This window comes from Uranotaenia lowii, chromosome 2, assembly GCF_029784155.1.
Source record: "Uranotaenia lowii strain MFRU-FL chromosome 2, ASM2978415v1, whole genome shotgun sequence".
Lineage (NCBI taxonomy): Eukaryota > Metazoa > Arthropoda > Insecta > Diptera > Culicidae > Uranotaenia > Uranotaenia lowii.
In genome coordinates this window covers 422,411,026-422,483,114 of record NC_073692.1, presented here as the reverse complement: position 1 = coordinate 422,483,114, position 72,089 = coordinate 422,411,026, and positions in this window count along the sequence as shown.

Genomic DNA, 72,089 nt, shown 5'->3' with positions numbered 1-72,089 from the left:
GTGCACTGATAGATTGGTCACTCAAATTTTTGCAAAAAACCAATTAAAAAAAAAACAGATATAAATAAATTTCAAAAATTGATTTATAAAATTGATTCATGCAAATCTACGCCCATGGTCGCTAGTCTGCTGCAATGCTAAGCGTAAAACCATCTCTGGGTGTGTTCCGTTCCGAGTGTTTCGGATTGTCTGATCCACAATCGGTCCAATCTGGTGGAAAAATGTCACTGTGTCAATAGGTAAATCAAATCGGTGATTGATTTAGAGAGTGGAACGATGTTGGTGTACATACCTGATCTAGCAGGAAAATCCCACAAATCTGGGATCTCTTGTTCTGGAATCGATTTGGTCTGAGCTAGACACCGAAAGAGGAAGAAAATATCATCAATTTACTCGGTATCAGCAGAATTAAACTTCCACAAATCAATTTTCTCTTGTCTGGTGTTCCTCTTGTCGATATTCAAATCCTTGGGGAGATTGTAGCGTTTGCAAACACTCCTGTATTCATGTTCGAAATTATGCATCGATCCCCAATCGTCTTTTCCACCCACCAACTTCCTCACGCCTCATCGCTTATCCGTAACATGTTTTCAAATATTGACCCAAATGCTGATAAATTAAAACGAAGATAAACAACCCCAGTCCTCCGGTGGAAGTTTTCGGCTGCTTGTGCACTTCTTCATGGCCACATCCTGAACCAGGAAAAAGTTCCTCATCTCAGGGTTCAGGAAAGAAACTGCCAAGTCTCAACTTTCCACAAATAGCCAAAGGTGTGGGAAAGTTCTGTTGATGAATTGATAACCCATGTGAAAACTGGTAAACTGGGAAGGCTTGTATGCATTTCCAGCATCCAGCCAGCCTCATCTCGTCCGGATGCTTTACCTTTCACTTTTTGTGTGGACTAGCTTGCCGGATGTTATATTGGTGCTACCAAAGATTTTACAACCTCCCCCAGACTAAAGAGCCTCAAGTTTGCTTTGCCTAAACTTTGGGGTACGGGGGCTTTGGGTTCGATTTGTTCGGGACGAGGACGATGGTTCGGATCCTGTTTGCTTTTCACTTTGAGTGCCCTATAGAAGTTGGAAATGTAAACACAGCCAAGGGCTCCCAAAAAATGCAATATTCATATTCAATCGGTAGTCTGGGCAAGGAAGGTTGAATAGTAAGTTGTATACAACTTTAAATGATAGTTTTAGAAACATTTGTCTTAGATTCTATATCAGGTCCATTCTGAGCAAGCACTCAATCTCATTTTAAGCGAGCAAGTTTGCATTGTTTGCTCATGCTTATGCTTGCTTAAGCATATGATACATACACAGCCAGATCTTGTCAGTACCCCGTTAGTAGTACAAGTACGTTTACTACTCATCTTTAATTGGCCGGGCCCACTGTGCAGTATTGAACGCAGAGACAACTGGCACACGGGGAAGTGAAACAATACCAAACTTTTCCATGACTATAAGTGAGATAAGTGGCATCATATATGCAAAATGTATGTGCTTCTAGATGGTGGTCCGTGTGACTTAGTCCTTCCGTGGATACAAAACCCCATGGTATATTTATTAATTTAACAACTTTACTTATCCATTATTTAGGAAAATAAAGACTTCAGTAGAATATTTGCTTCAATCTTAATAAAAATTTAGAGTATTGTAATTCAATGCACTATCATTATTTCTGGTCTTTGACCTTGGGTATAGCACCTTCGTTCGTTGGCTGTTAGAAAGATACATTAAAAGAGCAAAAAAAATATAGTTAGGGTAAGCATACACCCCTTACCACTAAAAAAATTCTTTCAAAAAAAAAATCGTTATACTACAGTAGATTATTAGTTTTAATGATAGCTTTAACTATGATTAATTCAAAATTATTTATATGAAAAAAGGTAAAGATGTTGATTTTGATTTTTTGTTGTATGAACTTGTAGGATTTTTTCCAAATAACCTGTAGATACTCTTCCATTTCACTATTCATTTGTTTTATGTATGTATGTATGTTGCAAATCCATCATGGGTGCACGGATTCACCGCAGTTTTGCCTAAGTATGTGCTCATTAACATTTTTTAGATATTAAAGTTCGACTAATCTCCAATGTCACGAACATCATACCCGGTACCATGGCTTCGTGTGAGCTGTTCTGTAGTGAATGTATTACGTATCTCTGTAAGTATATTTTGGGTGAACGAATCTATCAGGTACACAACCAGTTGAAAACGGATAACATTTTTAGTGTTATTCATTTACTAAAGGTATTCCGGCATCCGTGTATATATCTGGCTGATTGGCAACTGATTGAACGTTCGTAATTATGCAATTATTTAACAACAATTATAACATCTTACCTACCATCACAACTGGGATTTAAATTTACTACCTACCAAATTGTCTCGAACTTAACACTCTGACTATCTCCACATCCATTCAATGACCTTCTTACCACTGGGTGTTTCCTTTTTACTGGGTGTTTCCTTTTTTTTCACTTCCCATTCCGACTTCAAAGGGATTTTTTTTTATTCTTGTCACTCCCGTTGTACAACGCATTCACTTTCACATACTTCCGAGAGAATATTTAAAGATTCCAATCACATCTCCGGTGGAACTGATTCCACTATTTAGGATAATATTTCCCTAACACCAACATTTTATCGACCCATAGATGATTCCACTATTCATTTGTTTTATAAGCAGAAATTCTACTGTTTTTCGGTATTACCGTACGGAGCATCTATGCGAGCAAGTTCCGATATTTAAATAAAAAATCACACTATTTTGAAAGTTACTTACAAATATGATAATAGTTTACAATTAATTCTTTTACCAATATTTTTAAAATAACGTAGGCTTCGAAGAAATTGAAAAAATCTCAATAAAAAACAATGAAAAAAGATACGCGTTATGATATGTCGATGAAAAACAAACTATTTATGTGTATATACAACGCAAAGTGCGTGAAATCTATTTAATTCTTGTTTATGAAGAATTTTACTTGAACATTTACCATTTTTTTTTTTTTTTTGGTAAACTCAGGTTTCCTACGTTGTGCAAAAATTATTCTTTTTAATTTATTGAAAAATCATCTGACTGCAATATTGCTGAAAAAACTAATAAGGAGATTTTCCTTTCAAGAATTTCGCAAAACTGTCAGAGCTAAATGAATATTAAGAAAAAAAAATTAAGGACAAAAGTTATTGACCTTGAAATCTTGAAATTTTAAAATCAATCAATCCACACTTCTCTTTCTACTTTTGCAAAGAACTGTGTTGGGTTATTAGAATTTAAGAGTCAACAGTCAGTTTAAATAGTCTTAATTAGAAACACCATTTTCAATCCAATCTTGCTTTTGATGTAAATTCAGATAAATAAACAAGTAAAAGAATAGATATGATGCATGGAGCAATGAAAGGATCGATCATTTATCAAACAATTATCATTGTATTTTAACTGACTCAATTCCGTTAACATATTCACTAGACTGAGCCGATTTTGAGTCATTTAACGATTTGTCGAACTTTGAGGTTGAAAAATCTTTGTTTTGGTTCAAAACTTACCCATAATTTTTTGCAGACTTTTAAAGTAACGATTACATGAGTCAATTTAATATTATTGGGTTTCTTAAGAAGATTTAATATTGTGTTTGAAAAATCGAACATGTTTTTTTATTTGACTCTGAACTGAGCTATCTCATTTTTTTTTGCTAATTTGGAAAAAAAAATTACTGAACAACTTTGTCAAAAACCGTAACTATTTCTTCAGTAAGTATTTCTTCAGTAAGTATTTCTTCAGTAAGTATTTCTTCAGGTATCCAAATTCTTGCCAGTTGAATGGAGGTTTTTTTAATAAAAACGTGGCAAAATCCGAGCATTTGATTTCAAAATTGACGACCCAATATTCGAGCAAATCCGAGCAAGTTTTGTCAAAATTCAGAATTCACAAAACAAAAATTTAAAAAAATCTAAAATTTTTCTTTTATCAAGTTTTATGAAAAGATTTTAAATCGCATTTTAAGCTTCCAAAAAACCTTCCATGATTATTATTCTAAAACTTGCTCAATAAATTTCGTTTTGGAGGAATGTATGTATAAAAACTTTTTAAAACACAGTTTGTTTTTTTGTTTATTTTGCCAAATTATATGAATGAATCCGGGCTAAATCCGAGCATTTTTCAAGGAATTCGGGCAACCAGGCCGGGCTGGATTATTTCCAAATTTTTCATTAAATATCCGAGCAAACCTGGATAAGACCGGGCAATCGGACAACCTTGAATATAAAACATGATCATTGATTGCAGAATATTTAAACGTCATTATTAGCTACCTTTGAATGTTTATCACAAACCCAAATTTCATGTTTTGGAGTAAATTTGAACATTATCGTTTCAACGCATCCCGACATGAACAAAATTAGTGTTTTGGGGCAATTTAAAAAAAAAAATTCTACCATCCAGTATTTCCAAAATCAAACCAAATTTTTCTTTTTTAAACTTAATGAACTTTAGGCCGTAGAAAGTTTTTGAGAAATTCAAACTAAAGACTTTGATATGGATCGTTATGTGGAAAATTTTTTATGTTTAATAAAGTTACCCTGGTTACCCTGGTAATCAAGGTTAACCCAGTTTACGGTATTTACTTTCAACGATTTATAACTCAAAAATCTAGTTACTAAGTAGCAAAGTTTTCAATTTTTTTCGGCAGGAAATGTTCCTTAGAGAATTTATAACGTATCACAAAAATTATATACGCTCACTTCAAAATGTTTCTTTTGGTGCCATTTAGAGAAGAAGGCTTAGAAACATCTATTACAGTAAATTTTTCTTGTAAATAACAAGCTGCATTTTAACTTTTTCTTTTAAAACCACACTAATAATTTTCTGACCACGTAAATGGGACATCACATTAACCATAAAACTTTTGATGTACAAGCAGTATGATTATCTGTGGACATCTATATTTAAGAAACCATTGAAGTTGAAATGTGTTGCATGATGCCTCCCTCAGTTGACGGTATCTTGTTATTCCGATTTGTTCAAACTTAAATTTACCGTTTTTTTTGAAAAAAATTTCTTCATTTCAACTCACACTAACAGCAACAAAACCCAACAAAAAGCCGAAAATTATTTTATTTTGATTTTTTTTTTTTCTAAAATTATTGTTATGGAACGAACGAGCTCCATCTAACCACCCTAATACCAGAAAAGGCTCAGTAGCAGCATCGCCATGCTGCTAGCATTAACGGTTGGCGTTGCGCGCCAAAATATCATCGGTTTTTCTCGGACCTCGGTTTTTCCGAAGGGTCCAGCCAAATCCTGCCCAAGACTCGGTCTCTTTTCCCAGCCAGCCATCATCGGAGACGGTAACATTATCAGAGGTCCGAGCAGCCAAGTCAGGGTTCAGCATGGCCATAATCAGAGGTCCAAAAAGGACCATAGTTTGAGTCGGAAGTCTTTGTAATTTAGTTAATAAGTCATAATACAGTCAATTTAATTGTTTGTAATGTTTCGGAATGAGTGCGTTTCTTATTTCATCGAAGAAAGGTCTGATGCTATCGATCTTGTCATCAGGGGCGATCCTGAACAATTATCGTTTGAAAGATAGCAAGAAAAGTTAAAAGAAGCCTTTAAAAAAAGTATTCTTTTTCTAAAAGTATTACTGTCAAAAATAGAAATAAATTTTTTGAGAATTCAGGACTCAATAAATTAATCATGAATTAGCGCAACGTGTTTTGATTTGAACGGGAATTGAAAATTTTCATTCAGAAATCACCAGAGATGTACTAAAAATTCAAAAACTTAATTTTTGATTTTTGAAATATTTTTTTGGTTCTTGCAATACAATCTCATGTGAACAAAAACAAATCCTAACTTATGCTTCAGAAATGAAATTCGCTGTCATACAAAAAATTCTAAACAAAAATTTAAATTTTAATGTTTTTGTTTGCTAATTTGAAAGCTGTTCAACCGTAGGATGGAGATAAAAAATCGCAATTAACTGCTTTTCATAGCCAATAAGTTTGTTGATTTATAAAACCTTCACAAAACCGTGTCATGAAAGTATTGAAAGCTTCAGCAATCAAAACCTGCAATTTTACAATACATTTCAAAGGATTTGGATTTTTTAATTAAAAATGGTTATAGCTTTTTTCGTGAAATACTTTGCCTCTCCTCATGTTGGCACAAAAAAAAATGAAGCTTAAGAATGAATAAAATCAATATCTTATCAAAGACAAACTTCCTTTCAAGCTTATTTGAATTTTCTGAATGATTTTATTTGCAAAAAATTCTTCTTTAACTATTTAGCTTTTAATTTTGGTTATTTCTGTGCTCAAATTGACTATTTTCCACTCAGAATTTTCATATTTGGTGCACTCAATGTTGATTTTCAATAATTCAACATTTATTCAAAGACACTTCATATTTCCATGAAAATATTTTTTCTACCTTCAAATATTAAAATTGAAATTTTGAAATTATTAATTTTGTTGAAAAACATATCTATGTATTGAAAAGTTGGACAATTTGCAATGTCCGAAAGGTGTCAAAGTCACTTTAACTGCTTTAGCTTTGAAGGACTACTTTTTTATCAGATTTATTTTGAAATCTTTTATCCCGACCATTGACTCAACATATTATGCAAGGTGTCTAAAGTTTGTTCTAATAATATTGTTTTTCAAATTTAGAGACGAGAAATCTAAAAGAACTGTATTTCATGTCAACAGACAAATAAACAGTCATAACTTCTTGAAACTTAATTTGATCAACACAGTTTTTCAGCCGGAAATAGATATTCATTATGTAGTTAAATATGTAGTTAAATCCCATTTTCTTCATAGGGGTAGAGGGGGCAAAACAGATCGCGTCCTTTTATCCTTTCACCTGTAAATGGGTACTTAAAAAAAAAATTGAAATACCTTTCAGTTCCTTCTATGGGATTTCAATGGAACAAAATTTTATGTTGGTAGGACATATAAAAAAAAAGCTCAATGCTGGGTAAATATGGTCAAATAACACTTCACTCAGATGGCTCCGGTTAAATTCAGCGGCAGATTTGAGTTTCTGAGGAAATTTCACGTGTGAAAAATGATATTTCAGACTTTCAAACTGGCGGCTTCGTGTTTTTTTTAGATTTTGGGTCCGAATTTTCCCATTATGCATTGAACGGTTTATATGGAAAAAATCGGACAACATTAGGCACGAAGTAAATTTTGCCTGTGCAACTATTAGGCACAGACAAGCTGTTTTAAATGATTTTTTAAATTTTTATGTCAATTTTTTCGATCACTTGAACTTTTGGATCTTGTTGACCAACCCTGTATGAGTGCAATCGACAAAAATATCGAGTGAATTCGATTGGATTGACTAAAATACAGTATAAAAACCAAAATCATTTGCTTAGCTGTTCAACATTTGACAAATCACCCTAGTTTTAGCTACTACTTTGTATAAAAAAGTCAAACTTCACACTCTTTCCATGAAAAAAATTAGATTTTTCAAAATCATGTGAAACATGTTTAAATTTGTTTTTTCTTTTTCTTTACGTTGATTTTGTATGATTTGAATCATCGTAATTAATGACAAATTTTAGATTGTTCGGTTCAAGAACATGTAAAAAGCGATACACTTTTGAGCGATACAAGTGCGGAAATGTGTCTCATGAAAATTTTCATTGTTTCGCAGCAAAAAAATAGATCATTGCTGTTCAATTGCTTTTGTTTTTGAATAATGCTCAAATTTACATCGTTATCATTTTTTAATTCATTTTTAAATCAAAATATTATTTTACCAGCTGACCCGGTAAACTTCGTTTTACCTTTAAATAAATAAATCATAATGAATGTTTTAATTTCATCTACACGTACTTAACTGCATCGTGCTAGTGAATCGTTTTTTGTTGAAATCGTCACAAAATTGTATGGGTTGTGTCCCATTTAATGTTGATTTTGTATGGGGACCTTCCTTCAATAAAAAGTGAGATTCTTGAAACTATTATACAAACCATCTCTGACCCAAAAAATCCTCGGATACCAAATTTCAGTTCATTCCGACCGACCATTCGTGATGGTGTTACAAAGAAAACGCCTCCATTTATATATATAAAGATTAGATTGTTTACATCGTCATTTTAAACTCATGATTGCGGTGTACATATTTGGCATCTAATCAAAGTTACTTTTTTTTTGAGTTTATCCAATCGGTAAAATGTACTTTGTTCAAATCAGTATTCTATGCATAGAATGAATGTTTAAGTTAATCAACACTAATGTTATGAAATCGCTTGGTACATCTATGTACCTGAAATAATAAAATTTTTGAAGGTGATGGAAAGTATTAGAGAAACATTAAAGAAAGAAATAGTGCGGTGAGCCGTTGTATCTTTTTCGAAAAAATCATGATATTTACGGCTTATGTTCTTTCTTTGATATCTCATATTTCTCTAATACTTTCCATCACCTTAGAAAATTTAGTTAAAGTTAACTTAATGTGAAGCGGAATCAGAAACTAAATAATGCTGTTATGTCTGGGTAATGATTTTTTTTGCATGTTAAGACAGAAATACCTGAATAAGTAACAAGAACGTATTGAACATGTTAAATATAACTAGGCCTTTTCATATGCCAGCACTATCAAAAGTTACTTAATGTGTCAATCCCTATCGTCCATAGCTCGTCCATTAATCGAAACAAACATTCATCGTTCCTTCTGCTTGCCACTACATAATGACCAGGCTCTAAGAGCCATCAATGCAAGATGGGACGAGTAATTGAAATTTTGGATTCCAGATCATAAAACTGAAATTTCGACACCAACAACCGCAACGGTCATCGACTGGCATCTAGGAAAAATGCGATCAATTAAACACCCCGATGCGGACCATTCTGCAGCAGCAGCATCATCATCAACCAGCTTCATCTGAAGCTTCACGACGAGTAGGATACTTAAACTCAAGCTGGCGACAATTGTACCGAAATTAATTTCTGAAGCACCAACTGTTTCATACCGCTTCTTGTGGTCCAGCCAATGGCCGTACACCCCCGTTTCCATTCCGGATTCTCCGGAAAAACCGTAAAACCACAGATACACAAAGATATACACACTCGAAAAGGCACAATTATAGTATGCTACATTCGAATTGTTTGCAGAAGTCGTCCTCAGCGTCAGCCTCCGGAAGGAGTTCAAAGTTTAGTAGGTACCTATCTAGGAGGTCCGGCAGAAAAAGCGGCTCAGTTCAGGAAGTACAGGTCATTGCTGTTTCGATCCGGCTGCTGGCAGTTAGAAAGAAAAGTGTCCACTCGAACACGATCCACAAGTGTTTGTGTATGTGTGAGTCGAGTCAAGTCGAAGCGTAGCGCGAGAATGAGCTCTCTGGGATGGGAAAAGGGGAAAACTAGCCCCATTTTTTGACCACGACTGATGGGAGCTGAATGGCTGCTGGAATGAGCTTCCTAGTTCCTTGGTCAGCTGGTGTTTGCCCAGTCTTTTGCTGGTGCTGCTATGGGCATCCGCAAATTGTGTGGGTCCATGAGTGGCCCTGGGTGGCCGGGATAAAAAATCATCTGAATAAGGTATCCTGGGGTTGGATTCATCTTAACTCAAACAGGAACTTGCAAAACAAAAATTATCATTTTAAACAGTTTATGAAACTATGATCCATGATGAATTTATTTCAGATTTTGCATGGCAAAACTTGTGGTTTATACTAATATACAGTAAACATATCACAATTTTGACAAGTCAAGTTTCGTCAGCAAGACTGTTTAGAGGTTTTATTCGAAAATCATAACTCAAACAAGAACATTCTTAACATGGAGTCGGACTGGCAAGAAGATATAGTAGGTGATGTGAGTTCGACTCTCCTTACGGCGCTGTGGTTTTTTTTTATTTTCTTGTTTCTAAGATGGATTTTCCAATAGGAAGGAAATCCCATAAAATGTGTTTCTTGTTTCGCTTGAATGTAGTGGTCATGCATCATTTTGGTTGTTAGCTCGAGTGCTTTTTCAAACATACCATCTTCGGGACAGTGCACATTCAGCACATTTTCGGCATAGAGATTTGCTAAATAAGCATTGGATTTTTGCAACCTGTTCTATGGGTGTGCTTTTCGCTTCAGCGTATAGTCGGAATTATTATTTGAACTTATCAATTGGTTCGAATTTCGACTAAACTATCGGCCGGTTTAAAGCTTATATTCATTTAGTCTTTTTTATTAAACACAAAATTTTTATTGGAAAATAAATTCCGGTATAAAACAGAATTAGTTCATTTAACGATAAGTAAAATTGGCAAACCTTTTGAAAATTCTTCTCATTAACCTTAACTGCCCTTCTGTGAGGTCCATGTTTAAAAAATTTAAACTGAAAACAAAATCAATACATTTTACGGTGTATTGTAGCCTTTTTTACAGTCTGTTAATTATATGTGGATACATAATATACAAAATCATAAACAAACGATGGTTGTTCTTATTTTGAATCATCAAATTATTATTAAAGAATTTCCAACGCAGTAATAAAAAAATTGTTGGAAAATATTAGAACCCAAAATTGTATATGAGTTAAAAATATTTGAAAGTAATAATAATTTCCATATCAATAACAACTGATCGGTGTTTTTTAAACTATTGGATCCCGAAGTTTCAAAATTGACTGTATGATTCCGTTTCTATCAAATCTTTCAAAAAGAATATATTCCTTATAAATTCTTCAATTCCGAACAAATATGCCCATCCATATGTTTCAAATAATATAAAGTTTTACCGGATTGAACGAGAATATAGGACACATTAATAGTTGAAATTCCAATCACTGTATTCAAATGAGATGCGGTAACATAGAGTCAAATTATCGGTCGAATTAACAAATGATATTGGAAATATTGATATTTAAGAAAATTTAAAACTTGTTGTGATTAATTACAATTCAAAAATCGAATCAAACAAAAAAGTCATTTTGGCTCAAATGTTTTTTTTTTTTAATTTTCGCCAATTTACTTTGAATTCAAAATTAAGTCAATTTTATAATTTTATTCAAAACTGAAAACCTTTTGTGAATCGAATGATTTTTTGTTAAAATTGACAGATTTGACAAAATTAAAAGCAAAACAAAATTGACAAAAGAAGCAAAACTAACAGAACTTCGAAAAATTTACAAAATTGACAAATTAACCACATTTTAAAAGAAGCTGTGTTTAAAACCAAAAAAAAAACTTAATTGATAAAAAAAAATAAATGTCGTAAATGACCACACTGAATTTTGTCGCTATTGTCATTTTTGTGATTTTTGTCATTTTTTGTCATTTTTGTCATTTTTGTCATTTTTGTCATTTTTGTCATTTTTTGTCATTTTTGTCATTTTTGTCATTTTTGTCATTTTTGTCATTTTTGTCATTTTTGTCATTTTTGTCATTTTTGTCATTTTTGTCATTTTTGTCATTTTTGTCATTTTTGTCATTTTTGTCATTTTTGTCATTTTTGTCATTTTTGTCATTTTTGTCATTTTTGTCATTTTTGTCATTTTTGTCATTTTTGTCATTTTTGTCATTTTTGTCATTTTTGTCATTTTTGTCATTTTTGTCTGGCTGTGTGGCAGCGGCCTAAAGAATACTGCCACTGGGATACTGGTCCATGTCGTACGAGGCGACTTATCCAGTACTTCCCAGATACGTTTATCTCACATTTCTGTCTATTGGAAATCAATGAGGCTGTATCTGGGCGGGGGAGAAAAAAGGTAAAGGTCAATTATTGCATGCAGAGTTCAGAAGTTTTTCAAGTTCAAAACATTGGAAGGAAATGTTTTGAATCTGAATCAGTTTTAAATTCTTGCTAGTATTTTTTAACCTTTGTACGTATTTTCTCTCGAGAAGGGTATGCCAATAGTGCATATGTAGTACATGCATTTGCACAAGCTGTATTCTTCCATATTTTCTCGTTTTACCAATTTGGAATATGATTTTTCATTTAACAAATCTCTTTGCTCTCCTAGTAACTCCGTTCAATAAAATCTCTTCACAAGTGTTCAAATGTGAATCGCAAACGCATCGCTTACGATCCCATTGCTTCTGGCTATCTGTAAATATTAACCGATTTGATATCATAGAAGAATATGATCTAAATTACATCAGATATATCTGTTACATCAAGCGCAAAATTAGAGTATTTTCCTTATAATGGACAAGTATTCAGTCCCTTCTATCTTTGGATTGGCAACAGAATTTTGTGGAGGTAAATGTCCGTTCATATAAAGATATTTAATTGTAAAAATTGCATCATGGTTATTCAATCATTGAAGCCGTACAAATATCGTTTCCGTGGAAAAAAAAAATTCAAAAAAAAAAAAATATTTATATTTTTTTAAGGGTTGCCAAAAGGCTTCAATATTCCCTATTAAATCAAGTTTTTGATTAAAACTTGTATCGCATGTCGACAGTCATATCTGTTTCACCTAATATATGTCCCTTCTCTTGTATTGACACATGTTCCCTTAACTTTAGAATGGTTATAGTGTTAAAAAGAGTCAAAGTTCCTCTAATATCGCACTCTGATATTTCGTTATCATACGTCAATCCTGGTTCTGGAATCCACTGCTACAGCTTCGTGCAGTGTTTATATCGCTTGTTTCAAATTTGGCGTCACAGAAGCTCATCTGTAGTCCTTCCACTTAGTGTGTACATGTCCCTCTTTTGCCCGACTACATTTTTTTTTTAATGTATGTCAGAATTTAACAAAGGAATTTAAAAAAAGTCCTTATTTCCAATATTATGATTGAAAAAAGCTTCATTGCTTAAAAATCCCTATGTGGATAGGCTAAATGCCAACTTTACCATTATAAAATCGTTTATTTGCCCTCATTGTAGCATCCTGGTTAGAACATTTTCTGATCATTGTAAACTCAAATCTCTGAATTCTGTAGTTGTGAATCAATAATGTTTGATTCTTTTAGCTCATATATGCCTGTTTTTTCGTTTGCTCGAAAGCTTTTATGTACTCTCGCCTGTTATAAGTGTATCTAATTCTAAGAATTTAAACTAAAATAACAATCTGTCATTTTTCACCCAATGTGGTTATAAGCTGCAATGCTTCAAAATCCCTACGTGGATCGGCTTTATGCCCTAAATATTTATTTATTTTCTAATACCTTTTATGGTTTTCAGGTTTCTCAGGTATATGATGAAATCTGTAAAAAAAGGGCTAGGCACAATTTTCCCGTTTGTTTGGATAACGTGCCGCTATCAAGCCTATCCCTTTTCTGATACCTGAAATTGACAAAAGAAGCAAAACTAACAGAACTTCGAAAAATTTACAAAATTGACAAATTAACCACATTTTAAAAGAAGCTGTGTTTAAAACCAAAAAAAAAAAACTTAATTGATAAAAAAAAATAAATGTCGTAAATGACCACACTGAATTTTGTCGCTATTGTCATTTTTGTGATTTTTGTCATTTTTTGTCATTTTTGTCATTTTTGTCATTTATGTCATTTTTGTCATTTTTTGTCATTTTTGTCATTTTTGTCATTTTTGTCATTTTTGTCATTTTTGTCATTTTTGTCATTTTTGTCATTTTTGTCATTTTTGTCATTTTTGTCATTTTTGTCATTTTTGTCATTTTTGTCATTTTTGTCATTTTTGTCATTTTTGTCATTTTTGTCATTTTTGTCATTTTTGTCATTTTTGTCATTTTTGTCATTTTTGTCATTTTTGTCATTTTTGTCATTTTTGTCATTTTTGTCATTTTTGTCATTTTTGTCATTTTTGTCATTTTTGTCATTTTTGTCATTTTTGTCATTTTTGTCATTTTTGTCATTTTTGTCATTTTTGTCATTTTTGTCATTTTTGTCATTTTTGTCATTTTTGTCATTTTTGTCATTTTTGTCATTTTTGTCATTTTTGTCATTTTTGTCATTTTTGTCATTTTTGTCATTTTTGTCATTTTTGTCATTTTTGTCATTTTTGTCATTTTTGTCATTTTTGTCATTTTTGTCATTTTTGTCATTTTTGTCATTTTTGTCATTTTTGTCATTTTTGTCATTTTTGTCATTTTTGTCATTTTTGTCATTTTTGTCATTTTTGTCATTTTTGTCATTTTTGTCATTTTTGTCATTTTTGTCATTTTTGTCATTTTTGTCATTTTTGTCATTTTTGTCATTTTTGTCATTTTTGTCATTTTTGTCATTTTTGTCATTTTTGTCATTTTTGTCATTTTTGTCATTTTTGTCATTTTTGTCATTTTTGTCATTTTTGTCATTTTTGTCATTTTTGTCATTTTTGTCATTTTTGTCATTTTTGTCATTTTTGTCATTTTTGTCATTTTTGTCATTTTTGTCATTTTTGTCATTTTTGTCATTTTTGTCATTTTTGTCATTTTTGTCATTTTTGTCATTTTTGTCATTTTTGTCATTTTTGTCATTTTTGTCATTTTTGTCATTTTTGTCATTTTTGTCATTTTTGTCATTTTTGTCATTTTTGTCATTTTTGTCATTTTTGTCATTTTTGTCATTTTTGTCATTTTTGTCATTTTTGTCATTTTTGTCATTTTTGTCATTTTTGTCATTTTTGTCATTTTTGTCATTTTTGTCATTTTTGTCATTTTTGTCATTTTTGTCATTTTTGTCATTTTTGTCATTTTTGTCATTTTTGTCATTTTTGTCATTTTTGTCATTTTTGTCATTTTTGTCATTTTTGTCATTTTTGTCATTTTTGTCATTTTTGTCATTTTTGTCATTTTTGTCATTTTTGTCATTTTTGTCATTTTTGTCATTTTTGTCATTTTTGTCATTTTTGTCATTTTTGTCATTTTTGTCATTTTTGTCATTTTTGTCATTTTTGTCATTTTTGTCATTTTTGTCATTTTTGTCATTTTTGTCATTTTTGTCATTTTTGTCATTTTTGTCATTTTTGTCATTTTTGTCATTTTTGTCATTTTTGTCATTTTTGTCATTTTTGTCATTTTTGTCATTTTTGTCATTTTTGTCATTTTTGTCATTTTTGTCATTTTTGTCATTTTTGTCATTTTTGTCATTTTTGTCATTTTTGTCATTTTTGTCATTTTTGTCATTTTTGTCATTTTTGTCATTTTTGTCATTTTTGTCATTTTTGTCATTTTTGTCATTTTTGTCATTTTTGTCATTTTTGTCATTTTTGTCATTTTTGTCATTTTTGTCATTTTTGTAATTTTTGTAATTTTTGTCATTTTTGTCATTTTTGTCATTTTTGTCATTTTTGTCATTTTTGTCATTTTTGTCATTTTTGTCATTTTTGTCATTTTTGTCATTTTTGTCATTTTTGTCATTTTTGTCATTTTTGTCATTTTTGTCATTTTTGTCATTTTTGTCATTTTTATCATTTTTGTAATTTTTGTAATTTTTGTCATTTTTGTCATTTTTGTCATTTTTGTCATTTTTGTCATTTTTGTCATTTTTGTCATTTTTGTCATTTTTGTCATTTTTGTCATTTTTGTCATTTTTGTCATTTTTGTCATTTTTGTCATTTTTGTCATTTTTGTCATTTTTGTCATTTTTGTCATTTTTGTCATTTTTGTCATTTTTGTCATTTTTGTCATTTTTGTCATTTTTGTCATTTTTGTCATTTTTGTCATTTTTGTCATTTTTGTCATTTTTGTCATTTTTGTCATTTTTGTCATTTTTGTCATTTTTGTCATTTTTGTCATTTTTGTCATTTTTGTCATTTTTGTCATTTTTGTCATTTTTGTCATTTTTGTCATTTTTGTCATTTTTGTCATTTTTGTCATTTTTGTCATTTTTGTCATTTTTGTCATTTTTGTCATTTTTGTCATTTTTGTCATTTTTGTCATTTTTGTCATTTTTGTCATTTTTGTCATTTTTGTCATTTTTGTCATTTTTGTCATTTTTGTCATTTTTGTCATTTTTGTCATTTTTGTCATTTTTGTCATTTTTGTCATTTTTGTCATTTTTGTCATTTTTGTCATTTTTGTCATTTTTGTCATTTTTGTCATTTTTGTCATTTTTGTCATTTTTGTCATTTTTGTCATTTTTGTCATTTTTGACATTTTTGTCATTTTTGTCATTTTTGTCATTTTTGTCATTTTTGTCATTTTTGTCATTTTTGTCATTTTTGTCATTTTTGTCATTTTTGTCATTTTTGTCATTTTTGTCATTTTTGTCATTTTTGTCATATTTGTCATTTTTGTCATTTTTGTCATTTTTGTCATTTTTGTCATTTTTGTCATTTTTGTCATTTTTGTCATTTTTGTCATTTTTGTCATTTTTGTCATTTTTGTCATTTTTGTCATTTTTGTCATTTTTGTCATTTTTGTCATTTTTGTCATTTTTGTCATTTTTGTCATTTTTGTCATTTTTGTCATTTTTGTCATTTTTGTCATTTTTGTCATTTTTGTCATTTTTGTCATTTTTGTCATTTTTGTCATTTTTGTCATTTTTGTCATTTTTGTCATTTTTGTCATTTTTGTCATTTTTGTCATTTTTGTCATTTTTGTCATTTTTGTCATTTTTGTAATTTTTGTCATTTTTGTCATTTTTGTCATTTTTGTCATTTTTGTCATTTTTGTCATTTTTGTCATTTTTGTCATTTTTGTCATTTTTGTCATTTTTGTCATTTTTGTCATTTTTGTCATTTTTGTCATTTTTATCATTTTTGTAATTTTTGTAATTTTTGTCATTTTTGTCATTTTTGTCATTTTTGTCATTTTTGTCATTTTTGTCATTTTTGTCATTTTTGTCATTTTTGTCATTTTTGTCATTTTTGTCATTTTTGTCATTTTTGTCATTTTTGTCATTTTTGTCATTTTTGTCATTTTTGTCATTTTTGTCATTTTTGTCATTTTTGTCATTTTTGTCATTTTTGTCATTTTTGTCATTTTTGTCATTTTTGTCATTTTTGTCATTTTTGTCATTTTTGTCATTTTTGTCATTTTTGTCATTTTTGTCATTTTTGTCATTTTTGTCATTTTTGTCATTTTTGTCATTTTTGTCATTTTTGTCATTTTTGTCATTTTTGTCATTTTTGTCATTTTTGTCATTTTTGGCATTTTTGTCATTTTTGTCGTTTTTGTCATTTTTGTCATTTTTGTTATTTTTGTCATTTTTGTCATTTTTGTCATTTTTGTCATTTTTGTCATTTTTGTCATTTTTGTCATTTTTGTCATTTTTGTCATTTTTGTCATTTTTGTCATTTTTGTCATTTTTGTCATTTTTGTCATTTTTGTCATTTTCGTCATTTCTGTCATTTTTGTCATTTTTGTCATTTTTGTCATTTTTGTCATTTTTGTCATTTTTGTCATTTTTGTCATTTTTGTCATTTTTGTCATTTTTGTCATTTTTGTCATTTTTGTCATTTTTGTCATTTTTGTCATTTTTGTCATTTTTGTCATTTTTGTCATTTTTGTCATTTTTGTCATTTTTGTCATTTTTGTCATTTTTGTCATTTTTGTCATTTTTGTCATTTTTGTCATTTTTGTCATTTTTGTCATTTTTGTCATTTTTGTCATTTTTGTCATTTTTGTCATTTTTGTCATTTTTGTCATTTTTGTCATTTTTGTCATTTTTGTCATTTTTGTCATTTTTGTCATTTTTGTCATTTTTGTCATTTTTGTCATTTTTGTCATTTTTGTCATTTTTGTCATTTTTGTCATTTTTGTCATTTTTGTCATTTTTGTAATTTTTGTCATTTTTGTCATTTTTGTCATTTTTTTCATTTTTGTCAATTTTTTTATTTTGGCAGTTTTTAACAATGTGAGGTTCATGTAAAAAAACGGAATCTAAGAAAAACGCATGTAAAGTTATGTTTGGAAATTTTCTCAAAAAAATTGGAACAAACAATTTGATGTTTAAGATTTTTCATGATAAATGCAATTTTTGTCATGGATAACTCAAGAATGATGTGTCCTATGCTCAAATGCGCATTAGAATCATTCAAAATTGGGTATGAATGGATTTGAAAATGCCTTCAAATAGGGTTAATAACGCACCTGTATTTTGAAGCATAAAATCTGGATATTATGGAAATAATTCTCTATTTTTTCTCTTATTGAGCTACAATGTAATTGTACAGAAGTTATTTTTTTTAACAGAAGTTTTTTTTATTCATTTATGAATAAAAAAAGCCTTTCCTGAGTTTCCAAGTTTTTTAAAATTTTCAAGAGAAAAGTCTATATCAAGTTTTTATACTCCATCCTCTCCTAAAGTTGGCTGGAAGAAAAACCACAGTTCTAGTTCAGATTTACGATTTCAAAAGCTAGTCCTACAGCTGTCTTTAGGCTGCCTCTTCCGGTTTCGGCCTGAACAGAAGCCTATGGAGATGGGAACTGAAATTTAATTAAAATTCACTGAAAGCATCAAACTTTACAGCACAGGCACCCGCACAACTGCATCGTATCGGACCAGCAGGAGTCCTAGCATCAGCTCGGGATTCCAAAATCTTTCGGTCACTGAATCTCGGGCACTCGGGATTCGGCAAATTTGTGGGTGGCTTGCTGCCATAGCTTACGAGATGCGACGTTGTAGGCCTGGCAGCTCGATTCTCTGTTCTGGTGGACACATCCTGGAGAAGTCTTGAATGGAACCTTGGTGAAAGGGAACGAGAGTTATTAGAAAATTTGTAATAGGTAATAAAACTTCAACTTGGAGCAGCTTGGGACAGTCAGATCCAAACGACATTTTGATATGGATGAGGATGACATCTGCAGCACGTTTAAAATGGGCCCTTTATTGTAGAATGCTTTCTAAGTTGAACCTGAAACATGAATACGTTTTTGTTATTGCACCCGAAAGAAAGTAAGGAATTCCATTTCCTCGTTTGATGTACAACTGCGGATAACGATCAGCAGAAAGGGAACCACAAAAAAAAATGGAATTTAATCCGTTCTAAAACAAAACACTGATCAACGAGCCGGAACAAATAGGAACATGTAATTTGGTGCACTTCAACATGGCCATTCGCAAGTCAACAACCTCCAGAATTCAAAAGGTAGCCGACCCATAACTCACCGGGGGGACTTTCCTGCGTCCATTCGGTTCTGTTTGGGTTGTTGAGACTTAGCTTCTAATTTGCCATATCCGGTTTTTTGGTATTTGAACACGAGCAGCCAGCTCACTACCATGGTCTGGTCACTGCTCTGTGTTGGTTCTGGCAATTTAATTTTCGAACATTAGAATTCTCGATTATCTCTCTTACCTGTCGGTTCGTTACCCGTTAATGGGAATAATCACGAACCCATACCATAGTTTGAACCGAGGAAATGCTAAGGGCAGCCAATTTGCTCGATTGGGGGAGATAAACGTATGGATTGTGTCATGCACTACACATTGTTTTAACGAAAACGTTGAATGATCAGAAGTATCCCTCCGGTTATGCAGTCACATAACACCGATCGGTAGTTTGAAGAAAATGAAACTACTTGGAAGGCTCATGAAATAGAGATTATTATTTTTCTTGCAACCAAGCACAATGAATGAGTTGAAATGGCACGCAGAATGATAAAATAGAAATAGTTAGTGTCGATTGAAATAGTTTTTGATGCAATTCTTTGAATTATGAATTTGAAAAATGGTTCATCCTTCATCCTGAACTAGAGATTTTCCTTTCACAAACCTTTCGATTTGTAAAAATGTTGATTTGTTCTCTTTTATAATTCATTACCAATCAGTTTAAGCTGATTCATACAATTGCAATGAAATTTTGATAACCTCGATAAAAATTAGTTCCTTAAAAAACTCTTTAATATACTGGTTCTAAAGAAAGTTAGACATCCAACAAACAAATAGTCCAACTGTGAACTAATACAGAACTAACCAGACAGCCAGTTAAAGGCACATGCAACGCATTTGTTGGTTAGAACCCAAAAAAGGGGACCCATCGGTTGACTTGAACACCTTTCCATTATTGCTATGACGTTGGCCGGTATATGTTCCTACATAGATACTGGAAACCATTGACAGATCCGAAAACAAACAACAAATTATCCAAATTTATGAGCCACGACACGACGAAAAACATATGCAAACGTGTGCGCCCTTTTATTTAAGGAGAAGCCCAACTGCCACTGAATGTTCTACTCTTGTCATATAAACAGGTGGGAAGAGTTTTTTTCGATTCGAGTTTTTTTTACATGGATATACAAACATAGAATTCGAATATATGAATTAGATAAGATATAATTCCAAGAAAGATTTATATTAACACTAGCTGACCCGGTGTGCTTTGCTACACCTTTCAAAATCGAATTATATTTTCAGAATTTATTAAAATTTTCATTGTTTTGGTGGCATTATTTTTAATCATAATGTAACATAATTCATAAGCAACCGCTATATCTTGATTTGTGTTAAAGATCTGATAATTTAAATCTGTTTCTTTAAGCCCCGTCCTAAAAAAAAGGAGGGTTCCAAATAAATCATACGCAAACAATCCAACTGATAAAATCTGGTTAGTTTTGCTTAATATGTTCTGGATTTATGCTAAAAAACTGATAACTGATGCTCGTAGCCAAGTACATTTCTATGCCATATTTGTTTCCATTTGTTGGCTTCGTTAGCATAAATTGAGAACTTATGCTAAAAAAATTGTATTGGGTTCACCTCCCTTCTCCTATGTACCTACTCACTGAAAGGAGAATGGTGTGTCAGATAATCATAGAATCATACCAAAATGATTTTCCATGTTGAGTTTTGTCCATTTCCCGGATTTTGTAAAATAAGTTAAATGTTAGCTTTCCACTTCTATTCCTTTATTTCCAGTTCTATCCTCCTACAGCAAGAAAGGAATTGTATGACATAAAAAAAAATCTCATTTTCAAATACCATCCCATGCCAAATTTGGTTTTATTTGCGATGTAAATTCTTGAGTTATGCATAAACTTAAAAGGAAGTACCCCAACAACTTAATATTCACAAAAGTAATTTTTGATACAAATTTTATGTCATTTGCTCTATTAATTCTCAAGTTATGCCAAAAAAAGTATGGTAGCCCCCTTTTCCCCTTTATATCTTTCCGCTGAAAAATGGGTGGGGCTTAAATTTCTAATAGAAACATTTCTCGTATCCAAATACCCTCACATGCCAAATGTGGTTCAAATTTGCTCGATCAGATCTCCAGTTATACTGAAAATTGTAAGGGAAATCTCTTCTCCCCGTTTTTGAAGGAATGAGGGATACCAAATATTCAAAGAAGCATTTCTCGTTCCCAAATATCGTTCCACGCCAAATTTAGTTCCACTTGCTGTTGTAGTTCTTCCCTCCCTCTTTCCTTTCATCCATGCCAAATTTGGTTCCATTTGCTTGATAAGTATTTGAGTTGTGTAAAAATTAAAAAGAGGGCCCCTCCCCCTTTTATATATCCCTACTGTAAAGATTTGGTTCCAATATCTTGAATAGTTTTCGAGTTATATTAAAAATTGTAAGGTAGCCCCCTTCCCCCCTTCCTATCACCTCACTGAGAGGAGAGAGGGGTACCAAATATTCATTGAAATATTCCCCGTTCCCAAATACCACCCCATACCAAATTTGATACCATTTGCTTGATTGGTTCTCGAGTTATGCAAAAAATTGTCTTTTGTTTGGGAGGCCCCTCCCCCCCATCCTGTTAGGGGGAGGGGTCCCAAACCATGATAGAAACCTTTCCCGGCCTCCATTATCCCCACCTGCCAAGTTTCATGTAAATCGGTTCAGTAGTTTCTGAATCTATAGGGAACAGACAGACAGACAGACAGACAGAAATTCATTTTTATATATATAGATACACAAGATCTTGGTTAGGAACGGTTGGCGAAGTTTTTTAGAATAGGCTTATTTTTTTAACCTTCATTTCATGAATTTTTTAATTTCTCCTTGAAAATCATTTTAAACAGTCGAAAATTATCTTTACAATAAGAAAAAAATTAAAAAATTATACGGTTTTTCGATTTTTCCATGCATTAATTGTTGCTTGTTTGTAACTTTATTTGGGTTTAAGATGTAGCTCAGTTGGCAAGTCTGTTGTCTCCTGAGCCGATGTCCGCGAGTTCGAGCCCAAGAGTAAACATCGAACACAGTTGTACAGGATAAGTTTTTCAATAATGATCCGCCAGCTGCAACGTTGATAAAGTCGCAAATGTTATAAAGATGGTAAAACGACTATAATCGAAAAAAAAATTTGTAACCTTTTGGAACTTTATTTTACTGAAAATTTAAAACCAGTTGAAAGGTTCAATAAAACAGAAGTATTTAATGTGTTCTGAAAATTCTGTTCAAAATTTAAAGTCAATACTTGCTCTCTTGATCAACTTTAAGTTACTATGCTGTTGATAATGCTCTCAATGAAACATTTCAGAATAAATGGACAGTTTTAGATTCTTCGCTAAATTTTGATTTTTCGTGTTTGAGGGTTATTATATGTATGTATATCATTTAAGAAAATAAGCATTTCTATGTTTTTTTGAATCTTTGGAAAACATTTCATCATCAATTTTAAAACATCCTTAGGATTTTTTTACTTATTGGTGATTTTATGAAAGACAATCTTATTATTACTACTTTGAACCAACCCGCTTTTTTTCGCTGACAATACGTGTTGTCAAAATGTATTGGGTTTTCTCATCTTTTTGTTAATGTTTTTTTAAATACTATGCTGTTATTGTAATCATTAAATTTTTTGTCATATCTTTATGTTTTATTTCCATTTAGCTTTGTTTTTTGATTAATTATTTCTATTGTCAAATGCATTAAGTAAAATTTTATCGTTCTGAGTTTTTTTTTATTTTAATTTTTTCTTATATATGTCTTTTTTCGGGTACTTTATGCAATTTTTATTTTTTTGTTCTTTTAAAACGACATTAAAGCACAATAAACCACTTTTGTCGTTCAGGTAATGCGGTGAACATTACTACATTAAAATTCTCTGTCTAACATTATCTTGAAAACATCCAAATGATTCAATGCGAAAAAAAAGTAATAATGCCGCAAACAGACTGATTATTGTCCCTTAAAAAAACTTTATAAATGAGGAGCTCTACAATTGATCATTTTTTAGATTTTTGGATAGGATGACCAGATTCCCCCAGTACAAAATAAGGACAATTAGCCGGTTAGGATCTTATAGACCAGGATTATTGTTTTGGTTGAAAAATAAAAACTACTGAACCGATTTTCAAAAACATTATCGTTTTGAAATCCTTCAAATGTCTGTTATCAGATACTTCTCAAAAATTAAAGTTTTGGTTTTTGTGTTCTTCAGAAAACGACCTTACTTACTTACTTACTTAATGATCCCGCGCCGATCCTCCGGTGCATAGGGCCGTGGTAAAAGACCTCCACTGTTGACGATCCAGAGCCAGCGTCTTCACCTGGTCCCAGTCAAGATTCTCGTCGACAGTTCGGATTTCAGCGGCTAGGCTTCGCCGCCACGAGTTTCTGGGCCTGCGAAAACGACCTCAAGACAAAAAGTCCTTGATAGTTGGGGGTTTTGCATAAAAATTTACTCATTTTGTTGAAGTCGTATTGAAAAATAGGTTAGGAGCTTATATTGAAATAATTAAAGTGCTTGGTCTTACAGCTGGTTATTTGAAAAGTTCTTAAAAAATAAATTCAACGATTTTTAAGCTATATTTTCATGAGGATCAAGAGATTTTGAATCTAAAATAATAAAGCATGGATCACTACAAATCTAGACGCGTTAAAACGGGTCTATCTCGGAGCTTTGTAAACGAAAAAAAAGTTTTATAATCAAAATGTAGGGTTTTTATTGCACTTCAAAGGAAAAATAAGAAAAAAAATATTTCGATGTATTTTTGATAAAATTTCGAACTTTTCGTCTAGAAACACTCATCAAAGTTTGGACACCCTATTCACTGACCACAGCGGCCATTTTGTTCCACAATCTCTTCATCTCTGTTGCTTCCCGAGTCGTCCTACCATTCTTCTTCATCTTCTGCTAGACAATTGCCCAAAATTTTTCGATAGGGCGGAATTGATGGCAGTTGAGTGGGTTGATGTCCTTTTCAACAAAATCCACCCGTTGGCCAAATACCACTGTAGTACCTCCTAGCTGTAGTGGCAGCATGCCAAAAACTGGCGAAAACTTTATTGGTCTTTTGTGAGATCTACTGTACGAAAAAAAAATATATTTTTAAGGCACTCCTCCTTGTACATTTCGGAGTCCATGGTCTTGTTTTTAACAAAAACCGGGGTTTTTCGTCCGCAGCTGCAAATACCTTGCCAGATCAGAAACTTTCTTGCCAATTTATCGGCAAAAACGAATTTGAACTTGGCAGGGACATCACCCCGACCAGTGCAGTGCACTACTGCAGTGGCTTTATAAAAATTTTTGGCCAGGAAGCTGCCCAAAATCCATCTTCGCGTACGTTTCGTCATCCATGAGGATGCATCGGTCGTACTTCGTTGAAATCTTGTTGTATAACTTCCGGGCACGTCCTCTGGCTACTAAATTCTGCTTCAATGTCCGGTTTGGTTGCTTACTGGCCCGATAGGATCGTATTCCTTCGCGGAGACAAATCCTTCTGACGGTGTACCGGTCGACGTTGAATTTCTTGGCGATGTCGTAGTCTGACTACCCTGTGTTTGCCTTGATCGTTCTCAACACCTTCAAATGCAGTTTCTGATTCTTAGGTCCACTATAACGCTTGGTATGAACCTGCCGATCGATAGTATGCATCTCACAAAAACGTTTGAGAACGCTGCACACGGTTGATTTTAACCTTTTTAAACGATTTCGCGATTTTTTTAACCCGACCACGTCGGTTTTTGACGTGAGTGTCCAAAATTTATTTTCGTCTCGCGGCTTCCATCACGTGTAACTTTTTTTTGAACAAAACGAATCGCAATGAAATTTTCAGCACTGATAGAGGAAACATTTCCGAACAAAGTACTGTCAAAACATTCCAGATCCAACAACCAGGAGCGCAATGGTATAATAAACAGTGCGTCCAGATTCATGATGATCCATGCTTCATGCCGTTCTGTTCATTTACATTCAATTCCATTTAATAGTGATGGATTAATATTGATAAGCCTGATAGAGTGACCAATTCAAGTATTAAGCAATAGAATTTCTGATTTCTGAATGAACCAAATCTGAGCAATATCGACTTCAACTTTACGCTTTTTTCTACCCATAAAATGACTACAGTGTAAAATGTTATATTTAGTTTATTTTTATTTTTTAAGGAATTGAATACCACACCTCAATTAACTCAGGAATTTGAAATCTACACATTTTATTTACTTTATGTTGAAATACGACAAAGAAAATTCCTGAAATCACTTGTTGTACATATTTCACGGTTCTTAATGTGAGAAAAATAAAAAAAGAAATTATTTAGTTTTTCTGGATTTTAAAATTTTTATAGAATGAATCATTTTAAAGCGCAGTTTTATAAATTTTCTTATTATTCAGAAAAAAAAAGATTTTCAAGAAAAAAAATAAATGTTTTTTTTTTCTTAAATTAAGTCTTATATTAAGGAGGAGGGGTAGGTAATGTTTAACAATTTTCCGTATGTTTATCTTTAATCAGTGCAATTTTCAATTCATTTTTTAATTTTGTCTTGATACGTTTTATTAAATGAACACTGTTAATTTTGAGTATAAAGTATAGAAAATCATGCACCGTGGAAACTTGGCAACGTGTTTAAGGAAGGCTTGCCAGACAGGTTAAAAAAATTGGGATGTTTTGAAAAAAAAAGTGGGACACAACCGAAAAAGCGGGATATTTTAGAATGTGGTAGTAAAGCTTTGATCATGTAGTATCCGGGCACTTCTTTTCGGTGAGAGGTTCCTAGAGCTCGGATTAGCAAAATTTGTGTGCAGCGTTGTGTTGATTATAAAATGGACCTATCTTGTCTATTTTTTTAAAAGATTTTTTAACTAACGTCATTAATTTGAGATGAAATATTTACTATTAAAAAAGATATGGTAAAAATAATTTTGCCCAATCGTCTCGGAAATTATTCATTCTCGACTTAAAAACTCATGAAGGGGTAAAGCGGGTTATATGCGCCTATTAAGCAGAATACTGATTGATTCAATTATTTCATCGAATATGTGTACGAAAACTATATACACATGAGCAGACATCTGTTTTCTATACAAAAGAGTAATTTTTATGTTGAAATCTCCTTCAATTTTTGAGAAATTGATTTTATTATAACTGTTGTCAAAATTGCCGAATCTCAAATCTTGTGGGCTAAATGCGCCTATCTATGTTTTAGGTAAAATTTCTGGTTTTTTGGCAATATTTCCGTATAACTTCATTGGAAATGCTAGAAACAGATAACTTTCATACGACAATGCTGAAGTTTTATAAAAATCTATTTCTTTTATTTCTATTTTTTATTCTATTTTATAGAATGAAACGAAAGTTGGGCCTGCAATATTATGGTGGCAATTCATCAATAAGAAAAACTTTATCAAATCTGTATTTAGATCTTCAATTCTCTCTAAAGGTGTTAATTAGAGCTTATCTTCGAAGTTTAATGATAAAAATCATATATTTATTCTATTTAACCTGTTATTTATGAAACCATCATAAAAGCTTAAATTTGTTTTACTTCTAAGGTTTATTTGAATGAGAAACAAAAACCAACCAACTTTTTGTTTTGAGTTTCTTTACGTATCATTTTTAAAAGTCAAAATATTACATCAAAAGGTATCAAAACCTTTTATGAATGTTAAAATTTTTTTGAGTTGGTAAATTTATAATTTTTTTTTTGCCTTATGTTCAAAGCGTATTCCCCTTAAAAATGCCTTGATTAGATATGTTGTCTTGTCAGCCATTTCGTCAAACGGCCGTAGGCGCATTTAATTCGATAGGCCGATTTAGGAAACTTTTCTCCAACTGTTGATTTTTTCAAACTTTTTTTTTGCCATTTGGCTAAGGGAGGGAAGGAGCCACTCTATGATGTTCACGAAGTTCAAAACAAGCATCGGGGTGGGAGCCTTGATCTCAAATGTGGGTAAAAAAACTATGGTTTTTGCGAATAACTGAATACAGACCCCTAAACTATGCAGTAAATCCGTCTCCGGCAGGCAAAAATTGTTGCTTGACTAGTAGGCACCGAGCAAATAACTAAAAGTGAGCAGTTCAATTGATCGCAATCTGTGCAAGTGGTTTTTGCGCAATGTGAAAGATTATGTAAAATATATCATTATTTTGCAAAGGTTGTGCCTCTGTGGTAAAATAATAGATTAATACATGGCTGAAAAAAGTGTGCAAATATTAAAAAAGAGGTTTTATGATAAAGCAAGAGTATTTTTTGTAATCAACAAATAATTTCTTTTTTAAATTTTTACATTAAATATCAAATTGACACTTTTATTCACTTAATAAAAAGTTTTTCAATCAAATGAATAGTTTTTAATATAACCGCGCTGGTATCTTGGCCCATCAATTTAATGAATTGAAATCTACCATGAGTTTGAACCATGAACCCTCTTTTTTAATTTTGAAGAATAGAGGAAAAATGTTTTATTTTCAACTCCAAATTTAATCAAGAAGAATTTCTTTTTATTTTTAAATAAGATGATGTGCATTCTTGAAGAAATAATATTTTATACAAAATAAATTTTGTGGGGTTTCGTGATATGTGAAGATGAAACATATTTTCAGCACTCAAATGAAATGCTTTTTTTATTCGACAAATTTGTTGAAGATAGCGGGAAATTTCTGGTAATCAGCAAGGCAATTCAAGAAAAAAAAATAAATTACGTTGTCCTATATTCTATTTTCAGCACGGAAAACTGAGCAAAAGATATAACGTGATTTGTTATTTGTATAATTAATTATATTTGCAAATTGGTTGGATGGTCATTAGTATGAAAATTGTTTTAAGAATCAGTTTCCTTGTTTACTGAGCTTTTTTGTTATTGTTCTTTTTTCTAGCTGAATATGAATTTCGAAACTATTTAAAAATAGTTTATCCATGCATACTAAAATAATCGATCCTTCAGTTAATGCACAAATGAGGTCGTATCACAAGTTGACGGCAAGAGTTTTATTTTCTTTTTGAGCTTAGAAAGGATTATAACATTTTCTAGTTTTGTGGCCCACACATTCTTATGCCAGTTGTTGAAAGATTTTCCCGATACCACTTTTTACAAGTGCAACTTATTCAAAGATTCAAAACATGCCGCAGTCAGAAAAAAAAGCATTCACAAGCCAAACCGGAACCGGTTGTTAGCGAACGATGCACGTGTAGTACCCAGTATGATTTTATTCTCTGCACTCTAAACTTCACCAGCACTGCCAATCATTGGCAGCCGGAAGTGATCCACTTTTGCCCGCGGATTGGATGATTCAATCGAAACCGTACCTGGCAAAACTGAGACTTGCAAAAGGCTCTTGCAGTTTTGTGTACACCTGCAGTTAAATGAGGAACAACAACTGGCTGAGAAACTGGCTTTTAACATTTGATCGTTTTTGATTGAAAGTTTCTCAACTCGGATTTGGGCTGACGGCTCTTTTCAGGAAATTAAATTCTCTTACTTAAACAGTAACAATTTCAAACGCAAATAATTCACCGCACCGTATTAGGACCACGGCGCTGATTGGACCGAACACTTCCAACTATACTTAAACTTTCAATCACCGTTTGACGTTGCAATTTCCTGCCTTTGAATGCGAAAATCCTCACATCTTGAACGAGAGGGCGAAACTTTCCTTTCATCGCACGGTAATTGATTCGTCGACATGAAAGCCGGGCTCGAAACTACGCTGAAAACTATTCGATAATTTTTTCCCATTTAGCTGCAGCACGCTCCTTATCACCCATCGAGGGCTTTGTGGTGGAAAAGTAACAAACTTACACCTTTCTTTCGAACAAGTTGTTGAGAGAGTGTGCACGCGTACTTGAAATTTAACACTTGCCAAGTGTTGGGGGAGGTTTGGAGGTCTTACAAATATGGAACCCCACCCATACGAATTTTCCTTCGGGGTACTTTTGCTATGGGGTTAAGATTGGTCGGAATATCTCGTAGAGAAAAAGCCAGACAAAAAACTATTTCCAAAAGGAAATTAAAGTTTTGCCACTACGAATTGCAACTTTTCTAGTTTTGCCCTTACAAGTGCATTCCTTTCCCTTTCCCCACTTTTCCTTCTTTGCTTTCTTTTCGGTCGGCAATATGATCAAAAGAGTGTTTATCGTGCGCTGGGAGCAATGAATTTCTCAAGTCGTTTTTATTGCACACGATTCCTTCTTGTGATGGGGTGGCGATCTGAGGAGCGTGCTCGATATTACTAAACTTTTGCAGCTATGTTCGGTTAAGTGTTCTCACTTAGAAGAGCTGCTTTGTCTTATTAAGAGATCCTTCAGAAATCTTATCTGTTTCGAACTGTGAATATTTGCATAATCAAAATTGATTTACATCATATAATACTTTTATTCATCAGCTTGTGTCAAAGATGTTTTGAAAAAAGATGGAAAGACTCGGTTTGAAATTTCATTGTAGATTTTATAAAAGTTAAAAAAAAATGGCTACTAAAAGATCATTTAATAAGTGAATGGCTAAATTCAAAAGCAGTTACTCAACTAGGTATGAAAAAACACGACCAGACATTAACTTTGCTCCTATTCATGCCAATAGAAGTGATTGATTCATAAAACGACTTTACAGTCCCTATACGCATATGAGTCCCATAGCATAGCAGAGGGTGACTACACACATCTTGCATTGGCTGATACACGAGGTACAACTAATAATCAAGCCCAACAAATGATCCCAAAATGGATACCTGGATTCAATACTCATTTCAAGTGATGTTATTGAGAATCAGTGTGGTACCACAATGCACACCGTGGCAAGTCAATGTAATCATATAGGGATAGTCTGAACAGCTAAATGAACTTTTCAGGTGCAGAGAACTCATACGACCCTACATATTAAGATGCTGTTTCAGACAGGAAAGGGAAAGGTTATTTGTTTTGATGGGGAATCCTACTTGACAGATAGGATTGATGAATTAAAAAAAAAATAAATAAAATGGAAAGAGCTTACCAATGTTTTGTTTTAACCCGAGTAGATACTTACAACCATGGAGTATAAAGGAACCTGTAATGCCACTTCAAATCTTGAAACGACGAGGCAAAACTCCATTGAAATTCCTGGACAGCGGTCCGAGCTGCTTTCAGGATTCTCCGGGAAAAGGATTGCGGTTTTATCCTTGTGTTATATTTTTGGGGTCCGGCCTTGAAGCAACTTTTGAGGTCCATTTTTGGCAACGGTCCAAACGTTCCAAATATGTGAAAAAAATCATGCAAAAATATACTGGAAACCGCTAAGAAAAGGCAGGAAATTTACAAACTTTTGATATTTTCCGCCCACCACCTAGTGAAAAAACTAGGCTTTTCCCAAATAAAATTCATTGATATCTTTTTGACTGATCTTTCGACGTACAAAATATAAGGTAGCAAAATTTACATGCAACATTCTAGAAAAAGAAGTCATGAACCCGAAAGTAACGCGGAAACAAACAATGAATATCAAAGTTTAAAAAGATATAAAAATACTTAGCTACTGATAAATTTTCCGCTGCTTTAAGGTTGTCATTTCTCGTTTTTCTTCTAATTGTCGGAAGTTCTTGCGGTATCAATCGGATGTGCGGCTTCCTCTTCAAATTTTCATTCGGATAGCAAATACCTCAAAGAATACTTTTGTTTTCTTTTGCACTAATATTAACTAGTATTTACGGAGAAATTAAATTAAAATACTCATGTGACTCATATGCGAATATTCTTAACCCTCGAAAAGAGATTATTCGCAAATGAATCTCTTGTGCTCAATTTGTCAGTACTGGTGGCAAGTAGCAAATACTATTTTAACATATTTTCTTATTTTTTTACCATTCCTTTTGATGATGGAAGTAACTTTTCGAATTATCCTGAATCGACACTGATTTCAATCGATGTTTTTTTAAGTCAAGTGGGATTTGTTTTCCAGTGTTTTTCCAAAAAGTTGTTCACATTCTTCAATTTCTGAGAATTTATCAGATTTCAATTTAGTTGTGTGTTACGGATACGTGGATAGTTCCGACCAAAAGTTTGCTGGATTCCAAGACAAAGCAGAAGACTTCTTCCGGAAACATATTTCTGGGAAATAAATCAAAACATTGGTATTGATATGGTTGTGGATAAAGAAAAAAGTCATTTAAAAAGGATATTTTGTTTTCGAAACAACACTTCAAACTACCCACATATCAGACATTAAATTGTCAAATTATCTACGGAAGATCCATCCTGTCTGACCGAAGACTAATCTATTAAGCGTTGTTAATTGAATGATTTTTGTCGAGTTCGCCTGTTACTTGTTAATGTTTTTTTTTTTACTAAGAAACAGATTTCTTCGGAATAATTTTACTACTATACGTTCAATTTTTATGTTTTTAGCATTACATTTTTGATTTTACTTTATTTTCTATATACAGTGTATTTCAATTGTATGCTCTAGCGCTGTATTTTGGTCATGGGACTTATATGCGAATATTTATCACATGGAACACATCAGGGGTTATATTTTTCACGACATTTTGGGAAAAAACTTCGAACAAAACCCTGTTTTATAGGTGAATTGGACCACAAGGAAGCGTTTTCCATCGATAACTCAAACACGATGAAAATGCACATGCGAATTGGGGCAGTTTAGGCTTTAACGCTGCTAAAACGAATCATTTTTCGAGCATATCATGAATTTAAAAATCATGATCAATTTAAAAAATATATTAAACATTGTGAAAAAAAGTGAAACGTTTTAACATTTTCAAGCGCAGGTTTTACAGTTTAAAATTGCAAGCTCTGAATATAAATTGAGATATTGGATCCTTAGGTTTATATATGTTTTTCTAACGCGAAAGTTTCAGAATTGAAACACAAAGACAACCTATTTTATTAAAAAAAAAACTCATTAAACTTAAACAGTAGGACTAAAAACTTAAGTAAATTTGTTTGGAAATTAAAACAAATTATTGCGATGAAAAAAGTGTTCAACATTTGAAAAGTTTTTTTTTTCCAATAAAAACGTCTTTCCATTTAAAAAACTTATTACAAAACTAAAAAGACAACTCAATGAAACAGGTTATTGATGCCTCCTAAACTCGATTTTTTTTCAGATTTTGTCTACCTTCACTTAACTTCGAAAATACCCAAACTTGAGAACTTTCCCCACCATCCCGAATGAAACTCCCTCCCTACAGATTTGGCTATCGAAGGCTTAGTCCAAAGTAAAGCTCTTGAAAGAGAACTCATCCCCCAAAATCTGATACTGCAATGAAATGGAAACAATATTTATTTGTAGTATGTATATGTATTTGTAGTTTGTCTTTTAATTTTTAAATATCATTTGGATATGATCTGTTGATTTAGAAATAAAATAAATCTATATATATAAAAAGCAATTTCTGTGCGTTTGTTTGTTTGTTTGTCCACGATAGGCTCAGCCGTCTTAAGAGCTAGAGAGCTGAAATTTGGCATGGATACTCATTAGGAGCAGGAATGATGAAAAAAGTTTTCAGAATTTCGGATGACCCCTTCTGAAGGGGGTCATCCATACAAGACAAATATTGTTTTCGTGTTATTGACGTTATTTTTCGTGGGATTGTGATGAAAATTTGCACATGGGGGTTTAGAAAGATAAGAAATCGATTTCAGGTATTGAATTTTGGGTCAGGGGTCGTCAAAAGAGGTCGTCCATATTAAATTTTCAATATTTTTGTGATATTGACGTTAGTGTACATTGGATTTAGATGAAAATTTGCGCTCGGATGTTTTTAGGGACGAACAATCGATTGCCGGTATCAAATTTCGTGTAAGGGGTCAGCCAAAGGGGATCGTCCATATCAGCTGTTCGCTATTTTTGCGATATTGACGTTATTCTATATCGATTTAGATTCAGATTCAGATCAAAATTGTTACACGAGAGTTTTTAATGACGTGCAAACGAACCTGTATCTAAGGGACCGGAAAAAGGAGTCATCCATATAACCTTTTTCTTTTTTTTTTGTGATATCGGATTGAGGTGAAAATTTAATTATTAAAGACGAACAATCGATTCCAATTATCCAATTTTGGGTCAGGGGTCGTTCATCATATTAACTATTCACTGTTTTTTTTTTGTGATACGGACGTTATTGAATCCATAGCATAGATAGGTTTAAAAAGTTGCACACGGGAGTTTTGAGGGAAAGGCAATAAATTTCAAAAATCAAAATCTGTAAAAGAGGGCACCGATTGCAATGATCAATTCCAAATTTATACACGGGGGTTGGGATGGTCAATTGATTTCTGATTTCAATATTTGTATCAAAGGACAAAAAAAGGGGTCTTCCATATTAACAGTTAAATTTGTTTTTGCAACAATTACGTGAGTTTGTATCGCATCAAGACGAAAATTCATATACGGGGGTTTTTTGGCACGGTAGATTGGTTCCTGATTTCAAATTTAGTGTCAAACAACAGAAAAAGTGATCGAACATATATCGTGTTCCACATTTTTTCAATGATTGCTTAACAATGCATTCGGAAATGCGTCTTGAAAATGCCTGACAATTGATAATTATTCAAACTGCTCTTCTTCTTCTTCTTCTTACAAAAACATGACCAAAACATGTAGGCATCCTGGAAAATGGAAGACTTGCGTTTTTAATTTTTCTTTTCAGCGTATTATCTGTTACATATTACTATGCATTGCAGATTCTACTACGGCCAGGCCAACCATGTGATGAAAACCGCGAAAGATACAGGAACAAGGGAGGAATGAAGCGTGGAGATCCCTACCAAACGCTTCATATGATATTTTGCTAAAATTTAACACAATTGATTGATTGGTAATTGGGATAAATCTGGGACGAATAAGGGTTAAAAGAGTAATTTTAAAAAGAAACAATCTCATCAAACTCCAAAAGTTCCTGCTGGTGCTATCTCCATATTTTTCCTGGTTCCGATCATCTTCAAATTGGTTGCATTCACATTTTCTCAACATGTTCCCTCAGTTTCAACCGCCTAATTGCCAATTGATTGTTCGCTTTTACCCTAGACTCAGTTCTCAAAAAAGCAAATACGAGCCGATAGTAAATGTTGCTCAGACCTCCAGTTTGTAATTTCCGTTCTTCTACTCGGAGAAATCTACATGAGCATTTAACGAGAACAAAAATTTCAACGGAAATACACTAATCGATTGATGCACAATCACAAGATCATCAATATCCCTCCAACCGAAATTTAACTTATTTGATTTCAATTATAAAAATCACGACGACCGGTAATTTAATTTCTTATATTATAACCACCGATTGATTTTCTTCACGCAAGATTCGCCAAGCACAACAGAACACCAAAATTAGAAATAAAAAGCATCTATTTCAATTATTTGGATGCATTTCAACCACTTGTAATATGTATCTTTCTAAACAGAAATCTCCAAATACCTAAAATTAATCAAAATTGATATTCGCGAAAATACAAACGAGAAAACGCGACGTTGGAAAAAACACGACCGTTCTCGAGCACGGCTTGCTGCGATCCCTATTATTCAAACTGTTCATGACATACTCCAAACTGAAAGCGAAACGGAGTTCGAAAGGGATCAGCAAGTAACTAAATAAATACCAGAAATGACATCGAAACCCTGATCAGAAAGGCCCGATTTGCGATTGCGAGTCTCCGGAACATCCGGAAAATTCAAATCTTCAACTCAAACGTCAAACGTATTGCTGTCACATCCCGGCAAATATATACAAACCGCGTGGAGCACATCTATCAGATTTCGCCTTTTTGACAGATTTAAGCTTTTTTCTTCAGATTTGAGGTTTCATCTCCTATGCTCTCAAGGCAAAAATGCTTAAATCTGAGGAAAAAAAGCTTAAAAACGAGATTCACCAAGACTTATTTAAAAGATGTTGGTCACCGTTCTGATTGCTGTTCGGGTGTGAAACTTGATGCACATATGTGGTGACGACGCGAAAACTGCAAGTATTTGTGACTCGCTGCCTGCGGAGTATCATCCGCGCTTGGTGGCCTGGCAATTGGATCCCAAATGAGGAACTACATCGCAAAGGGGCTAGAAATCGAGATTCGGGAGCGTAAGTGGAGATGGATTGGGTACACGATGCAAAGAGATGAGAACGAGATTTGCAGAGAGGCACTTGAAAGGAATCCAGAGGGATATCGAAGGACGAACTGTCGACGAGAGTCTTGACTGGGACCAAGTGATGAAGCTGGCTCCGGATCGTCAACAGTAGAGGTTTTTTACTACGGCCCTTTGCACCGGAGGGTCTTCGCGGGAACATAAAATAAATAAGTTACTTTGTAACACTCGCTTATTTAATATGCGAGCATCTCCTTAGTTCTACCAACCATGACATCAACAGGGTTTGCTAATTATGACGTAATAAAAAGTCAAAGGATTTTGTCCCAGGAACCCCGGAACGTACAAACAATCGACTTCACTTTAAATTATACATATTCGATTTTTTTTTATGTTTACTTAAGATACCTACTAATTAAAAATGTCGTGCTCTCTTTTCTTAAAGTTCGATTTTTATTTCATTACTTCCAAATATGATTGAGGCACAATGACTTATTTCAAATTAGGTCACCGAGTACCATAAAAAATTACCCCCTAATATTTGCCGCCGGAAACAAATCGTTCCGAGTCAATTTTGCTTTATTTCCCGGGGCTTGATAATGAGTGCTCTCGACGACCCCATTGAATCTTGTTTTCAAATATTAATATAATACCGCTATTGTGAATCGAAAAAGCCCCATCCGACCTAAAACCACACAAACGGGTCAAATGTAGGCCACCCTTCAAGAAAAAAAAAAAAAGCTCCTCTTGCGTCACAACAAAGGAGCATCTCCTTTTGGAGGAAAAATTTCAAAAACTTGAACTCGGAGGGACGCGTCGACAAAAAAAAACCCGATGCCTACAATTGGGGAGAAAAACAACAACATTTCCGCGCCATTTTCCATCAACGTCGAACGTGGTCGGAATAATTTTTCACTATTTATTTTGCCTGCTTTTCCACTTCGACCAGGAGCAGCACTTTGGCAAATAAACTTTGCCAATGGCGGCGGCAGGCAGAAGGAAATGTATGTTATAATGGGAAACTGGGGCAATCGGAGAAGAAAAGGTTTGTGTTTTCTTTTGCCATTTTCCATATTCGGTTTCGGTCAAAACAGACTTGCCAATTGTTTTAGTGATGGGGGAAAATATGACAAAATTGCCTACGCCTCGGGAATGCAAAAAAAGTCGTCCCTCTGTGCGAAGGTTTGGCTACGCGTAAGAAAATATAACGATGGTGATGATAAGGCAGATGTAGTCATCTCCAAAGTTTGTATGAAAAGGTTAAAAATATAATTTCACCAATTTGAAACTGGGAGAACGTTATCTCTTTGTTATTCACAAAAATCAACGAGGAAGTAGACCGATTCTCTCCCATTCCAAAAATCCAATCTTGAACATGCTACAAACATTTCACACGAGTCCTGATTTTATTTATCTGCCTTTGTGCCTTTATTTTATGATCCACCATCCTTCGAAGCCGGCTGGAATCGCGGGAGTAGTTTTAAAGATTTACGATTTTTATCTGTCCCGAAAGCGACACAAAATCTATGGGCTTGAAACGGAAACCATTCACACCCAGACCACGAGGGACGATTTCTGTCTCTCAACAAATACGATTACTCCCGAGCACCCAAATCTTGCAATAAAACATCATTTGCTGTTTGTAAAAGGACACATTGGCGTTTGAGCTTTTGTCCGAAAGAAGGTAATCCTTTTATGGGGTCAGTATGGTGTCACTTTTTATCGATTCGATTTAGGTAGGGAGTTCCTTCAAGGCGCGACAGCACTTTCCGGGTGTTGGTTTCTTCAATTTAATTTTCCATTCCACCTCGTAGAATGATTCTTGTTTCCTGAATGGGATCAACCTGATAAACGAAGATCCTTTAGGCAGAGAAGGACGATTGACACTGGTAGGTACTGACCGGATGTGTGCTTGGCTATCTTACCTGCCTTGGAGTAGCTAAATCAAATTGTGAGCGATTCGGAGCAAAGCGGAAACGGAAACGACCTAGGCTTCTAGATTTACAGGTGTGTCAGATAAGGTAATTGAATTTATTTGATTTTTATTTGTTCTCCTGGAAACGATTTTTCATTCTAAAGGCTTCACGCTATTTTTATCACTCTGCTCATGGAAAATCAAGTTTTCTCTGAAATTCAATATTTTTATCACATGTAGCTCAACACGACTGCCACATACTCATAGCTAAATATTGATATGATTACACTTGTAATGCTCAATCTGAATTTTTTAGTAAGCTTGTGAGAAAATTTCACGAACGAATCCTATCTGAGCATTTTGTTATTTTAAAACCTGACAAAATCCAGACATTTGATTTCAAAAATTTTCAACCAAAAATTGGAAAAACGTTTTGGAACATTTTGGAAAAAAAAAAATTAATCAAAAAATAAAATCATTCGAAATACATTTGAATTATTTTACAGCAGATTTTAAATCGCTTAATAGGCTTCGTTCGTTAATGTTCGTTTGAAAAACTTACCCATACATTTTTGATTGGGACGCAAAAAAAAAGAAAATTACAGTAATTCAATTTTAGTTTTTAGTTTGGTTTTGCTGATAAAGTAAAAAAAAAATTGAGGCAACCGAGCTACAACGGACCTAATCAGATTAAAACTTGGAAATCTGGAAAGCTTTACATTAAGATTATGAAATATTTAAGTCATCTAAGAATCCAAATTCAGATCTAGAATTTTTTACCATTTTAGATTATATTTTTATATGTGGATTCAGAAATGTAAAAATTTAAACAAATCATTATATTCCCAAATCACCAATAACCATGTCAATTTGAAGAAAACAGTTTAAAAAAAAACACTAGGTAAATGATCTTGAGCGGACCTATTTAAATGGCTTAATTCGACCCAACTCTGAACAGTTGACCATGCGGTATGTATTTGGGTCATATCCAAATGTTTTTATTGATTTAGTAGATATATCTTGGTTTCTGCTTTCTAATGATGATTTGTAGAAGATTTTAGAGTGAATATTATACTCTAGAACTCTAGAGTATATTTTACTGAAGATGGAATCCTGATCTTCAGTAGAACATTTTTGTACTGACAGCATCTTTTATAGCTCACATTTCTTTTCTTAGTGAAGCTGTGAAAACTTCAATTATATGCCATTTTTGATGATTTTCAAGCTCAAAAATTAATTTTCTTACGTAAATAACAGAAACTCAGCCTTCCAAAGTGATTCGTAAAATACCCGTTCAAATTTATTTCTTACTTCGAATAAGATATTCAATTTTTACTCTCAAAAATATTGGAAAGCTTGAGAAAATATGTGTTCAAGCCAATTTTACATCAGCTTGAAGAATGTTATTGATCCCGAATGTTCCTGTACAAATTGTTCCAGATTAATCCAGATTTCCTTCAACGTGCTTGAGAATGTTCTGGAATTCTACAAATCAGAAGGTTCGAGAACAAACTTTATTATTCGGATCTTAAGCGTCCCGATCATTCCAGAACATTCGAAGCGCTTATATAAAGAGCCTCACGTGGCGTGGCGAGTTAGTTACCTTTCTAATTCCGTGCGCGTTACATTAATCGTTTAAGAACAAATCCGTGAAGTTAAGTAAATATCCGCCTAGTTAAGAATGTGTTAATCCATATTAAGATATCATTCCTATAACTTTGAAGTGTGATAAATTTCTAATAACCTTTGTAAATAGAGTGATTAAGAAAATACAAACCCTTTTTAAGTTAGAAACCAGTGCGTTTCCTTTCTCCAGAAAAATACAGTCCATTTCGCCTAAACAATATGAACAAACTGTTTGAAAATTTACCAAGTTGGTCTTCACTGGATCAGGAGTATTTCGTTTCTTCTTGATGTGGCTGCACAATTTAAACATAAGGTTGAGTTTGTCGATTGGATGCATTTAAGGTGCAATTAATGTGATTAATTAATTTTCAGCTATTTTAGGCAAAGACAGTAGACTCCTTTGAAAAAGGGATTTTTAAATCTCTTTGATTTTATTGGTTAATAATAGCATTGTGATGCTGTTTTAAAAGGTTTCGAAAAGATTTTTTTCTAAAAAGGGGACATTTGTGCATATTTTAGTCATAATTATCAAATCTTTTAGTAAATACACTCGCTACTCACGGTGTCTCTAATAGAACAATTTTATTTATCGAAAATAGGGATCGCTAATTTTTTCACTATAAAAGCTAGGACTTTCTCTTTCATTTGAGCCAAAATTGAAATAATCCATCGGTGGGTTAAGAACATTTAGTTTTATGTTGAAATAGTTTCACGGCAATTTACTACTACCAAAGTTTTGGCATGTTTATTTTGCCTTTATCAAGGAATCTGGCGAGTTGGAAAAAGTTTACCAAAAAATTTGATTTATTTTTATTTTTTAATCTGATTCCTTACTTCTAATTCTTCTCGATTTCCGGTTGATTTTTCTTCTAACTGTGCTAATATTATGAGGACCAGGCATACAATCTCTCTAACAAAAATCACCGGCAAGCTTGGTTTTCGATTCTTGGTTTCATAGATTCAAAACACATTCTAGAAAGTTGAAACGAAAAATTATTGTAAGTAGAATTAAAAATTGTTAACCTTCCAAAGCCGTTCGCAAAATTTCCGTACAAATCTATTTTTGATAAATTTAACATGCAGTTTACGTACGTTCTCCTGGCCGCTAATATTGACCGATTTCGATGAATTTTAATTCATTGTATAGATAATTTATTCTAGTTTCTCAATATTGAAAAATAAAGTCGAAATATTTTACGAAATCACCAGTAGCTGATTCCGAATGAAAAAAGTCCCGAAAAAGAGCTCTTTTTAGAATGCCTATAACTTGAGACAGGTTCCAAATATTGCGCTGTTTTTATAATATTTGGAATTGTCAAGAATAAATCTATCCACGGATGTATAAATTTTTGGTGGTCCAAAGGAAGTTTTGGCCGCTATCCCGGAACTTCCGATAGAAAAAATTCTTACTTAAAAAAAGTCAACCAATTTTGTCTTTGCATTGCTGTATCTCGGTTACCAATGGATCGATTCTCTTAATTCAAATTTTAGTTTTTTTTCGTTAACTTTATTATTATTTTTGTAGAACATACTTGGTTCCTCAAAAATCTCAGTTGTTCAGTATATGGTAATGAAACTCACATCTTTTTTGTCATTTTTCAAACTCCCCCTCGTGTCGGTGGGTTTACGCGATTTTGTTAGCGTGATTTCTCTAAAATTTGAACTCAAATTGGTCACTTTTTATATACCTAGAGATTCCTTAGAATCTCTTCTTTCGATTTTGAAAATTTGTAGCAACGTTTTACGAATTTACTGAAAGCTGCCAGATTTCAACCAGTTTGGTCCACGTTTTCAACAGGTTGGTGTACAAATCTCGCACCCCTCACGTAGCTGCGGGAGAAACAAATCCTGTAGCTCTCTTTTTGTCGCTCACCAAATCTACCACCCAACCCAGCAGCTGGAGGAACTGCAGTCTCGCCGCGTGGTTTGTTGATTGATTGTGCTGATGCTGATAACGAAATGAATGCTTTATTGTTGTAGGAATTGCTTGAATCTTTTTGATTTAATATTTTAATGGATGGGCAACATTTCTGAAGTTCACGTCCATGATTTCAGATCCAGATTTCAGATCGCAGATTTCAGATTTCAGATTCAGATATCAGATTTAAATTTCAAGATCCGATTTCAGATCCAGATTTCAGATTCAGATTCAGATCTCAGATTCAGATCTCAGATTCAGATTTCAGATTCAGATTTCAGATTCAGATTTCAGATTCAGATTTCAGATTCAGATTTCAGATTCAGATTTCAGATTCAGATTTCAGATTCAGATTTCAGATTCAGATTTCAGATTCAGATTTCAGATTCAGATTTCAGATTCAGATTTCAGATTCAGATTTCAGATTCAGATTTCAGATTCAGATTTCAGATTCAGATTTCAGATTCAGATTTCAGATTCAGATTTCAGATTCAGATTTCAGATTCAGATTTCAGATTCAGATTTCAGATTCAGATTTCAGATTCAGATTTCAGATTCAGATTTCAGATTCAGATTTCAGATTCAGATTTCAGATTCAGATTTCAGATTCAGATTTCAGATTCAGATTTCAGATTCAGATTTCAGATTCAGATTTCAGATTCAGATTTCAGATTCAGATTTCAGATTCAGATTTCAGATTCAGATTTCAGATTCAAATTTCGATTTCAGATTCAGATTCAATTTCAAATTTCAGATTCAGAATTCAGATTCCGATTCAAATTTCGATTTCTGATTAAAGTTTTTGATTAAAATTCAGAATACTTGTTATCATCATAGATTTTGTGTCTCCTGCAGTAGACACTGCTTGAAATAAAAGAAAAGAATCATGATAACATTCATGAAAACAAATGTATCATTGAAGAATTCTAATGATAAAATATCTAAAAAGATTCAAGAAGCTTATTATTTCAATTTGGAAAACTAATCTTTCTCTATTTAAAATCAAAACATTTACTACGCAAAGAGGCAGCATCAGCACAATCAATCAACAAACCACGCGGCGAGTAGATTTGGTGAGCGACAAAAAGAGAGCTACAGGATTTGTTTCTCTCGCAGCTACGTGAGGGGTGCGAGATTTGTACACCAACCTGTTGAAAACGTGGACCAAACTGGTTGAAATCTGGCAGCTTTCAGTAAATTCGTAAAACGTTGCTACAAATTTTCAAAACACCACACAAAATGTATGTCAATCGAAAGAGGAGATTCTAAGGAATCTCTAGGTATATAAAAAGTGACCAATTTGTGTTCAAATTTTAGAGAAATCACGCTAACAAAATCGCGTAAACCCACCGACACGAGGGGGAGTTTGAAAAATGACAAAAAAGATGTGAGTTTCATTACCATATACTGAACAACTGAGATTTTTGAGGAACCAACTATGTTCTACAAAAATAATAATAAAGTTAACGAAAAAAAACTAAAATTTGAATTAAGAGAATCGATCCATTGGTAACCGAGATACAGCAATGCAAAGACAAAATTGGTTGACTTTTTTTAAGTAAGAATTTTTTCTACCGGAAGTTCCGGGATAGCGGCCAAAACTTCCTTTGGACCACCAAAAATTTATACATCCGTGGATAGATTTATTCTTGACAATTCCAAATATTATAAAAACAGCGCAATATTTGGAACCTGTCTCAAGTTATAGGCATTCTAAAAAGAGCTCTTTTTCGGGACTTTTTTCATTCGGAATCAGCTACTGGTGATTTCGTAAAATATTTCGACTTTATTTTTCAATATTGAGAAACTAGAATAAATTATCTATACAATGAATTAAAATTCATCGAAATCGGTCAATATTTGCGGCCAGGGGAACTTACACAAACTCTCGGGTCATATAGACCCGAACAGCCTAATTACGGATTTTTTTGAGGGAGCACTTCCGGTGGTCACAGGAAGTTGCCTGGTACTACAGATTGTGTATTTCGTGATTCCCCAGGGAGGTTTTTAAAATCAAATTTTTGCGATTTTTTCTCGAAGAGTTATGATGATTTGAATGTGCGCTTCGGGTCATATTGACCCGAACGACTTTGGAAGGTTAACATAGCATTTTATTTTATCATTTTTACACATTTTATATGTATTGTCCTCAACATTGAAATATATAGGGTGTTCAATAAGTTCGAATACAAATGAAAATAAAGATAATTTAAAATCAACGGAACAGAATAATTTTTTTTACTCAAATGGAAAAGTAATTTAATTATGACCTATCACACCTTTTGTTTTGGAAATTTTTTACCATATACCAATAATATGAGCTTCAGCGGTTTCTCAAATCCACCGTACGCGGCAGGATTCTCTATTGTCGAAATTTCGTTCCTCATAAGAATGCTGACAATTTTTATAGAGACTCAAAATAGGTTTCCTGTATTTTTTTTTATTCTCGACAACATGTAAGATATAGCTAACCAATCAAAGAGAGCTAAATTTGAAGCGCTAGGCCCTTTTCATTTTGAGCCAAAGTTTCCAAAGAGCTATATTATTCTGAGTAAAATGACCTATAAAAAAACATGCAAAATAACAAAAAAAAAATCCATTGATTTACCAATGTAAACTTACACAAGCACATATTTAATGGTTTTCGTCTATTTATGATGTGGAGTAGTTCTATCCTCCATCATGTTGATAAGTTTTTTTTTATGAAAATCAGCTAACACGAAGCTACTTTTGCGACATTTCACACATAAAACGAAAAAATAGATTTTATATGAGACAAGTTTAGGATTTCTGTACTTGTTTATTCTCAACAACATCAATCATAGTGAGAATTGGAACAATGGATATATATTAGGTGACCTGTAAAAAATTTATTTTGGTAAATAAATTGGACTTTTCGTCTGTACCAGTACTTTTGGTGTGAAAAGGCTGATAAAAAACGAACACTAAATGAAAATTAATTTTTCGACATCAGGAATAGTTTGTCTGATGATAGCATAAAATTACTCTAACAAAAAGTAAGATGTATATGTTACGGCTTTACCACACCATTTGGTTAAAAAGTGTATTCGAAACACCCTGTAGAGTATTTATTTTGTTTTGTCCTCATAATATTTAAACGTTTAGTTTTTTTTTGAGGATTTTAACCTTTTAAAAGGTTTTTTTAAACGCAAAATCATTAAAATCACTGTTTCAACACTTTTTTTTACTTTAAGCATTATTCCAACTCGATCGTTCTGTTCGCATACATTACAGAACATTATTAGTTCAGTGACATAGTGTCCAGCTTAAAAATGACTTTACCTTTTTTTTTTTTTCAAAAAATGATGTTTAGTTTAACAAAATAAGCTAGTTTTGAATCATTGAATATTTTCTAATTTTTTATACATAAATTTATGTCCCATACAGATATTCTAATATACTGTTTGAAGAGAAAAAGCTCAACTTGGATCGTTCAATGGATTGAACGATGCCTTATCATTGTCATAATAAATGTGATTTAAGTACGCAAATGCATTGAAAATAATTCCATATTTTCAACTTTCAAATGCTTGGACTCGAAAAATGCACAACAAAAATGAATCTCATAAAAACAAATTATGAATGGCTTCATTAGCCATTCGATCCCACAACTTTGTTTGTGATAACAAGCAAACAAAAAAAAAGACCCGCCAACAATTTTCCAGACTTCACAGCAAGTGGCCGTCCGACCAGCGACAAAAACAGCACAATCGGATGGAGTGCTAGCAATTATGGAGACCATCTTGGCGGTGAGGACTTTCCGAAAAGTGGCGCACGGTCCACGATCACTTGAAACGATAGGTTCAAATAGCCGAAACCGGCATGCAGAACCTCCTAGAAAACCAATTTCTTGGCAAAAGACAAAAACCTCACAAACAGAGAGGAAAAAAACCGAAAACAGTGGGATCCGAAATATTTGGAACGGTAATAAAAGTCGAATGCATACAAAAGTGATAATAAAAAACGCATTTGAATTTTTTTCCTTAAACGAAAAAAGAAGGTAATATCTTTGCGCGCCGAGGCCTTTGCATATATGAATGCCCCCTCGCTAGGAGGAGAATAACAAAAACTTTGGGCTCATAAATTTTCCTACTCGGCTGGAGTGGTTTGTTTTTATTGCACTTCTTCTGTTCGTTTCTGGGCTATTGGGAATGTGCATTTGACGGAAATGGTGCCTGTTGTTAAAAACTTTAAAATTAGTATCTCCCCCGAGCCGTGTGGCGATTGATAAGTGTTTTGACTGCCGTTGTTGGCTTGTTTGTCTCCATCGGCAATTAGCTCTGTGTGAATTGCACGAATTCGTTCGTTTGCTCTGATGGCGGTTCGTTGTGTCCATTCTTAGGTTATCAGCTGCAGGGTGAGGTCTCTCAATAAAACATATGGGTCAGAACATCTTTACAGCGTTTGTTGTATAGGAAGAATAATTTTTAGTCTGTTATCCTAACGCCCTGCAAAACTGCTGAAGAATAACGTTTTGTAATTTTTGTAGAATTATAACAAATTTTTTCTGCGAAAGTTAGTTTTTTAAAGAGAATGTTTTGAAAAGTGTAGAAAAAAAAACAATTTAAAAACTGGAAAAAAGCCAATAAAAATTTTTTTTGAAACTCAGTTTTGTTTTGCTCTAAGAGTTTAAATTTTTATAAGTAGTACAGCAATAATTTGATTTTATCTCTATTTTCAACCGGATTTGTCATCACGAAAATTTAAACCAAAAGAACAATAGTTAATTAGACTGTATTAAATAAAAGTACACACTACACATTTTGTTCAATGCATTGATGGAAACCTAGTTGACTTGTACAAATGACGTGCGACGCTCTTATAGGTTGTTTTTTTTTTTTAAACAGCGTCTAATTGAAAAGTCTATCGAATCTATTTTCGGGTGACATGTGAGAGATCTACTTATCCACACTAGGTTACCACTTATTTTCTGATTCAGAATCATTTAAATAGGATGACTCTCTATCTCCTGTAGATCAACCCTCAACTCAAAACTTCCCATAATGATCGATGTTATTACAAGTGAAGTAGATTTACATCCTTCTGCGAAAAACAACAACGTTGGTTTTCGATCACTTCGCGATAAAAATCTCGTAATTGTACGGTTTCAGGTCAAGTTAAAACGAAGTATTAGTTTTGTGGTACTTTTGGAAGTGCTTTGAGAAAAGAGGTTTCTTTAAGAGGCATTCTTCTTTATAAGTTTGGCCGTTAATTGTGGCAATTATAGTGTACTAACTGACTCGGTGTGCTTTGCTACATATTCTAAAATTGATAAATTTAACAAAAAAGTTTAATTCTTGATTTCTTGAGTATTCTTTAATGTTTACAAAACCTGTCTCAAGTTTGTTTTCCGATAATTATTTTGTATCTGAAATTAAAACTCTGTATTCATAAGTTCCTAAGTTCTGCCACAAGAAATGTTTTACTTGTACAAAATTCCTCTCCCATGCCAAATTTGAGTCTTTTTGCTTGATTACTTTTAAAGTCATTAAGAATATAATTATGAGAATCCCCTTATATAATAATCATGTAAACGTTTCTTGTACCCGAATCCCTTCTATGTAAATTTGCTCGATCATTTCTCAACTTGAAAAAACAAAGTATGGGTGCACTCTTCTTCTTTTTAAGCTGCCCACTAAAAAGAAAGGAGAAGTGTTAAATTCTTATTTCAATATACTTTCCTATGACAAATATGATCCCATTTGCTTAACATATTTTCGAGTTATGTAAAATTTTTTATCAAAGCCCCCCTCTGCCCTCTTCCCTATTCATCCCCCTAGTTGAGGGTTCCCGAATAAGCAAAAAAACATTTCTCCATCATGAAAACCCTAAACCCTCATAAAGCTGGTTTCTCTCGTATGACTAATTCAAAAGATATACAACAAAAATGTATGAGGCTCCCGTCTCCCCTTTCTATTTCACTCAATGGGAGAAGGGAAGAGTCCGATATAATTATAGAAACATTGTATCAAAATACAATCTCATACCCAATTTGGTGACGACATTAAAAAAAAAAATGTGATGGCTCCTTTTTCTCTTCCAATTTGTTCACTGAGATCAGGGAGATGATGATGGTCCCACCTCATTCCCCTGCACAGACTTGAGCTGGTCGAGTTATCTTTAAGATAATTTATTGATTGATTATTCTTACAGAATCAGTAAGCAAATAAAAACGGACCGATTTCTGTTTTGTGCTTGCAATGCACTTTATATATATACTGAATTATTATTTTCTAACTTTATTCCGCGCGTGGCTCAAACATGTGCAGACTTTCACTTTATTTTTACTCTACTCTACAGATGGCAGAAGGCCAAAAAAAAAAAATCAAAAATCAAAACAAATATCATCATCATCATCATCGGACGAAAAAAATGATTTGCATGTCTATTCTACTACGATCACATGGCAATTACGTCAAATATTACAATCTTCCCTTATTATCTACTTTTTAAAATTCTATTCTGCTTTTTATGTGAGAAATACAAAGTTTTTTGAACTCAGCCAAGTTATGAGCACATTTAATTTCTCGAGGTAGCAAATTAAAGTGAGTTATGTTTAAATTTGTAAGAAAACTCCCCACCCCTCTTCCTATTTCCCCTTTGGAAAAAAGGAGGGGTCAAACTTGGTTTGATTTGCATGATCAGTTCTAAAACTATGCAAACATTTGTCTTTTGTTTGAAAGACTCCTTTCCCTATTCGAGTAAGAGGGAGGGATCTAAAACTATAATAAGAACATTTCTAGGCCTCAAAAGTACTCACCTGCCAAGTTTCAAGAAAAAAAGTTCAGTAGTTTCCGAGTTCAACAAGCTCAAACATTTTGTGTTGTTAAATCGGTTTTTTTCTTAACTTTCTTTCCACTTGTTACCAAAAAAAACTCTTATCTATTAGTATCATTAACATAAATTTTAGTAAATTTTTTACAATTTTTAGTAATCTTTTATCTTTTTTTTCATCTTTTATATGTATTTAGGCCATTTCTTGATTTGTTTTTAATGTATTTTTTTTTTCGTTTTTGCTATCTTTGTCATTTTCATTAATTTCTCAGTTATTCTTTGCCATTTTAATTTTTTCTTGTATTGGTGATATGCAATTCAATGAAATTTTCTTAATTTTTGTAATTTAGAACACTATATATTTATCTAAATTTTTCCTTTAGTTGATGTATATTAGCACCATTAAAGAATTTAAAAAGGTATTTATGGTAAATTTCTTATTTATTTTTATCCTGTCAAAGCAAAAATTCTAAGGTAATTTCGTTCCAAATAATTGTTCGATTTTGGCACATGTGCTGAAATTAGTATCGCTAACATAGAATGTTGAAAAAAAACGAACGAAGTCTGTACCTAGTTATCAATTTTTTCAACTTTTCATCTCTTCTTCAGCACAATATCTAAACGAGATTTGTCCACTCAAAGTATTTAGCCGTAGACCTGTCAGGTGCCAAGAGTAGATGTTTGTATCACAGCCAGGTTATTTAATTTTTTTAAATAACATCTTGTTAGCGGTTCAACTGTTTTACGAATGATTTGATAACCGTATACCGTTCATTTTGCAAGAGGAACAGTTTTCAAACTTTAAGAAATAATTTCCGGCCTGTTGTTTTATCTTTAATATGATCCAGATAGAAAAATTTATCTTCACTTTTCTTAATTTCATGAAATCAATCCTATTCGTTTTAACTAAAGTTTTGTCTCACCGTTAGGTCTTCCAGGTCTCCTAAAATTGTATCACATGAGTTGTGATCGAATATTTGATTTCCAACTGTTTTGGGACCACTCCATGTAAATTTCGATAAATTTCTAATAGGACGCAATATAAAAAATCATGTGGTGAATTTTCTGACAATTTAACACATGAAAAAAATTCATCACTAGGTTGCTTCACTGAATATTTTTTCAATTTCCATCAATACAATCACGAGTTATTGCTAATTGACATATCAATGCATGTGTTGCAATTTTTTTTTTCGATTGCTGTCCATATAAGTCTGCTTTCTTTTTTGATTGAAAAAATAACCGAGCCTTAAAAGATGAACGGAATGAAAACAATAATACAATTTCGAACAAAAGAATTTAAAAAAAATGATGGTTGATATAAGCAAAACTTCTAAGACTGGTCTCGAAAAAAAATTTTTTTTGTATAAATCTTTTTAAAACATATTCAAAATTCATGAGATTAACACCAAAAATGTGTTCCAGATTTTTCAACTATTAATTAATTAATTAACTAATTTTTTTTTTCTACCTTACAGTTGTTTAAATCTCATTGTTGGAAAGATATTCAGGTTTTCGGGAATCATTTCCAGCAAATTATTACGCACAATGAAATAGCCTTAAACTATTTTCATATATTACATTCCCAAATTTGAATGAATTTCTTGATAAAGGGCAAACTCAAACACATTTCTGTATGATACCAAATGTGGTAGAATCAGTTAAAAAAGTAGATGGAATAAAAACCCTGGTCAAGAAAATCATCTTCAATTTAAAAAAAAAAAAAAAGTATTCAAAGGGAGCCTGTTAGACAAATTCAGAATATTTTGGATTAAGCTCCTTTTGACACATTCCACCGTGACGTGAAATCGCCAGATTCTTCTGCACTGTTATCATTCTATAGATCAAGCATTTAACTTGAAAAAAGTAAGTAAAAGTAGCAAACGGTCGCTAACTGGATTTTCTTTAAAATGAATATAATTGGGTCCTTAAAAAGTTGCAGTTGTTTGTGTTATGATCGATTGCTTTTGCAACGTGAGCTTACGCTAGAATTGACCATATTTTATTTCAGTGCTAACCACTTCGATTTCCTTTTCTGTGGAATAAGTGGATTAGTGGATTAGTGTCTTCAAATAAGTTCTAGAGAAAACGATTACCCACAGTTTAAAGATCATAGTTTCTCGCTTGAACGACAAAGCACAAAGTTATGCCTCTTTGAAGTTGTGACGTGAAATCACTCAGTTCAAACAGAACAGGCAAGTGTACTGAATTCACGTCACGAAATTTCACGAAAGTCACGAAAGTAATTCTGGACTTTTCTTTAGACCCTTCAGATTTGATGAACACTTTTAAGGGGGGAGTAGGGTCTAACACTTTCAAAAAATAATTTTTTTTATTTTTTATTTTCTTATTGTAAATCATTTCAAGAATGTTGTGTCAAATTTTCAAGTCAATCGAAGCAAAACTGTAAAAATTATAAGTCTTTATCTCCTCTTATCTAATACTGCAAGAATTCTAGAGCAGAAACTTCAAACGCGTTTTTCTCGAAAGCACATCGACATCGTCATTTGACAACTACTTCACCAGTTCTTTTTAAATATGGAACATATTTTCTACAAATAGAATACCAAACCCCAACGATTTGCTTTGTTTTACTTTGGGGAGATTTTACAGATAAAAAATGGCGGTTTTTTTTGTGAAAAAGCGTAGTTTTTACTTCAAACAACCACGAAAATTTCATAAATTTTTTTAAAGTTAAATTAAATCGTTGGGGTCGAGAAAAACATCTATCTAAAATATTTTGCTCTGATTTTTTGACTTACCTATTTATGAATACCTATGTTTAAATGATAGCTCTAAAAAAAATTCGTGAAAATGTTGTTTTTTTACCCGTTAGACCCTACTCCCCCCTTAAAGTGATATTTTGCTATTCCGACTTGTTCAATCCTAAATTTTCAGTATCAGTAATCATTTTCTAACTTTTTCCTTATTTTGACAGACACTTGAGCAACATATTGAGGAATCATACGTTAAAATTACCCTTTCTCACAGTATAAATTTAAAGATTTTTCCGAAGAAAAAAATTATTTTTAAAATACTTTAGTTTTTTATTTGAAAATAACGAAAAAATTTATTCATCATTAAATTATGTTCGATTCGTAAAATTTTGACCATCTAGTGGGTCATAAAAGCTTTCAGAGCATACTTATCTTTTAAAATTTTACAAAAAATCAATTTTTTTGACTGTTGTAACTCAGCTGTAAAATTTCAACCGATTCCTATAAAATTCAGTGTTTCAGAATTGTCTCATTATTTTAAAATGATCATATTTTTAATATTGTTACACAATATAAAAGTTTTCTCGTAAAATTAAAAAGTTTCCTTTTTTTGGTGACGTGAATTCACTCATTTGGGCTGTGTTTATTCGTTTTTCAAAACAACCATATTGAATATAAAAAAAATCTTTTTTTCTACACGATGACGCAGTGTTTGTTGGCTTCAGAACATATTACAAAAAAATCAATCCATATATTTTAATTAATTATTTTGTAAAAATAGTCAACATTTACACTGTTAGTCATGCAGTTTAATATGTCAGGCTTTTCTATGCAAATAAAAAAAAGAAAATAATAGGTACCTTTATCATTTTGAGAAAATGGAGACAAAATCAGAATTTTTGAGACAAAATATCAATCGAAAATCAGCTTTACTATCTTTCTTGCTTTGTGCTTAAATATATTCCCGGATCAAAATATTGCAGCTAAAATGTTAGGTTTCCTCTTACTTATTTCATGTCTTTCTTAAATTTGAATTGTTTTTCTCATGCAAGTGTTATTTTTTATTAAATAAGAGAAAAAAACATTCACAAAAATTCCATACTTTGGCCCTTTAAAATGGTGATTTTTTTTTTCATCTGGATATAAACTGTAAAGAAGAAGCGCCGATGTGGTCTAGCGGATAGGCTGGCGCGAGTCTGGTTTTGGTATGCCAGGCGTACCGGGTTCGATTCCCAGGATCGACAAGAAAACTTTTGGATTCGAGTCCCATAAGTGGCCTACAGGTATGATGTGTTTCCTCATATAACTGACTATAGGTATAATAAGAATGTTCAATCATTTGCCAGCTGGCCAAGTATATACACGGATGCCGGAATACTTGTAAGTAAACTAGCCCACCTGATTGGCTCGTTCTTCGAAAAAACACCTACATCAACACACGAAATACATTCACTCCATAACAGCGCATACGGAGCCATGGGGTCCTGGTATGGTGTACCTGCGCTGCATTGGGGATTTGTCGAACCTAATAATCTAAGAATGCATTTGAGTACATACTTAGACAGAAACCGCGGTGAATCCGTGCACCCATGGCGGATAACCAACATACAAAAATACATACATACATCATGATATAAACTGGAAAGATGTTGTCAAATTCATTGTCTATTAACTCTGCCTGTTGATTTCCCGCGCTCTTTTCACTGAAGAGAAGCAAATGCCTTAGAAGCTCGAAATGAATAACTAGTAATCAAGTTATTATCATTCCAAAACTCGCCGAAAAATGTCGATTTATTAATTGTAAATGTATCACGGCGATAAACATGAAATTTGAATTTAAAAAAGTTAATGAAAAAGTATTAATGTAAGATGAATGTAATATTTGTTGAGGTTAATTTTTCGATAATTTTAATAAAGACCCGTAGATTTTTAGGTTATACTCCGAAAGAAAAAAAAACGGGAAATTCCGAATAAACGGAAAGGAGGGAAATGTAAAAAAAAATTAAAACCTAGGCTATGTTTGCAAAAGCGAGACGCTTGACAACTCTACATTTATTGCTTTTTAATAGTTGACCAGCAAAGAAAAAATGGAAAATGGACGACAATTTCAAAAAGGATAGTTTACCGAGTCTGCTAGTATTCAATACAGATAGTGAAAATTTCTTTTTAATTACAAAGAGTCCAATTTGAGATTTTTCAAAATTACAGTCCATGATTAGTGAATGTAAAAGCCTTCAACATCTCGAACCATTCAAATTGTGTAATGTTCTCTCACTCATCCATATTTCTTAGAAATAGTTTAACCTTTCAAGGCTTCCTGTAGGTTACAGTATATCAGGCAGCGACGTAATTTTACGAGCCCACACACACCTTGCTTTCATCTTCCTCTCGCATCAAACGATTACGCAAAACTTTCGCAATTGAAATGACTTCAACACAATCGTTAGCACCTGATACAGAGAGCCTGCAGTAGCAATCCCAAAGCCAGCAAACATCTTACAAAACACCTCAATGCTCTAATAGCTTCCTCAGCAGCAGCAGCCAACAGCCAGAAAGTCCTACCCATTGACTTTGGTATCTCTTCTTGGTCGGTTTTCTTTTGGCTTGGAACCCCTTCGGCCTTTTTTGGGGAAAGGTGAAAGGAGCATAATTCAGAGCCAATTATCGAGCACTTTGTTTCCCACCTGGATGGGAAGCCTCGTTGAGCCGTTGCACATCAAACATTTCCTACTTCTCAGTCAACTGAAGCTGAATTGATGCGGCGAAGAAGCGTCAGCCAGAAAACTCTCACTTGCCACAAGAAGAAATGATGCCATCCTCCCGGAGGGCGATTCAGCATACTTTACATACAATTCGAAATGCCACCTCACACCTCGTTTGTTTTCGAAGTTCAGTAGCCCGGGCAAGGGCAACGGCAAAGGCAAAGAAGCGTCTGTCCTGAGAGTGATGCGTTTTCGAAATAGCAAAACTTTTGGTCAAAAACTTTCCAACAGGTAGATGGGGTCGACAATATGTTGCCGACTGTCGTCCACCCAGAAAGTTCAAACGTGTCGGAGATAGTTGCGTGATTGCAAAAGTCTCTCAGGAGCCAAGATGCCGAAGGCTCCGATGCAGATAGAAAGCATAATTGGATCCCATAAGCACAGAGACTCGAAGTTCCTCGACGAACTCATGAGAGACGCAAGAAAGGAGAACGCCTCAAGGTCCAAGGAATGGGTTGGCGATGGACGCAGCAACGTAGACGAACTGATCTTATCAAAAATAAGTTACGCGCCACTGTGCCGATAAAACCGACAACGATATCCAAGGGGCCAGTCGAAAGTCAGGAACGGCGAATTACTTCCAGGTAATTTTTGCCGTCACCAATTGTGAGGATGTTGTGATGCGTTCATTGAACAGAAATTTAAAGAAATACCACTTTCAGTATCTTTCATCTCATCCACAACTTTATGAATTGCAAGCCTAAATTAACAAGTTTTATCGAGACCAAATCAAGAACATCTGTTAACAAATCTTTTTTCCTTAATAAGTTGCAAAATTGAACCAGCCTAGCGAAAGAGTGGAAATGTGTTTTAATTTTCGTCTTCAGGTCGCCCAATCTTTGGAGGCAATCTTGTGTGACACCATAGTTAAGGTAACATTAAAAAAAATTGCCGACAAGGAAAAAGGTTTTGTATTCGCACCATACATGGCTACCAAATAGAAATGTGTCACTTTCCAACTAATTACTACTATCATATGAATATGAGAATGTTTTCTGTGAACTGATAAGATTTTGTAAAGCATAGCGATTCGAAACATTTTAATGAGCTTCATCAACGTTAGAATCTGTTGATTCAGCGAATTTAATTGGAACATATTTATGGTTAAGAAATATGCCCAAACGTCGTAAAAGCTCGCATTAAAAATTAAGATTTAAAATATCTCAAACATGCCTACCTTTTTCCCATAACATATTTGCAGTTGTAAATAATTCATGAAGGATCCTTTTAAGAGAATAAAATGCCAATAAAGTTAACCTACTGTCCGAATCGTTTTCCCATAGCCTTAAAATCAAACACACCGAATTGAATTTTCCGGCGTTTCTGCAGTAAACGACACCTTGCTGTCTTTATTGAAAATGGACATCACGGTTTTTCATCACACTAAAAAGCCCTGGAGGTCAGCTGCGACCCGCCAATATTCGGGTTGGTACCGGCGAAATCAGCCAAATTGGAAGCCAGCCAAAGGAGCAGCCTCATAAAACTCACTGGACACGATAGATCGTTTGGGGCAGGACGAGACCGGAATTCGATATCACTTAGGTACAACTGGGTTCAACTTTGCTCACGCACACCATCGGCGAAGGTTTTTCCGGGAGTTTTTATCACCCATAATACATGACAGTATGTTGGAAGCTTTACGTTTTTTTTTTCTAATGGTCAACATTCTAAAGCCCATAAGTCCACCAGATGGTACAGAAATAACTAACTGACCTTTTTGGGGCTGTAAAATTAAGAAATTATTTTTGTGAAAATGCGTTGTTGAATGATTGAGAATATTCATGACTCAATCATCAAGATATTCCATTTAGGCACACTGAAATCATGGATTAAAATAAAATAATGTAAAGGTCAAAAAATGACACAAACGACGAAAAATTACAAAAATTACAAATATTACAAAAATTATAAAAATGGCAAAAATTACAAAAATTACAAAAATTACAAAAATTACCAAAATTACAAAAATTACAAAAATTACAAAAATTACAAAAATTACAAAAATTACAAAATTTAAAAAATTACAAAAATGACAAAAATTACAAAAATTACAAAAATTACAAAAATTACAAAAATTACAAAAATTACAAAAATTACAAAAATTACAAAAATTACAAAAATTACAAAAATTACAAAAATTACAAAAATTACAAAAATTACAAAAATTACAAAAATTACAAAAATTACAAAAATTACAAAAATTACAAAAATTACAAAAATTACAAAAATTACAAAAATTACAAAAATTACAAAAATTTCAAAAATTACAAAAATTACAAAAATTACAAAAATTACAAAAATTACAAAAATTACAAAAATGACTAAAATGACAAAAATGACAAAAATGACAAAAATGACAAAAATGACAAAAATGACAAAAATTACAAAAATTTCAAAAATGACAAAAATAACAAAAATGACAAAAATTACAAAAACTACAAAAATTACAAAAATTTCAAAAATGACGAAAATTACAAAAATTAAAAAAATTACAAAAATGACAAAAATTACAAAAATTACAAAAATTACAAAAATTACAAAAATTACAAAAATTACAAAAATTACAAAAATTACAAAAATTACAAAAATTACAAAAATTACAAAAATTACAAAAATTACAAAAATTACAAAAATTACAAAAATTACAAAAATTACAAAAATTACAAAAATTACAAAAATTACAAAAATTACAAAAATTACAAAAATTACAAAAATTACAAAAATTACAAAAATTACAAAAATTACAAAAATTACAAAAATTACAAAAATTACAAAAATTACAAAAATTACAAAAATTACAAAAATTACAAAAATTACAAAAATTACAAAAAATTACAAAAATTACAAAAAATACAAATATTACAAAAATTACAATAATTACAAAAATTACAAAAATTACAAAAATTACAAAAATCACAAAAATAACAAAAATTACAAAAATTACAAAAATTACAAAAATTACAGAAATTACAAAAATTACAAAAAATTACAAATATTACAAAAATTACAAAAATTATAAAAATTACAAAAATTACAAAAATTACAAAAATGACAAAAATTACAAAAATTACAGAAATGACAAAAATAACAAAAATTACAAAAATGACAAAAATGACCAAAATGACAAAAATTACAAAAATAACAAAAATTACAAAAATGACAAAAATTACAAAAATGACAAAAATGACAAAAACGACAAAAATTACAAAAATTACAAATATTGCAAAAATTACAAAAATTACAAAAATAAAAAAAAATTACAAAAATGACAAAAATTACAAAAATTACAAAAATTACAAAAATTACAAAAATTACAAAAATTACAAATATAACAAAAATTTCAAAAATTACAAAAATTACAAAAATGACAAAAATTACAAAAATTACAATAACAAAAATTATAAAAATAACAAAAATTACAAAAATTACAAAAATGACAAAAATGACAAAAATGACAAAAATAACAAAAATGACAAAAATGACAAAAATGACAAAAATGACAAAAATGACAAAAATGACAAAAATGAAAAAAATGACAAAAATGAAAAAAATGACAAAAATGACAAAAATGACAAAAATGACAAAAATGACAAAAATGACAAAAATGACAAAAATGACAAAAATGACAAAAATGACAAAAATGACAAAAATGACAAAAATGACAAAAATGACAAAAATGACAAAAATGACAAAAATGACAAAAATGACAAAAATGACAAAAATGACAAAAATGACAAAAATGACAAAAATGACAAAAATGACAAAAATGACAAAAATGACAAAAATGACAAAAATGACAAAAATGACAAAAATGACAAAAATGACAAAAATGACAAAAATGACAAAAATGACAAAAATGACAAAAATGACAAAAATGACAAAAATGACAAAAATGACAAAAATGACAAAAATGACAAAAATGACAAAAATGACAAAAATGACAAAAATGACAAAAATGACAAAAATGACAAAAATGACAAAAATGACAAAAATGACAAAAATGACAAAAATGACAAAAATGACAAAAATGACAAAAATGACAAAAATGACAAAAATGACAAAAATGACAAAAATGACAAAAATGACAAAAATGACAAAAATGACAAAAATGACAAAAATGACAAAAATGACAAAAATGACAAAAATGACAAAAATGACAAAAATGACAAAAATGACAAAAATGACAAAAATGACAAAAATGACAAAAATGACAAAAATGACAAAAATGACAAAAATGACAAAAATGACAAAAACGACAAAAATGACAAAAATGACAAAAATGACAAAAATGACAAAAATGACAAAAATGACAAAAATGACAAAAATGACAAAAATGACAAAAATGACAAAAATGACAAAAATGACAAAAATGACAAAAATGACAAAAATGACAAAAATGACAAAAATGACAAAAATGACAAAAATGACAAAAATGACAAAAATGACAAAAATGACAAAAATGACAAAAATGAAAAAAATGACAAAAATGACAAAAATGACAAAAATGACAAAAATGACAAAAATGACAAAAATGACAAAAATGACAAAAATGACAAAAATGACAAAAATGACAAAAATGACAAAAATGACAAAAATGACAAAAATGACAAAAATGACAAAAATGACAAAAATGACAAAAATGACAAAAATGACAAAAATGACAAAAATGACAAAAATGACAAAAATGACAAAAATGACAAAAATGACAAAAATGACAAAAATGACAAAAATGACAAAAATGACAAAAATGACAAAAATGACAAAAATGACAAAAATGACAAAAATGACAAAAATGACAAAAATGACAAAAATGACAAAAATGACAAAAATGACAAAAATGACAAAAATGACAAAAATGACAAAAATGACAAAAATGACAAAAATGACAAAAATGACAAAAATGACAAAAATGACAAAAATGACAAAAATGACAAAAATGACAAAAATGACAAAAACGACAAAAATGACAAAAATGACAAAAATGACAAAAATGACGAAAATGACAAAAATGACAAAAATGACAAAAATGACAAAAATGACAAAAATGACAAAAATGACAAAAATGACAAAAATGACAAAAATGACAAAAATGACAAAAATGACAAAAATGACAAAAATGACAAAAATGACAAAAATGACAAAAATGACAAAAATGACAAAAATGACAAAAATGACAAAAATGACAAAAATGACAAAAATGACAAAAATGACAAAAATGACAAAAATGACAAAAATGACAAAAATGACAAAAATGACAAAAATGACAAAAATGACAAAAATGACAAAAATGACAAAAATGACAAAAATGACAAAAATGACAAAAATGACAAAAATGACAAAAATGACAAAAATGACAAAAATGACAAAAATAACAAAAATGACAAAAATGACAAAAATAACAAAAATAACAAAAATGACAAAAATGACAAAAATGACAAAAATGACAAAAATGACAAAAATGACAAAAATGACAAAAATGACAAAAATGACAAAAATGACAAAAATGACAAAAATGACAAAAATGACAAAAATGACAAAAATGACAAAAATGACAAAAATGACAAAAATGACAAAAATGACAAAAATGACAAAAATGACAAAAATGACAAAAATGACAAAAATGACAAAAATGACAAAAATGACAAAAATGACAAAAATGACAAAAATGACAAAAATGACAAAAATGACAAAAATGACAAAAATGACAAAAATGACAAAAATGACAAAAATGACAAAAATGACAAAAATGACAAAAATGACAAAAATGACAAAAATGACAAAAATGACAAAAATGACAAAAATGACAAAAATGACAAAAATGACAAAAATGACAAAAATGACAAAAATGACAAAAATGACAAAAATGACAAAAATGACAAAAATGACAAAAATGACAAAAATGACAAAAATGACAAAAATGACAAAAATGACAAAAATGACAAAAATGACAAAAATGACAAAAATGACAAAAATGACAAAAATGACAAAAATGACAAAAATGACAAAAATGACAAAAATGACAAAAATAACAAAAATAACAAAAATAACAAAAATGACAAAAATGACAAAAATGACAAAAATGACAAAAATGACAAAAATGACAAAAATGACAAAAATGACAAAAATGACAAAAATGACAAAAATGACAAAAATGACAAAAATGACAAAAATGACAAAAATGACAATAATGACAAAAATAACAAAAATGACAAAAATTACAAAAATTACAAAAATGACAAAAATTTAAAAAAAATGACAAAAATGACAAAAATGACAAAAACTGAACAAATATTAAACAAAATTGATTTTGGGGTTTTGATGATCTTTTTGTGGATTTTTGCTGAAACAAAACAAGTTTTTTAACGTTATGTTCATTTATTTTTAAGTTCTTTTACAAAGTTCATTTTCGAATCCGGTGCTTAAGATTGCCAAAAATTCTCCCTCACGTATCTGGGCCTGGCAAATCTGAGCCTTTTCATTTGAAACTTCACAAAGTTCGGGCATTCTACCTCCAATTTTAATAATCCGATTCCAGGCAATATTTAGAAAAATTATACAAAAGTTCAGAAGCCTTGCAACTTAAATAAAAGCAATCAGTTTAATCATTATTTTTTCATCGAAAAATCTAATCAGATTTTGAATCGCATTTCAGACTCCCAAAAATTGTTTAAAATTATGTTAAGAAATCTAACTTTAAAAATTTCATTTGTGAGATAAACATTTGAAATTATTATGATGCAGATCGATGTTATATTTCATTTTCCGAAAAAAATTTGAATGAACCAGGCCAGGATAAACTTTTCCTATTTCTTGCTCTTAAATATTCAGGCGATTCCGGGTTAAATCGGGTATTTCTTATTTTGTTTGTTTGATTCAAAATTACATTAAGTTTTTTTAAGACAGGTTTCATTTTATAAAAAAAAATCTAAAAAACAAATCCAATTTTCAAAAGTAAAAGAAAGAGATCAACAATTTGAAACGGGGTCAAATCGGATGTATTCAAACTCATTTTTAATTAAAAATTTTTGTTTGAAATTTTGTTCTTTCAAATCTACAATATTTATTATGTTGAAAAATATGCCAAAAAATAAGTTTTTTTTTTAAGTTTTCAAAAGATAAAACATGCAAAATTAACTCAAGTTTTACTTTTTTTTGTCAAGTTCAGCTGGATTGTGCTAACGAACTGATTTTGATGATATTTTAAAATCAAACTAGCTGAAAGAAATGCAATCTCTTGCATTTTAAATCCCTTACCGAAATTGTCATCTTGATAATTTTATTTAGGTTAAAGAGCTCATTTACAACCTGAATCTGAATCTGAATTTTGACTAGCACATAATTCTGAATCTAATTGTCGAGCCTGAACTCAAAATTTTAACTTCCAGTATGTTTCGGAATTTCAATACGTTTTCAGAAATGTACATAAAAACGGTTTCTAAGTTTAGAAATATGAGGCAAAAATTGAAATCAGTTTCAGAGCCCTCAATCATTAATTCATAATTATAATTCAGATGTTTTGGGTTTCAATAGTTCTTATATATTTAAATTGTGTTTTTCTTATCTGACTTGCCAAATCAAAAAAAAAAAAAAAAAAACAATTTCGACTGATGAATCTGTATCGCTGTTTTGAAGATTTGTTATGTTTGAATTTTGCAAAAGAATATAATTCATGTACTTCGATTCTGAATATGAAACAAAAACTTAGAACGATTTCTGTGTTTTTTTAATACATATTTGGCAAAATATCAACAAAGTGAAAAAAAACGTAAGAAATTTTTAAGGAAATGTAAAACCAAATTAAAACGACGATTTAAAACATAGCATTTTATTTCAGCCGAAAATCATGAAATCCTGAGAAAAAAAATCCTGAACTGGATATAAAATCCGAAATACGAAAAGACAAATAAAATTTTGATTTTGATTATACCGAGTTAAATCTTACTAAAAATTTAGTATTCAGAAATAAATTGCTTCCAATAAGTGGAAAATTTTTGAATAACAATAGCAGAATTCTGAACCTGGGATGAGTTTTCGAGGTTTTTACATCAGTTCTGAATCATATAGTTACTATCGAATCACCTTTCTCCATCATCAAAATATGATTAAGAATTACAACTTTAGATTGTAGAGTAAAACACTTCGCTTGCTTTGATGGACCATTATGGGGAGCGAGGGGGGGGATTAACCCCGAAAATCCTCTTCTTTCCTACGGCCATGCCTCTTGTAGATATAATACTGTTTAAGCTTTAAGCAGTGTATTCGAAAAAAATGCATGGATGGAAATTGATGAAATGATGTTCTGTCAAGTGGTTTTTGAGATAGCGCCCAAAGAAGAAATTTTTCGACTTTAATTTTTGGGCAACACGTGCGTCGTCTACAACGTATACTTTGATCCACTTTTTTTTTAAAATGAATGCTAATTTTGATTACGTTTGCTGTTTCCTGAAGCTTGAGCTTCAAAATAACTCAATATTTTGAATTTGGTCGAAGTTATAAAAAATTTAACCGATTGTCCTCCTTCGGCACAGAAACAACATATTTGACATTTTCGTAGATGATGGAAAGAATTAGAGAAACATGAGTTATCAAACAACGAAAGAACATAAGTCGTAAATATAATGAATTCTTCGAAAAAGATACAACGGCTCACCGGCAGGACTTGAACCTGCAATCTCCGCTTCAAAGTTTTAGTCCTGCCGGTGGGCCGTTGTATCTTTTTTGAAAAATTCATGATATTTATGGCTTATGTTCTTTCATTCTTTGATAGCTCATGTTTCTCTAATTCTTTCCATCACCTACGAAAATGTGATTATTTTCAGGTACAAAGATGTACCAACAGAGCAACATATTTGACTTTTTATCACTCCACTTCCATTTATGCGTGATGGCACGATTCTAGATCAAACTTGAACAGAGTATAAATAAAGTGGGACCTATTGAAGTGCTTTTCAGAGAAAACGGTCGCATTTGGAAGTAGTCTTCAATGTATTTTTAGCCATCGTGTCAATCGTTATGAAAGACTGAGTAATTTGCAATTTCTTCAGATCGTTAGCCTTCTCGAATGATAGACATTAATGTTTTTAATTTTTTCTCCTTGTTTATGTCCAGAAAGTACAGGCTAGACTTGTCAACTAAAAGTTTCTAATTCGAAACCTGTCAGGTGACCGCTAAAGTTTTGGTGTATATTACGAAAATTATCAAAATATATTCCCACAAGAAGTCCAAATATTTTGCGAACGATTTGACCACCATTATTTTGTTTATTTTACTGGTACATAGATAGCTTTTCTATCTTGTAGAAATAAAGTCAGGCCTGTTTATGAGTCAGCTAGATAAACAAGTCCGAAAAATTTGGCTTTTTGATTACTTCCTCTATTCATATTTTTGGATTGAGCTTGAAAAACCCTCTAACATTCCTCTCACTGCATGGAATCAATCATCTTCACTTTTATTGAAATTTTAGCTCTTTATTAGGTCCTCTAGGACTTCTTTAACGATTTATCATGTAAACTGTCGAATAGTTGATTTTCAGCTGATTTTGAGTCTCCCACTGTGACTTTCCTGCATTTGTCTCGATCCTGCCCAAAAAAATTGTCCATGAACTTCAGTATTGGACGCTATCCCAAAACAGCTAAATAGGTTGTCATCGAATTTTGAACCCGTACACATTACACTACTCTTAGGTAGTTTCACTGAAAATGTTATCAATCTCCATACATCATTCAATAGTTATTCACATAACCAAGTATTGCATTTTTTTTTTTCGAATAAACTCCTTAATTGCTCTTAATAGGATACTCCAAAAATTTCTTTATTATGCTAAAAAAAATTCTTAATTTTAGTTAACGAGTAACGAGAACTGATTTTTTTTTCTTTTTTATAGGAATTTACCTTTGAAGGCCATTCTTTCTCGTAAGAGAATTGATACTTTTCAAAACGGCGTTTTTTAATGCATTATTGGTGCTAACTTAGTAAAAACTTTTAATTCATCCAAAGCATATTTCCAAGGCATTCCTCCGAGTATTTATATCTTCATCTTCAGCCATCAGAGTCTGTGGTGTGCATATCCTGCAATTAGCTTTCATTGAGCAATAAAATTGAGCATTCAGACTAGGTGCTGTATGCTGTAGCAGCACAAAGAGAATAGAGTCATAATTAATCCGCAAACAGATCTGTGTCCGCTTCATTAGCCCCCGTTGGGTGTTTGTGTGTTGAGCAAATTATTCCTCAATATGCCAAGGCGAAGTCCTATAGTATCATCTCGGAAGCCGCCCGTGGAATCGTTTGCAATTTGCACGTATGAGTTTTTAATGAATATTTATTTCGAAGCTCCTCCTGCTGTTCCCGGTCGTGAAATTCTTCTGAAATCGTTCCGAAGCCAAGGTCGTCTCGGTTAAGGTTCCACTTGGAATCTTGAAGGAGGAGAAGGGGCACAGATGATCTAAAGTAAGGCAATCATCAACGAATGTACGAATAAACGGGAAGCAAGAACAGCTCTCATCGTTTGTCTTCCGCAGACTGTAGTCAGTCGGCCTCTCCCGAATTCATACAGCCACCCACTCACACAGCAGTTTAGTTTGATTAACAAATAAAGTGACATCTGGCTGCCTCCCTCAACGACGATGGGGCAAATTGTAGCGAATTCCGTCAGCCGATTTCCAGGGCCTCAGCAAAAAGGCAAACTACAACACACTTCAGAGATACTTAATACATGGCATTCTCGTATGTGTCAGAGGCAGAACTTTTTGCGCAGTGTCTTCGAATCCAACCAGACTGCTAATTCTGAATGGGCGCACTTGGTTTAGTGCAGATAAATACCACCCGCTACTCGTAACACCCATTCATTAATGGCAATCATAAAAGGGATGTTCTGTCCTCTCAGTTTGAAGCCAATTTCCATTCTTTGGAATCATATGCGTGTGAATCGTTCCAATTATCTACCGTTTATATGAGTACAACATAGAATCATCTTAAAATTATGACTTCAGTAATTGAAGAAACGATATTTGTGTTGATAAATTAAAGTAAACATAAAAATAAGCAGCTTAAACTTGGTGGTACAGTCAATGTATCTTCAATGAAATACTTAAATCAAGAACTCTAAAAAAACTCGTGAAAGTAAAATTTTTCTCTGTCAGTTTTAATAAAATTTCACCTAGATATAAGCCGGCAATGGTGCATGAAATCCAAACTTTCCGTACATAAAAAAAAACAACTGAACTTTTCTGTCCACCTCAACGCTGAATGACCGAATCTTTTTTCTCTCATGTCTTTTTTAATTTTACAACTTTCAAACAGCCGAGTCAGATGGAATCAGAGTTCTAAGAGCAAGCAGAACCAAAAAAAGGAAACAAACGTAAAAATCTTGTATCACTGATTATCGACTTCCGTGCAGACGACGACGGCGACATCTTCGTCGTATGTCCGCATTACTGTTTGCAAGTTTTTTTTATCATCACGTTCATTTTGTCCATTTCCAATCGAAGAGCTATACGGAGGGCTAAGTATCTGCAATGTCACCACCATCGGAAAAACTTTATCCGTTTTTGCTGGGCTTTATAAGTCCTTTGCGGGATTGTTATGTAAGGAGCAATGGTCAATGACAGGTTTTTGGGATTACCAGAGTTTTTTCTTACTTTACTTGACCATCACTTTTCGGAAGCAAGCTAAAAAAATTTATGAAATCATCCACCGTTATACATTAAAAAACCGATTACATTTTTTGACACATTACTTTTGTTACCCAGACAACCAGAAGTCGTATTTTCTTTTACAGATTAAATCGTAGGGGAGAGTGGGGATACTTGATCCCCTTTTCTTATTTTCACCATATCTTTTTGGAAAAAATTAGCAACTCGCCGTCTTTGACATTTTCTGGCAGCTTGTAACTTCAAGTTTCTATGCCCCAAAAATTAGAACGATACTTGAACCCATTGATGAACTAGAAGCATTTTCGTGGGAGTAAAAAAATTGCGATTTTTCTGAAGTTAGAGGAGACTTGATCCCCTATTGAAGGAGACTTGATCTTTTATTCAGGAAGCCCTAAGCCTTGTATAAAAATCAAACAAAACCCCAAGATAGAATGTAAATTGACTATTTTGGTCATGTTTGTTCTCATTTAACAATTAATAGCAGACATAAGAAGAAAATTCTATAACTTTTTCTCAACGCTAAAAACATTGCATACATACAGGCGCTATTTTTTATAACTAAGAGAAAGTTAATTATTGTTGCTCTTTTCTTCAGACAATTGTTTGATAAATATTAGTTTTTGGATAAATATTAGTAATTTCGTAATCAGCATTTATAAAGATCAATTCAGAAGAAGAATATGTCGTTTGGAAGGGGGATCAATTGTACCCAACTCTAGGGGATCAATTGTACCCATAATTATCATTTTAGAAAAAAAATTCTGAAAAAAGTTGAGAGTTTTCCATTACTTTGAAAATATGGCATTATGAAGTTCATTTTACGCTCGAACGATTGATACATTGGAACAAATATTTTTTTCATAATTTTCTCATGTAAGGAACATTTTAAAGTGATGAAAAAAGATCTTCAAGTTACATTTTGTGAAATTTTTCAAACAAAGTTCTATAACTCAAACAATAATTTTGTTAAAAATTTTTAAACTACAAGCATTGTTATTTTGCTCATTTTGGCACATTTTTCTAGAACATTTGATCTTTGTAAGACATTCTTGTTTCGAGATATAGCTAAGGAATCAAGTATCCCCAGGGATCAAGTATCCTCATTCTCCCCTATAGAATGTTATTTATACTCATTTTCGTATATCTGCACCTACAATGTGCGGTCCATGCATATTCTTTATCGTATTTAAAAGCATTGCATGATTTCATTACGACAAGAAGAGAGATTCGTATTTATGTACATATGAACTCGACCTTTGTGTAGGACAATTCGCAAAAAATCCGTGAAACGACCGATATACGGTGATCAGCCGTGACTGAGAGATTTTGTCGTGCTATGCATAAAATAATTCGAAATTAAAAACGTATATAACTGCATTGATTCGTAATAATGTGCATGCAATCGTATACCTTTGCAAATTAATTCGCATGCCTGATTTTCGTAAAACGTATTTGCTGGGAATCGTAAAAGAATACAAAAAAGTTCAATAAAATTGTTTATGATAATGGGACATCGATGATTGGAATCGAATTAAAGGAGGCTTCAAAATGTTGGTCTCTTTTTAGATCATCGATGACGCGTTCTACGATTTGAAAGATTTAAGTTATAGAAATATACGATTTGCTTTTGGTTTAAGCCTTTGAAGCAAATCCCCTTGAATTTATATATTCCAGATAGCGTCGAGGAACCATCATGAGCTGCAGATCGTATGGTCAGGGGATTAAGTCCAGGTACTAACAATAAAATCAGAAATCAGGCAAATAATAAATTTGTACGATATAAACTTGAATTTGACAGCAAAAAAACGCATTTCTTTGAAATAATCTTATTTTTATTATTTTTATAAATGAATAAACTGATTGGTTTAAAGTATAAAAAAAATAATAATCTTATTTTTATTCAACTGACGGAAAATGAGAGCCCTGCACTCAAGTTGCAAAAGACGACCAAATAAGTCGTCAAACTTTCCATATTGTTACGGTTACGAAAAATGTCGTATATTACAACCTCAATCATCTATATGATGATGTAAATTGTCAAAGTATATTCCAAAAAAATCAGGGTAGTCGTAAATGATGCGCATGACAAGTCGTGCAAATCGTAACTTAATACAATCCAAATCAAGAATATGTTTGCTAATGTACCTGCTAATGTTTACAGGTATATTTGCATGTATATTTGCGTTGCAAATTCGAAATACCCACCAAATAGTTGTCTGGGTAACTATAACATTATATAAAAAATCGAAGGAAAGTATGATTGGGGGAGAGGCTGGTGTTTTTAACAGAAAGTTAAAATTTAAAATAAATTTGAATATATTTCAAGAGACATCGGCCAATTAACAGTGAATTCAATTTTTTTTTCTTATGACAGACTTAATTTTCCCATCAGCCGTACGATGTAAAGCATTTTAAAGACAATCTATACCCTGCAACTCTTATAAAAATACCGATGTTTGCTGTTCTGAGGAATCTCAGCAGAAACCAGCATAGAAACCTGAAATTGAATTTTCGTTCATTGCACCGGAAACTGGCCCGATTCCGAGAAACACCCAAACATTACCGGGACAAAACAAAACCCAAATCTAATCAAACTGGACAACATCTGGTCCTGGCCGTAGCGGCATACTGGCTGCAAGCCTTCAGCTCTATAGTAGCCCTGCCAAGTTCCGACTTTTCCGGTCATCAGCTGCGCTTTTCTTCGTTCGTTCCAGAAATCGTTTCGTAGCTACTGGATTTTTTTTCTAGCAAGTTATCGGGAATCGGTAATAATAATCAAGGGTAAAGGCTAATTCGGATCCATCGTTAATGAATAATGAATTTTGATTTTTCAATTTTGACTTTCGTTTAATTTATCAGGGCGTTTGAAATCAGCTGATTGTTTGCTCGCCTTTCCATATAATGTTAGTTTCAGCGAAAAATAGATGAATAACTGATTAAATAAAATATACTACAGTGAGCGAAATAAGAATAGAACCACTATGTTTTTTGCTTGTTAAAATATGTATGTTTGAAAATCACCAAGTTTTTGTTCTCTATATTGTTTTGAATTGTTTAACGGATAAATCAAGCATAGGTTTACTTTTTTTAAACTTTGCAATTGGCGTTGAGGACCAAAACTATGGAAAAAGGGTGCAAAATAAGAATAGCACCACTTGTATTTTTTAACAAAATCAAGATTATTTCTAAAAATTTACCGAGTAAAAGTGAATAATATTGCTTCTACGAATTATTTGAATAGATAACTGTATTTTAAGGAGTTTTCTAGAATTTCAAAGATTTTCAAATGTTTTGAAAGGGGGTTTTAAGAGATGCTCCTCTAGCGTTTAGGAATTTGATACTTGAGCTATAATACTTTATCATACTGCTTTATTTCTTCATTATCATTCATTAGTATGATGCAACTTGACGAAACATAGATTTGAGGCTAAATTTGAATAAAAAAACAGGCTTCAAATTCAAAAATACTGATGTTTTTAAATAGTCAAACGCTATTTCTCTAGTTTCAAGTCTTAGATGGCAGCACAACAACCGAATTGATGCCCATTTTCAAATATCTGGGAATAATTTAGGTGTGCTGGATGATTTTGGTCAAGAAATAAGTACTTGGTACCGTGTGACCGCCTTGGAGATTCTAAGATCACAATATCAAAAAATAAGAATTTCATCAAGGACCGATAAAAGTGAATTTCTTGGACCGATAATCAGAATAATTTTGTACTTTCCAATGGAGCATGATTAACCAGATAACTAGCAGTATTGGTTTTATTTGAAATTGAAACGGAAGTGGAGATTAGCAGGAATTTTGGCGGTAGTATATTCTTGTGCTGGTGATTTTTTTTGCAAATCCATAAAAGATTTCTGCAGCGTGAACTCCAACAAAACTGTGTTGGAAAACTACCTCAAAATGATAAATATAGGCCTAAATAAACTAGAAAAATCAATATTGAGACTTGATTCGGTTTTAACGACAATATAGTGCTGCCATCTATGACTTGAAACTGGAAAAATTGATATTTACTGAAAAAAATCGAAGTTCATGAATTCCAACCTGTTTTTTCTGATTTAAAATAAACCGAAAATGTTTGGTTCATCATTTTACGTCATTTTAATGAAGAAAGTAAGTAGTTTGGTAAAGAATAACAGCTCAAATATCAAATTCCTTAGTTCTAGAATAGCATCTCTTAAAACACCATTTTAAAATCTTTGGAATTCTAGAAAACTCCATAAAATGCAGTTATCTATTCAAATAATTTGTAGAAGCATTATTATTCACTTTTACACGGTAATGTTTTAGAAATAATCTTGTTTTTTGTTGAAAAACACAAGTGGTGCTATTCTTATTTCGCACCCTTTTTCCATAGTTTTGGTCCTCAACGCCAATTGCAACATCCAAAAAAAAAGTAAAGTTATGATTGATTTATCCGTTGAACAATTCAAAATAATATAGAGAAGAAAATTTTTATGATTTTTAAACATACATTTTTTAACAAGTAAAACACAAAGTGGTGCTATTCTTATTTCGCTCATTTTATTTTACATTAACATGTATATGCGTAGTTGGGAATAGCAACTCGGCTTTTTGCAGTCAAGTGCAACATACTAAAAACCCGATTTAATACACTTAACAATGGATTGGAGGCTTTCTTACAGAGGGCATATTATCTTTGGAAACATATGACACAATGATGGATTCCTTATTTCTGAACTATACCGTGAACGGCCCTAATTCTGCGCAGTTGAGGATTTTTCAAATGTTTTAAGTTATAAAAAATTTACCTTTCAATGAATATCCTCAAAATTTCGTGTACAGTTGGGTTAACTAACAAATTTAACGGCAAAAATAATGAGAGCTCAATTTCGGAGCAAAAATGTGGATTATTTACAACATTTTTAAAAAATGCAAGTGGCCCTTATTCTGCGCTATATTTTCTATTTGATCCTAATTCTGCGCATATGTCCCATATTCTGCGCACCCAAATAAAACCAATATACCATTCCGTACTTGTAAGACAAACATTGAATTTAATTTAAAAGTCTTAAAAACATGTTTTACGCTTAGTAAACTATTGCAAATTATGAAAAAGGGCCAATTAAAGCCTTGGATCTTTGAACCTTATGTGACACTTTCTTTCACTATTTCTTAGATTTGCTATATTTTACTTGCAGATGCTTTTTCCTGCAGCTCGCTTACCCAATATTTGTTGACCGATCACATTCTTTGCCGGATCTGGTCAAATTAACTTGTTTCGTTGGTGTGCAGTGTACACTATTCCGACATACAGAAGAAGTTCCGGTGGGCCACAAAATCGCCCACCTGGGGCGATTTTATGGCTTGCCGGAACTGCTTCTATACGTCGGAACAGTCTGTACAGTTGGAACTGAACGATTAACACGCGAACACGATTGAGAACGCAAATCAAGATTTTCTTTTTTTTGTCAACAAAAGATATAGTTTCGAAGAGATTTCTAAGAAAATCCTAACAACTTTACGGGTACACAATCTTCATAAAACTTATTAGAAAACTATAATTGAAAGTCTCCTAACTCCCTGCATTCAATTCCTTGCAGCTTTAGCATCAGTTCACTCCGGTGCTTTTCATTCTGCGCATTAGGAACATAAGTAAACAAATGGTGTCAAATTCTGCGCATTGGTAAAATCATTGTTTTGATTTGAAAAACCAATTTTTTCTCAATTTTTTTAACAGTCATGTTCAGAGTGATTTTATCTTCCCCGTAGAGGCCAATGAAAAAATTCTTTTTAATACTGTTTCATTTCATCTTTTTGTTTTCCTAACACTTAAGCTGAACTGTTAACGGCGGCCATTTTTCAACGTTTGCTTCCTACATTTATTTTGATTTTTTCCATTTCTCGCGAACAATTCATCAGATTTCAAAATAATTGGAAGCATTTTGAAGATAAACTGTAACTGAAGAGTTTCAGCTTGTTTCATGGATATTTTGTTCAGCACATCTTGAAAGATTTCTGTATGAATATAAAAATGCGCAGAGTTTGGGACTGCGCAGAATTAGGGCCGGTCACGGAATATGATTTATCTATAAAGAAAAATGATTAAATAAAATCGATAGCTAAAATAACCAAACTCAATATTAAAAAACCCGATTTAATACACTAGACCAGGCATGTCAAACTCGTTTAGGTGTGCGGGCCGCATTAAACATTTTCTATGACGTAGAGGGCCGCAGCCAAAATCAGTTAGAAAACATAACATATTAGTTTCGCAGAGATTAGATACAATACAATGGAATATAGTTTTAAGTGAACTTGAAATGATATTTTGCGTTCAATTTTTATTAAAGCTTTTAATGTTTAACATTCTTATATTATAATGTTTATACTAGTTTATAAATATCAGGTTGAAGTTAATTTGTCACTGACGCTTTCATTATTGATGATAAATTTGTATCAGATAATCTCGAACGGTGAGAAGTTTTTGTAGCTAGTAACGATTCTAGGTGAAGTATTTATTTACCAAATGATGCAGCCTCATTAGATCTTTTCAGTTCTTGACACGTAAAGAAGTGCACAAGGTTTTTTTTTTTGGAAATTTGGTTGATCCATAACCGTAACTTCGCTTGAAAGTTTTTTACATCATCACAAGCCGTTATGATATTTTTTTCTTTTCCTTGAAGTGTTAAGTTCAAATCTTGCAGGTGGCCAGTGAGATCAACGGCAAATTCCAAATCCTGAACCCAGTCGTCTGCTTGAAAATGTCCAACAAGTTCACCTGTCATTTCCAAAAATGTTACTATTTCTTCTCGTAGCAAAATCTTTTTAATATTTTGTGGCAGGAAAGCCAGCGTACTTCTGTGTAGTAGGGAACACAATCGAATTCATGTCCAATTTCTTCCAAAATGTCGAAAATTGGCAATGATTCAAGCCACGGGAACGGATTAAATTTGTAGTATCTGAAGCTGGTTTTAGCACATTTTGGAACTTTAATTGCTTTGCGCATAATGCCTCTTGGTGAATAATACATTGAAAATGAGCAATTTTGAAATTGCTGCGGTCTCCCTTATTTTCGCAAGCAGTTTTGCACCATTAGTTGTATTGAAATCTTGATTCAGTGCTTATTTCAGATTTTTATAATTTTGTCTTCATACTTTTTTGAACGGACAAACACAACTTCCCAAACAGTATATATAGAAAATGGCATTACAAAGAATTTTGAAGCGTGCTATCTCGAAAGTAGCTTTTGTGCACTTATACCCCTTTGGCTCTGAGAACCTGATATGATGTGATAGCAATTGTTTACAAAAAACTGAACTTCATTTATTGACGTCAAGTTTCAAATTTAAAATCGAGCTCTGAATCCAAATAGAAGTCAAAAAAATATCTGCGAAGAGCAGTTTATTGGTCAGATTATAGAAAACGATAATTTAATGAGCAGTAGCTGAAGATATTTAAAAAAACACAATTATTTTTTCATTTTACAGTATTTAAAAAACTGCTCTAATCAGATTTTTCGGATTTAATTTTTTTTTTAATTCAGTCACTGATATGGTTTTAAAAATGACTCTCAATTTACGAATAAAAAATATTGTTAACTAGTGTTATTAAAAATGTATGCTGTTTATACTCACGTATTCGGATAGGTTTGAGACAATAAGAAGACTCCAGCGGTGGGATTGAACGAAAAAATC